This window comes from Schistocerca americana, chromosome 3 (assembly GCF_021461395.2).
Source record: "Schistocerca americana isolate TAMUIC-IGC-003095 chromosome 3, iqSchAmer2.1, whole genome shotgun sequence".
Lineage (NCBI taxonomy): Eukaryota > Metazoa > Arthropoda > Insecta > Orthoptera > Acrididae > Schistocerca > Schistocerca americana.
The window spans coordinates 573,554,350-573,626,438 of NC_060121.1; the positions used below are offsets into that span (position 1 = coordinate 573,554,350).

Genomic DNA, 72,089 nt, shown 5'->3' on the forward strand with positions numbered 1-72,089 from the left:
GTCATGGGGACATTTAGTCAGCGCGAGAGCGTTACGGAGATGCTGAACAAGCTCCAGTGGCGGACACTTCAAGAAAGGCGTTACGCAATACGGAGAGGTTTATTATCGAAATTACGAGAGAGCACATTCCGGGAAGAGATGGGCAACATATTACTACCGCCCACATATATCTCGCGTAATGATCACAACGAAAAGATCCGAGAAATTAGAGCAAATACGGAGACTTACAAGCAGTCGTTCTTCCCACGCACAATTCGTGAATGGAACAGGGAAGGGGGGATCAGATAGTGGTACAATAAGAACCCTCCGCCACACACCGTAAGGTGGCTCGCGGAGTATAGATGTAGATGTAGATGTAAAAGCTTTGCACAAACAGTAATATGCAACACTGGCAACATATGAGCGGGCCTATAAGTTTCGACTAAGTTGTAAAAGTTTATTAGTGCAGCCCTTACACATCTTCCGTACAGCACCGATCTCTCCCATGTTTTTGGAGCCGAGAAGAAAGACATTCGTTTAGCCGTCGGTTGCTTCGGACGAAGAGTTGCAATCCTGGGTACAATCATGGTTCCACAGACCACCACTAACATATATTTATCCATGAAAGCTTTGACTGTGTTGTCTCACTGTGGGAAAAATGTATTAAAATTTATGGTGACTACTTTTGAAACAATAAACGGTTTCCAGAATGAAATTTTCACTCTGCAGCGGAGTGTGCTCTAACATGAAGCATTCGGTTCGGCACACATTCTTAATCTGCCAGGAAGTTTCAATAAACGGTTTACTCAGTTTTTTCCACCTGTCTCGTTTTAATTTGACTGCCACTTATAAGAAATGTGTATTATGAAAGTGCCCACGGATTTCAGCTTCTTTCATACAGTATGAACATAAAGAGTGTGAACAACAGTATCTGTCGTAGAGACATACGTACAGTAATTCCTGCGAATGTTCGTCTGTAAAAAGAACATGAAATCCTTATACGTTACAGAAGTGCTGTTTCTTGTTCAAGTGTACTGCTGAGTGTAGGCCTAGTTGCAGGAACTTAGAGTATTGAAGAGTGTAGCATCAAGTTTTCACTCTATAAAATAACATTTTTGATGGAATTTGTAAACAGGGCAACATTATGAAATAGGGTAAGCCGAACGGGGCTGCCCTGTTTTAAGCAGACTGGTCTGCTATTTGGAAGTATGGAGGCTCCAGTCCTCCTACGACAGTCCCGACTTCCTTCGTAGTACTGCAGGCCAATGCCGGGATGGTTCCTACTGTAAGGTCACTACTCTGTCCAGATCTTGTCAGAATATATGTGAATACCTCTCCGTAATATTTAGTTTTTTTTGGAGGAGGAGGAAGGGGAGATTGTATTACCATATCATGACCAGTGTCATAGTATAAGTCACGAAAAGATAAATGAAAGTACTGCTGCGGTTAATATTACTCAGACTGGCTGTGTTGTTCCAGGCCCCACAGCCTCCACCTAGTTGGGAGGGTATTCGGAATGCCACCCAGTACGGCAGCGACTGTGTGCAGTCTAGCGGCGGCTCGGAGGATTGCCTCTACCTGAACGTGTACGTGCCGGGCGTCCCGCAAGAGGACGCAGGGCTGCCCGTGCTCTTCTGGGTGCACGGCGGAGGATTTTCCGCCGGCAGCGGCTCTGACCAGGAGCACGGACCTGACTTTCTCGTCTCCTACGGCGTCATCCTGGTCACCATCAACTACCGACTAGGCCCACTCGGTAATACGACCATTCTCTCCACTGAACAGGCGACGTAATGAAACGTACACCCTTCTGCACCTAACACGCTGTTTTTTCTTTTATTTCTCTTTTTTGAGTCATCAGTCTTCTGACTGGTTACATGAAGTCTGCCTCGAATTCCTCTCCTGTGCCGACGTCCCCATCCGTGAGTAGCACATCCTCAATTATTTGCTGGATGTAATACAATCTCGGTCTTACTCTACAGTTTTTGCCTTCTACAGCTCCCTCTAGTACCATGGATGTCTTTCACTGATGTCTTAACAGATGTCCTATCATCCAGCCCCTTCTCCTTGTCAGTGTTTTCCACATATTCCTTTCCTCTCCGATTCTGTGCAAAACCTCCTCATTGCTTACCTTATCAGACCACCTAATTTTCAACATTCGTCTCTAGCGCCACACCTTAAATGCTTCGATTCTCCTCTGTACGGGTTTTCCCAAAGTCCATTTTTCACTACCATACAATTCTGTGCTGCAGACGTACAGTCTCATAAATTTCTTCCTTAAATGTATTTGATACTGCTAGACTTCTCGTGACCAGGAATGCCCCTTTTGCAAGTGCTAGTCTGCTTTCTATGTCTTCATTGCTACGTCCATCGGTGGTTATTTTGCTTCACAGCCATCAGCCCTAATGTTAAGTTTCTCGCAGTTCTCATTTCTGCTACTTCTCATTACTTTCGTCTTTCTTCGATTTATTCTCAGTCCATTATCCGTATTCATTAGACTGTTCATTCCATTCAGCAGATCCTGTAATTCTTCCTCACTTTCACTGAGGATTACAATGTAATTAGCGAATCGTATCATTGATATCCTTTAGCCTTGAATTTTATTTCCCTCCTGAACCTTTCTTTTGTTTCCATCACTGCTTCTTTGATGTACAGATTGAACATTAGGGGCGAAAGATTAATTCCAGTCTTACACCCTTTTTAATCCGAGCACTTCGTTCTTGGTCGTTCACTCTTATTATTCCCTTTCGGCTCTTGAAAATGTTGTATGCTGCCCGTCTCTCCCCATTTTTCTCAGAATTTCGAACATCTTGGACCATTCTGCGTCGTCGAACGCTTTTCCAGGTCGACAAATTCTATGAATGTGTGTAGATTTTTCTTTAATTTAGCTTCTATTATCATCCGCAACGTCATAACTACCTCTATGGTGCCTTTATCTTTCTTAAAGCCAGATTGGTCATCATCTAACACATCTTCAGTTTTCTTTTCCATTCTTCTGTATATTATTCTTGTAAGTAACTTAGATAAATGAGCTGGTAAGCTAATTCTATGATAAATCTCGCACTTGTCAGCTATGGCAGTCTTCCGAATTGTGTGGATGATATTTTTCCGCCGGCCGCGGTGGTCTAGCGGTTCTAGGCGCTCAGTCCGGAACCGCGCGACTGCTACGGTCGCAGGTTCGAATCCTGCCTCGGGCATGGATGTGTGTGATGTCCTTAAGTTAGTTAGGTTTAAGTAGTTCTAAGTTCTAGGGGACTGATGACCACAGATGTTAAGTCCCATAGTGCTCAGAGCCATTTGAACCATTTGATATTTTTCCGAAAGTCAGATGGTACGTCGCCAGTCTCACATTCTACACATCAACGTGAATAGTCGTTTTGTTGGTAGCTCCTCCTATAATTTTAGAAATTCTGATGGTATGTTATCTATCCCGCCTTATTTAATTTTAAGTCCTCCAAAGCTCTCTTAAATTCTGATTCTAATACTGTATCCCCTGATCCCCTATCTGTTTTATATCGATTCCCGTTTCTTCTTCTGCCATATCTGACAATTCTTTCCTCTCATACAAGCCTTCATGTACTCTTCCCACCTATCCCCCCTCTCCTGTGCATTTAACTGGGGAATTCCTTTGGCACTCTCGATGTTACCACTCTCGCTATATCTTGAGTCAGGCCTTCCGATAACCAATTCTTTCTCGATTTCTTTACATTTTTCATGCAGCCATTCCGTCCAGCCCCTGCAACTCCTATTTATTTCATTCTTTAGCGACTGGTATTTGTGTATTCCAGAATTTCTCTGAACACTGTTGTACTTTCTTCTTTGATCGCTCAACTGAAGTATTTCTCTGTTATCCACAGCTTCATAGTCGACACCTTTTTATTTCAGACTTCCGTGATTATCCTTCCTAGTGATGTCCATTAATCTTAAACTGTAGTGCCTATTAGGATATTCTTCATTGATCTATAGTCTCAGAGTACTTTAAGTATATCTCGTCATTCCTTAGTACTTCCGTATCCCGCTTCTTTGCGCATTGATTCTTCCTGACTAATCTCTTAAACTATAGCCTACTCTTCATCAGTACGACATTGTGGTTTGAGTCCATACACGCTTCGGACTTCGCTTTAAAATCCATTATCTGATTCATGAATCTCTGTATGACCGGCCTCCTCTTGCGATTCTTAAACAGAGTATTCGCTGTTATTAGCTGAAATTTATTTCAGAACTCAGTTAGTCTTTTTTCCTCTCTCATTCCTTGTGTCAAGCGTATATTCTCTTGTAACCTTTTCCTCTACTTCTTCGCCTACAATTGCATTCCAGTGCCCCTTTAAGTACTGCATTATGTAGTCAACTTGCTCTATATAATTGTCGTTGCAATAGATTGACTGGTGTACTGTACCACCTTCTGTAATTTATAGTTAATCAGCATCGGCATTTCAGCTTCACTCCTTGAAAGTTTGATAGCGACCTGCTTCTTTATTTTTAAATTTTCCGAGACTTCTGAATGTGGACAGGTAAACCACAGCTGAATTTACAGCCATAGATGAAGAGAAAAGAAGGCACCATTAGGGCATAACATTCTGTCCATGGCGAAGTCAGCAGAGCTGTGTCTCAAGTTGAAATTGGAGACCTCCTGGAGGGAAATTGGAGATGCGTCTTTTTCGAAGGTGTCTTCCTGGTTTTTAACTTAAGCAATTAAAAGAAATCGCGGAAAGTTTAAATCCGGATTTAAGAGAGAACCGAACCGTAGTTCTCTCGAATGCGAGTCCAGTGTCTTACAATCTAAGGTGTATGAGAGGTCAGGTTTCCTGTACAGAAATTGGCTCATCGATATCATCTGGCGGAAACTCTATGTTTAGTGCTCCCAGGGTTGCAAAATATGATGCTAGGCATATGTTTGCTTGGGCGTACATCTACCTGTTTAATAAACAGTGTTATAATTGTATAAAATTTATTTGCACACACACAGACACACACACACATACACACACACACACACACACACAAGATTAGAAGTACTAAAATCATTTTTGTATAAGTTCTAAAAATTTGGGAGAAAAGGAAGTTCAGTAGTTAAGCTCTAAAGTACTGGAGAAATTAATGTGGGCGATTGATCATTGAACTGAAAACATCTAACATAAAAGGTTAAGCAAGAGATTTCATAAAGTTTTAAAAGCTTTATTGCACTTCTCTCACAGTCAGCTAACACGACGGATCTCCACCTGAATCAGCGTCTTCACTCTCGTGTTAATGTGAAATGAACTCGATTAAAATGTGGCGTACAGTGATTTGCACGCCAAGGCAGTGACAAACTGAGAGAACTTCTCGCCGGAGTATGATTTCACTTTTCAGTGGGGACTGTCCTATTCGGAGGAGGACCACAGTGACCGACAAGGAGTCCCCTGCAGCTGGGTGGTGTGCTTCCCCGACTGTGTTTTGTTATTCCTCACTGCCAGCTACTCCTCCTTGCACCTTCGCAAGGTTCGCTGATTCAGGAGTGAGAAATGCAGGGGAATGGTGGACTGCATCACGTTCTGGTGTCTGCAGATCCCTATGGCAGTTTGGTCTGCCTCTTCGGCTCCACATACTGCCGTGTGACGTGGTAACCAGTAGAGTAACGCATTCTCAACAAGAAGAATTGTCCCTCTTATCTTTTGCATTTTCTTCGCTGCATACATTTGGTGCTATGCTAACAGGGCGCCCACTATTTTGAAGAATTGTCATCAGTCTGCAGCTCGTGGCCTAGTGGCTAGCGTTGCTGCTTTCGTATACGGCGTCCCGGGTTCGATTCCCGGCCGGGTTGGGCATTTTCTCTGCCCAGGGCTGGCTGTTTGTGTTATCCACTTCATTTCATTATCATGATCATCATTCGTGAACGTGGCTATATTGGAATGTGTAAAAATGTCTTTGTGCGAGCGCTGATGACCGCGCAGTTGAGCGCCCCACAAGCCAAACATCATCATCATCTTCATTATATATTGTTATCAGGATCGAAGATACTTCTGCACTAAATATATGTATTCCTCTGGAAGGCATACCCTGATGTTCTGTTCCTGGAACGTTACCGACAGCCAAGGAAGCTCTCCTTACTTCAAGCCACCAATGTGCTGTATAAAAATCGTGATGCCTTTTCGAAACTGCTGTAAAATAAAGGCATCAGAATCAATACTTAAGAACACTCCCTGTTCAGATTTACCACACCTGCTACGTCGGAATCTTTCAGGGAGCGTCGTGTTCAAAGGAATCTAAACGATCTGCATTAACATGAACTGGCACCATGTTCAAAATTATCCAAACGATCAAAATTTTGTGGCAGGTTCAGATATATCCAGTGATCTGACATTTGGGTAAATTAATTCCAAGCACTAAATTCACGAATATATTAGTTAGAACGGCGAATTTTGGATGCAACTGCGAAGCATTCGCCAGCTGTCCAAAAAAAGCGTCAACAACGTGTGTATCTTGTCTGTCGTGCAGGTTTTCTGAGCACTGAGGACTCCGTAGTGCCTGGCAATGCTGGGCTCAAGGACCAGCGGCAGGCCCTGCTGTGGGTGCAGCAGAACATCGCCAGGTTCGGCGGGGACCCGCAGTTGGTAACACTGCAGGGGCAGAGTGCTGGCGGCGTCGCCGTGTCCTACCACCTCGTGGCGAACGCGTCGGCAGGTGAGGGACCGCGACTGTAGCTCGCAGACAGCCTGATAAGATTAAGAAATGGATTTGTGTACAAGGTCAAGGCGAGATATCTGTACTTTATATCAGTAAATTTATGTTTGTTACTTACTGTTCACTGTTTGCAACTGTGCTATTTCAGGTCTGTTAACTACTGAATCGGAAAAATTTTCAATAGGGCACTCATCCACCGGTCGTCTAATGTGTGAATTTAGCTGTTGAGAACCAAACTTTAGTAACCAATTACGAAAGTTTCACAAATTCTCCACTACGTTACTATCGTCCTTTCGGTGCTGCTGATGAGATAAGATTATTGATACATGGAAGAACCCTGGAGATACTAAAAGGTATCAGATAGATTATATAATAGTAAGACAGAGATTTAGGAACCAGGTTTTAAATTGTAAGACATTTCGAGGGGCAGATGTGGACTCTGACAACAATCTATTGGTTATAAACTGTAGATTAAAACTGAAGAAACTGGAAGAAGGTACGAATTTAAGGAGATGGTACCTGGATAAACTGAAGAATCAGAGGTTGAACAGAGTTTCAGGGAGAGCATAAGGGACCAATTGACAGAAATGGGGAAAAGAAATACAGTAGAAGAAGAATGGGTAGCTTTGAGGGATGAAATAGTGAAGGCAGCAGAGGACCAAATAGGTAAAAAGACAAGGGCTAGTAGAAACCCTTGGGTAATAGAAGAAATATTGAATTTAATTGATGAAAGCAGAAAATATAAAAATGTAGTGAATGAAGCAAGCAAAAAGGAATACAAACGTCTCAAAAATGAGATCGACAGGAAGTACAAAATGGCTAAGCACGGATGGCTAGAGGACAAATGTAAGGATGTAAAGGCTTATCTCACGCGGGGTAAGACAGATACTCTCTACAGGAGAATTAAAGAGACCTTTGGAGAAAGGAGAACCACTTGCATCAATATCAAGAGCTTTGATGGAAACTCAGTTCTAAGCAAAGAAGGGAAAGCAGAAAGGTGGAAGGAGTATATAGAAGGTCTATACAAGCGCCATGTACTTGAAGACAATATTATGCGAATGGAAGAGGATGTAGAGGAATATGAAATGGGAGATATGATATTGCGTGAAGAGTTTGACAGAGCACTGAAAAACCTGAGTCGAAACAAGGCCCCGTGAGTAGACAACATTCCATTAGAACTACTGACAGCCTTGGGAGAGCCAGTCCTGACAAAACTCTACCGTCTGGTGAGGAAGATGTATGAGACAGGCGAAATACCCTCAGACTACAACAAGAATATAATAATTCCAACCCCAAAGAAAGCAGGTGTTGACAGATGTGAAAATTACCGAACTATCAGTTTAATAACTCACAGCTGCAAAATATTAACGTGAATTCTTTACAGACGAATGGAAAAACTGGTAGAAGCCGACCTCGGGGAAGATCAGTTTGGATTCCGTAGAAATGTTGGAACACGTGAGGCAATACTTACCCTACGACGTATCTTAGAAACGAGATTAAGGAAAGGCAAACCTACGTTTCTAGCATTTGTAGACTTAGAGAAAGCTTTTGACAATGTTGACTGGAATACTCTCTTTCAAATTCTGAAAGCGGCAGGGGCAAAATACAGAGAGCGAAAGACTATTTACAATTTGTACAGAAACCAGACGGCAGTTATAAGAGCCAACGGGTATGAAAGTGAAGCAGTGGTTGGGAAGGGAGTGAGACAGGGTTGTAGCCTAACCCCGGTGTTATTCAATCTCTATATTGAGCAAGCAGTAAAGGAAACAAAAGAAAAATTCGGAGTACGCCACACACCGTTGGGTGGCTTGCGGAGTATCAATGTAGATGTAGATGTAGATGTAGAAAACCCATGGAGAAGAAATAAAAACTTTGAGGTTCGCCGATGACATTGTAATTCTGTCAGAGACAGCAAAGGACTTGGAAGAGCAGTTGAATGGAATGGACAGTGTCTTGAAAGGAGGATATAACATGAACATCAACAAAGGCAAAACGAGGATAATGGAATGTAGTCGAATTAAGTCGGGTGATGGAGAGGGAATTAGATTAGGAAATGTGACAGTTAAAGTAGTAAAGAAGTTTTGCTACTTGGGGAGCAAAATAACTGATGATGGTCGAAGTAGAGAGGATATAAAGTATAGACTGCCAGTGGCAAGGAAAGCGTTTCTGAAGAAGAAAAATTTGTTAACATTGAGTACATATTTAAGTGTCAGGAAGTCGTTTCTGAAAGTATTTGTATGGAGTGTAGCCATGTATGGAAGTGAAACGTGGACGATAAATAGCTTAGACAAGAAGAGAATAGAAGCTTTCGAAATGTGGTGCTACAGAAGAATGCTGAAGATTAGATGGGTAGATCACATAACTAATGAGGAGGTATTGAATACAATTGGGGAGAAGAGGAGCTTGTGGCACAACTTGACTAGAAGAAGGGATCGGTTGGTAGGACATGTTCTGAGACATCGAGGGATCACCAATTTAGTATTGGAGGTAAGCGTGGAGGGTAAAGATTCAGAAGGATGTAGGCTGCAGTAGGTACTGGGAAATGAAGAAGCTTGCACAGGATAGAGTGGCATGGAGAGCTGCATCAAACCAGTGTCAGGACTGAAGACCACAACAACAACAACTACAACAACAACAACATGGCTATTTAGGAATCTGAAGGTACTTCGCCTGTCCTGAAGAAAAAGGAAAATAAATAAAAAGATGGTTAAGCGTTCTTGATCCCAGTCGTGATGCTTTCGCAGATGTTGTTAAAAAGTCAATCAACAAGGTTTTGTTTCATTGTCCGTAGTTAAAAAGTGCGCAATACCTATTTTAAACTTTATTAATTAAGCTTGTGGCTTGTTTTTAGTATAAAATATTTGTGAAGTTTTATGTACTTCGTGAAAGATATTTTTAGACCAATTGTTACTATCTATTAACGTATATTAGTTACACAACAAGCCTAAAAAGTTGTATTTCTCTAAATTTCAGTAGCATGAAAAGCAAACTTCTATTCCTAGGATTGGCAGCTACCGCCAATCAATATGGACTTCACTAAATCTGTAAATGAGCACAACCTATTCTGTTCTTCAGATAAGTAGTTCATTTTATTCGCACAATTAATGAGTCTATTTTTTGTGTTATAAGTCTACCAATATTTTTTTTAATTTTTAGATCTGATGATGGCTGTAAATCAGATAACCGATTGTCAGTTTTAATGAAATTTTTCGTGACGGAGATAGTGAAGTTTATAATCTAATGCGATACATAGGTCACTGAAGTCCTTCACAGGTCCAAACGTCCATAATTCCTCATTTATGTCTAACTTGGATTTCGGTCATCTTGGCTCATTAATTCTGTAGCAGGTGCATTTTATGGCTTAGAAATAATTATTTAAGTTTTAATGCTATTTAATAGCTTAGAAAGTAGCACTAAAAGATTTCTAAACTCTGTCCATTGAAACAAAAAAGTATATTTGAAGAAAGTTTTAACAGCCAAGGTTCCATTCAGTGCTACTTATTCCTGATGACCGGTTTCAACTGTTAAAATTTTCATCTCTTGATCTCCAAAAAAGTTGTTGTTATACGTCCTGTTCCATTATGACTATGTCACACATGCGATGTTGACATTACCAGTGAATAGCATGTAGCACATTCCACACAGGTGTATTACAAATAAAAACAGTTTTGTCATAAGTAGAACGATGCAGTTAAAAAGCACCTTAGCAGCATTATTCTTATTTCTGACAATCCTGTTTTATACTGCCCATAATAATGTCAACATGGCGTTTGTAATACAGTAATAATGAAGGAAGACGTATTACAATAAGTTTTCTGAAGTTCAGAACATGACATTCTTAATCGTTAAAAAGGTCATCAGGAATAAACAATAATGAAAGTGAACCTGGCTATTAAAACTTTCTTTAAAGCAAATTCAGATCTCTAGTACCACTCTCTAATTATGAGAAATTACTATCAGAGAAATATTTGACAAATCTTTATGTTACAGTTACTTGGCGATTCACTTCTATATTTTACAGTGACGAAAGAGACAGCATTGTGTTCATATTTAGACACAGATATTTTCATTTTCCATTGAAATATTTCTTAGTTCCTGTACATCTGATGTCTTCACATTAATTTGAATCCGCGCAAACGACAATCATTGTGAGTGATACCTGACTGCGCATCAACAACTTACAATGTTCTGTAAAATCACTTGCGTACTGAGATAAAAACACTCGTTAACTCTCTTAAACAACTGAACAATAGTGCTTATCTGTGGTTGTTTTACATTTTTAGGTTCCGCAATCCATATGTGTCCTTCTACGAATCGTTTCTCGTGTAATGAGTAGTTTGCATCCTAATTGTCTGGAAGAGTGTGTAAAACGAACTGAGAGACAATTTGTGAATACGCTACCAGTTGAGCGAAGGACAAGAGAACTGCCGTTCCAACGTTGCGGAGCACGGGCTTTCCATGACAAACTGCTTCCAGTACGTGCATTAACTGCCACACAATAGTTGACAGAACTGCTACACTCTTCGACAAATATTTCCTGTCTGAAACTATAATTGGAAATCTAGAATACTGCTTGATTCCAGAACTTGAAAGGGTGAATTATAGAAATAGGTGTTGAAACCAGTTTCATTGTGTAAATTTAAGGGAATAGGGACGCAGTTCCTTGACAGCCAATAGAAAACGATTAAAAAAAGTAATTTTAACCAAAACACTACTTTCGTGCTTTATTCCTAATCTCTTTCCATAAGTCTTCCTTCAGATTCTCTCCGTGTATTTTACATCAGTAACAAACCATGCCAGTCCGTTTGAAGATTTCTTATTTTACTAAAACATTAGGAAGACAGACACAGTGTAACTGAATAAAACAGCAACAGAAATTTATTAAACCAATGTGCCGTTTGGTGCAAAATTTGCTGTCTTCTGCGTCCAGTGAGCTGGCATACTGATCAGTATTGTTTTGTATCTAGGAGAGCTGAGTTACGTTTTTAATCATCTCAGTTAACAGTTTTAGATGACCGGCAGAATATTAATATCAGCAGAAATGGTACCATAGCCTTTGAGTTATCACTATAGCGAGACCTCAACGACAGGATGTCCAGTCCACATATAATTACCGCTTCTGGGTATCGCAAGATATCTGTGCGTCTACCCTACGCTGTATGAGCAGGCAGTGCACGAGGAGAAATCTGCCCTCGAGTGTGATATTTTCTCTCTCGCTGCAGGCCTCTTCTCGAGGGTCATCGACGAGAGCGGCACTCTGGTGGCCTCGATCTCTGGGACGAGGGACGCCCGCTACCACGCCTTCAGGCTGGGCGCCGCGCTGGGGTTGGAGACGGAGGACTCCCAGGAGCTCGTGGATTACCTGCGCTCTGTCAACGCCTCTGAATTACTGGTGGACGACGCACTTCTCACAACGGACGAGGTACGTGTATGCCACAATCTGTTATACGCACGCTGAAGACCTATTCCCATTTCAAGCCAAGTACTAGGTGCAAATAATGAAATAAAAGGAACCTTGATTCCTGGACAGTTATGTGTGTGATTTCTCATTTCTTCTAAGTTTATTAGTTCATGATTTTAATCGTAGCTAGAATGAAAAAAGAAATATTAGGGATTAATGTCCCGTCTACATCGAGGTCAGTGGAGGTGGAGCACAATCTCAGATTGTTTTAAAGCAACCTTCCCGACATCTACCTGGACCGATTTACGGAATTCACTGGAAACCAAAGTCAGGGTAGTGCGACTCTGATTAGAGTCGTCATCCACCTCGCTGCGAGCCCAGCCTGCTAAGCCGGCCGGAGTGGCCGTGCGGGTCTGGGCGCTACAGTCTGGAGCCGAGCGACCGCTATGGTCGCAGGTTCGAATCCTGCCTCGGGCATCGATGTGTGTGATGTCCTTAGGTTAGTTACGTTTAATTAGTTCTAAGTTCTCGGCGACTGATGACTTCAGAAGTTAAGTCGCATAGTGCTCAGAGCCATTTGAACCATTTGAACCAGCCTGCTAACCACTGCGTCACCTCGCTCGGGGTACTGATTGCTGCTATTTTATCGACAACTGAGCTATATATTTCAGAATAAAATTTTCTCGTCAATTACTCAGTTAGGAAATTTATTTCGTTTTACCGAATTTAACAAATTCATTAATCTGTCATATTCAAAGGATTAGTATTGATTTAAGTGATGTCACGTCGTCTTCACAGAAGTATATTGCCATGATATCTCGTATAGTTTACATATTGTATGTGATAATTATGGACACCAATGATAATTTTCAGTAAATGAATCACATTTATGTACATTGTGAAGAACTGTTAGCAATGATGTGTTTACAATTATCATTTACAATATGTACATTTTTTACATGTCATGGTACTGTGTTCTCTGAAGAAGATATTGCCGTCTGCTAATATTATGGTTCTGGAGATCAAATTAATCAATCGAAACGGGTAAAACTAAATAAACTTCCTGATTACTCAACTAATGACTGAATATTATTATGAAATTTATTACTTCATTTTCTTGCTTGCATTTTACTTCTTCGTGTTTTCTTTTCGACCTTATTTTGCAGATGTTTCTGTTTGACCCAAAACCACTTCAGCTTCTTACTGTGATTGTTCTTACGTTCATCTGCCCGTGTTCTCTCAAATGTGACACTTGCTTTAGCTTCAAAGTTATGCTTCTCGAATAAAGTTTTGAATGCACCTTTGTCCTGTAGAATCTTGTTTCTAGTGCCAATTTCTGGAAGATCTCGCTTAATTTCATGTAACGAATTGTTTTTAATTTTCATTTAGAGGGCATTGTAGAAAATCCTTATTGAAAATGTAAAAGTATTTTTATCATACCGATAAGAAATAGAAAATCAACATTTTTAAATGAACTGAATAAGGGACACTTACCAAGTAGCGCACATCACTCCCTTCAATCCTGATAACGATGTCGAAGGATCACGGAGTAGATTTCACGACAGACGGGAAGTGTCCAGGAGACATCGTGATCCATCCATCCGAGAGATCGTGGGAATTGTTCGGATGCGTATCCTGGTCATGTACACCTAGCCGGCCGCGGTGGTCTCGCGGTTCTAGGCGCGCAGTCCGGAACCGTGCGACTGCTACGGTCGCAGGTTCGAATCCTGCCTCGGGCATGGATGTATGTGATGTCCTTTGGTTAGTTAGGTTTAAGTAGTTCTAAGTTCTAGGGGACTGATGACCACAGCTGTTAAGTCCCATAGTGCTCAGAGCCATTTGAACCATGTACACCTAGTTTGGTGGTATCATATATTAGGTCGATAATAGAGGCGAGTATGCAAATCAAGATCATTTAGTTTTTAACTTAAAAAACTGTAAACTGTCAAAAAACTCCCTCTAAAGAACATAACGTATACTTTATAAAATTGTTTACATTGTATATTTTATTTAAAAAACAGAATAATAGCTTTTTAAAAAATTTCAATAGTAATTTGCAACTTTTTAAAGTTGATAAAAACGTACTTCTAATACAAATAAAAACTGCACTAAAATATTTGAGAAGACAATCAGTGAACAAACGTCACAGCATCAAATGTTCGAAGAGTGTGTGTGCATTTCCGATCCACGAAACCGAACATTGCGTTTAACGAACTAGTCTTACCGTCTGAGCTAGCAAAGTACGTCTCACGACACCCCCTTAGAAATTCAGATCTACCAGCACCTCTCTGGTTCTGCTTTCCATATTTCCCAGGAGCTCTAATGCCTCCTTTGACGGACTATCACTCATGGAAGGCAAGGTACTGGCCATAGATACAGTCTAAGGGATTACCACCAGAGTGAATCTTTCACTCACCAATGGAAAGTGCGTTTATATGAAACTTATTGGCGGATTAAAAGTGTGTACCAGACTGTGCCACGAACGCAGAACCTCGGCTTTCACGGGTAAAAATCGTGCCAACTTAGCTATGCAGGCACGAACCACTAACTCCCATCGTAGTTCACTTCTGTCAGTACTTCCCTTCTACGAAAGGATGTCGGTTCGTCCCCCCCCCCCCCTCCCCCCCTTCTTCACGCGGTACTGAGTTTTAAGCTGGCAGAAAGTTTTGAAAGAGAGTGAAAACTAAATCCTGGAAAGAATCCTCTAAGCTGCGGCTAGCTGATTTCGTCTGTTGCCGTTCGCGTACAACGAAAGTAGTGTATATCCACTCGTTGATCGTGTATAGCGTGTGTATTGTCACTCCACGGTGCTGCATGTGTTATCATATGACGGGAATCAAATCAAAACCGAAAACCCGCCACAGCAGGGCCACTGAATGATGCTATTCAAAAGTAATTACCACCTACGAAGACATTTATCCTACTGGAAGACGAAACGATTAATTGGCGTTGCGTAGAACGCGATCGGCCGCTGATGACTTCACTACCGTAACCACTCTTGACTTCCTCGTCCGATTGAAACCGACGTCCACGCGCGTCTTTCTTCAGGTCGGTGAAGATGTGAACACAATGAAAGATCCGGGTTATACGGAGAATGTTGCAGTGTTTCCCATCGACAACTTAGAAGTGAGCCATCCATCGATTGGTAGTCAGGGGCGGGAGTTATCCTACAACAAGAATCATTCGCCCGACGGCATTCCTGGGCGTTTTGACTTGATGCCGTGATACAATCTCTCAGAAGTTTCATCAAAGAGTTGCACTTTGATTTTGGTTCCACGCTCGAGAAACTCGAAGAGCAAAGGGTCCCTGCAGTCGACGCGGAGGTTATCACGACCTTACCGGAACTTGGTGAACAGCTCAGGATTTCTTTCGCGAGGAAGATGTCGGACGTTTCTACTGTTGTCTTTGCTGTTTGTCTTACGATTGTCGGAATGTTGTCGGACGAAATCATCGTGTTTGCATTAAAGCCTATATCAAACCAGTCTTTAGACTGAAAACCACCACAACAACATCTACATCTACATATAATTGGTTACTCTGCTGTTCACAATAAAGTGCCTGGCAGAGCATACGATGATCCACCTCCATGCTGTCTCTCTACCGTACCACTCTCGAACGGCAAGCGGGAAAAACGAGCACTTAAATTTTTTCGTGTGAGCCCTGATTTCTCTTATTTCATCATGATGATCATTTCTCCCTATGTAGATGGGTGCCATCAGAATGTTTTCGTAATCGAAGGAGAAAACTGGTGATTGAAATCATGAGGAGATCCCGTCGCAACGAAAAACACCTTTGTTTTAATGATTGCCACTCCTATTCACGTATCATGTCTGTGGCACTATCTCCCCTACTTCGCGATAATACAAAAGGAGCTGCCCTTCTTTGCACTTTTTCGATGTCATCCGTCAGTCCCGTCTGATGCGGATCAGACACCGCACAGCAATACTCCAGAATAGGGCGGACAACCGTGGTGTGAACAGTATCTTTAGTAGACCTGTTGCCCCTTCCAAGTGATCTGTCATTGAGTCGCGTCTTTGGTTGGCTCTACCCACAACATTATCTATGTGATCGTTCCAGTTCCAATTTAGGGTATTTGTAATTGAAATTCCTAAGTATTTACTCGAATTTACAGTCTTCAGATTTGTGTGACTTATCGCGTAATCGAAATTTAGCGGATTTCTTTTAGTACTTTTCCTTAATAAGGGTCCATTTCCACTTTTCGCACCATACAGATATCTTATCTAAACCATTTTGCAATTCGTTTTGGTCATCTGATGACTTTAAAAGACGGTAAATGACAGCATCACCTGCGAACAATCTAAGGCGGCTACTTGGATTGTCTCCTATGTCGTTAATATAGATCAGGAAAAATGAGAGCTTATTAAATTTCCTTGGGGAACGCCGGATATTATTTCTTTTTTACTCGATGACTTTCCGTCTATTACTACGAACTGTGACCGAGCGAGGTGGCGCAGTGGTTAGCACACTGGACTCGCATTCGGGAGGACGACGGTTCAATCCCGCGTCCGGCCATCCTGATTTAGGTTTTCCGTGATTTCCCTAAATCGCTCCAGGCAAATGCCGGGATGGTTCCTCTGAAAGGGCACGGCCGACTTCTTCCCTGTCCTTCCCTAATCCGATGAGACCGATGACCTCGCTGTTTGGTCTCTTTCCCAAAAACCAACCAACTACGAACTGTGACCTTTTTGACAGGAAATCACGAATCACACGAATCACAATTACAACATTTCTTTACAAATGAATGAAATCTAAACTGATGACTGCTGGATTTAAACAGCGTGTGCCCCTCCCTCCATTTTATTAGACAAAACACAACACTATAGTAAACAACCGAAATAGCTATGTTTGACGATGCTTCGCTGAGTCGCATCATTATATACCATAACTGATTTTCTTAGTTCAAAGGTAAATGACGGAAACATGAATTGCGGGCGAAGACTGTCGACACTTCTTTTTTGTATAAAACAGTCAGTAAGGGTTTGGCCACTAGTTTTTTACGAGTACTCACTCTTCATAATACACTCCTGGAAATGGAAAAAAGAACACATTGACACCGGCGTGTCAGACCCACCATACTTGCTCCGGACACTGCGAGAGGGCTGTACAAGCAATGATCACACGCACGGCACAGCGGACACACCAGGAACCGCGGTGTTGGCCGTCGAATGGCGCTAGCTGCGCAGCATTTGTGCACCGCCGCCGTCAGTGTCAGCCAGTTTGCCGTGGCATACGGAGCTCCATCGCAGTCTTTAACACTGGTAGCATGCCGCGACAGCGTGGACGTGAACCGTATGTGCAGTTGACGGACTTTGAGCGAGGGCGTATAGTGGGCATGCGAGAGGCCGGGTGGACGTACCGCCGAATTGCTCAACACGTGGGGCGTGAGGTCTCCACAGTACATCGATGTTGTCGCCAGTGGTCGGCGGAAGGTGCACGTGCCCGTCGACCTGGGACCGGACCGGAGCGACGCACGGATGCACGCCAAGACCGTAGGATCCTACGCAGTGCCGTAGGGGACCGCACCGCCACTTCCCAGCAAATTAGGGACACTGTTGCTCCTGGGGTATCGGCGAGGACCATTCGCAACCGTCTCCATGAAGCTGGGCTACGGTCCCGCACACCGTTAGGCCGTCTTCCGCTCACGCCCCAACATCGTGCAGCCCGCCTCCAGTGGTGTCGCGACAGGCGTGAATGGAGGGACGAATGGAGACGTGTCGTCTTCAGCGATGAGAGTCGCTTCTGCCTTGGTGCCAATGATGGTCGTATGCGTGTTTGGCGCCGTGCAGGTGAGCGCCACAATCAGGACTGCATACGACCGAGGCACACAGGGCCAACACCCGGCATCATGGTGTGGGGAGCGATCTCCTACACTGGCCGTACACCACTGGTGATCGTCGAGGGGACACTGAATAGTGCACGGTACATCCAAACCGTCATCGAACCCATCGTTCTACCATTCCTAGACCGGCAAGGGAACATGCTGTTCCAACAGGACAATGCACGTCCGCATGTATCCCGTGCCACCTAACGTGCTCTAGAAGGTGTAAGTCAACTACCCTGGCCAGCAAGATCTCCGGATCTGTCCCCCATTGAGCATGTTTGGGACTGGATGAAGCGTCGTCTCACGCGGTCTGCACGTCCAGCACGAACGCTGGTCCAACTGAGGCGCCAGGTGGAAATGGCATGGCAAGCCGTTCCACAGGACTACATCCAGCATCTCTACGATCGTCTCCATGGGAGAATAGCAGCCTGCATTGCTGCGAAAGGTGGATATACACTGTACTAGTGCCGACATTGTGCATGCTCTGTTGCCTGTGTCTATGTGCCTGTGGTTCTGTCATTGTGATCATGTGATGTATCTGACCCCAGGAATGTATCAATAAAGTTTCCCCTTCCTGGGACAATGAATTCACGGTGTTCTTATTTCAATTTCCAGGAGTGTAAGAAACAGATGAAATTTCCAGTGAAATTGCAGCCCATCCATGGTGGACAGCTAATAGAATTATGAAAAGAAGCACAAGACGTATGTACAGAGTCGCACAAATATGTTGTATGTGAGTAGCCTTTACTAGTTCGTGTGTTATCGTAAATACAAACCTGGGAATGTGAACTGACCACTTGAATGTGATACTGAGCTCAAAGCCACATCACTTACATGAAACAGAGAAGAATCATCTGTGTGTGAAAGCCGGTATCATTCATAAGAAAATAAATAAGCAAACAAATAATTTCACATTCAGAAGTCTTGGTCAGTACGAACTGGTTGAAAAAAAAGTAACTGATAAGAAAAAACCTGTAACGTCAACTTGTATAAGAATGTAACCTTAAACACGCGAAAATTTCTGCACTGACATATGGCTTTGGTAAAATAGTGAAACTGACAGAACCAACATTGCACAAAGGAAACGAAACAATCACGTATTATGAATCTCACCTGCGAAATGAGGTACTGGCAGAAACAGCAACACAGCAAGACTCCGCAATAGCTAAAAAATACTGCTATCTAAAGTTGGTCCAGTAAATTTGGTTCATAATCTTGACACAGAATGCCAATGAAACAAATGACACAACATTTAATTCTTGTAAGTTCAGTTAGGAAGGAACTAATCAAGGGAAACAATTATAGACCCTAATATGAAAATTAATTTAATCTAATAACTTCCGTGGTACAGTATATTAACTCGGAATATCAGTCAATAGAATAATTATCAAAATAACTCGACTGTGACGAGGGTGGAGTGGACCAAAAATACAAGTCTACAAAAATAAAAACAATCGTTTCACCACATCATATAATACTATGTGCTTCATTTCGAAACCTTTTTACGTCCGTATGCCATGCAACCATTGTAATGGATCATAATTGCTCCTCGTAATAAATCTGCAACTCACATAGTTCCAAAAGTGCGCCCATGCATTGCACTGTACTCCCAAAGATAACCCCGCCTGCTGCACACCGCAGCTATCCACTACCGACTGTCAAATATTCTACAACTCCACAGAGCAGCCATCGCAGACACAGATACTATTGCCTAACAACTGTTTTTCGGAACGTAGTTGTTCAAAATATCATTTGTCTTTACAAATATTAGCCCCATCCAATAACATCATTAAAAAATAACCATCGTAGAATATCATCAGACAGTATTACGTTAAAAAATTGTGAAAATAACGCCACTTGCATTTTGCTTCAGCATTTGTCAAACTTCAGGAATCTTCCGACTTATGTACATGTCACCTTTCTTTTCGTTATTGTAATTTCATACCCTTAGCCCTTATGGCGGGATATGGTCTGCCAGCGGTACAATCTCTCGCTATTCTCCGTAGAGTAGTTACAAAATTTACTGAAGAAACGACGAAACTTATACGTGGATGCAAAAAATTACAACATTTTTAGATGCAATATAGCGGTGATTACAAATATAGGGAGTGGTTTACTTAATTTAAAGTTTTAAAAGGAAAATAGAAAGTCTAACAGGTGAAGATAAAAAGACAAAAGTGGACAGCTAAAAAGGAAAAAGAAAATAGGAACATTCGTTAGAATGAAGCACTGCACTTTCACAAAAGTCCTTAAGGACCTACGCTAGGTGGAGAAGAGTTTAAACATTTGGATGATTGTCGCCATAAATATAGAAGCCACTGGATGGTATCTGATCTATAGAGAGAGGCGGTGGGCGGTAAGGTGGGTATAGGGAAAGACGGAATGAAGGACGAATCTGGTGTGTAGGTAGGACCGTGGAATCCGGACAGGAAGGGAGGGAGTAGAATGAAGAGGGAGACCGAGGGGGAGCCCTCATGTGGAGTGGCGACAGGGGGAAAGCCTATGGTTGTTAGGATGAGTGAATACCTTAGCATATTTCATTAGCTTGGAGAGGGGGTCGGTGTTGAAGTTGCGTTGAGGTAGGGTATGGAGTGTGTACAGGTGCAGAGACGGCGGGACGTGTTTGTAAAGGCGCGCCACCGCACCACGATTGGTGATAAGTGTGGTGACAGTGGAGTTACTATATTCTAGTTTTGGAAGTAGTATACGAGGTTCAGAGGCGTTCCATGTAGGAAAGGAGGGGTCAAAATGTGAACAGAGTGTAGAGGATCCACATGGAGGAAGGTGCACATTTTATCGCCGGAGCTTAGTTTTTTCAGTGTAGGGAAACAGTATCGTCAAAAAACGAAGCTCTGTACATCGTGAAATGAAGTAAATTACGTAAACTGTAATCACTGTTAAGATCCTTCACAAAAATAGGTATATCTTCTGTGCAGTTGTCAGAGATGATAGAATTCAGCGGTAACAAGTTTGTTTCGTGTCATGACACCATTTTACACCTCGCGAAAACTATGTGATAGTATAGTTATAAGGTACAAGGAAACAGGATTGAAAGGTTTATTTATAAAAGAATGGTGTGTAAATACGTATGTTATCTGCCCCAAGAAGCTTACATTGTTTTGTGTACTCGTGCAGAACATGGAAACAGTCATCTTACATATCAATTTCTTTGCAGCTACATTGCAACAAATGAAAAAAAAAAAATACTGAATGCACAATATGCTTCTCCTTGTTACAGCCTATAGTGAAGTGCTGCAAAACAAGGAAGTACATAAGAGGCTGCCACCCCGTACATACAGGATGCGTCTTTTTACTAAGCTCTAACATGAGAAATCTACTACAATTACGTAAAAATTGTGTTCTTGCAGTAATACAATTTCAGGGTGCTTAAAAAGTTATCGAGAAAAAAGTGAAAAGGAATTGCACCATATTATGATGCGCTGTTACAATAGATTGTATAAGACAAGACACACTCTGAAGATAAAACGAAATTACAAATATAAAATGTATTGGCGTGCACTTGATCCTCCCTCATTATCATGTACCAAAGTTGCAGTTGAATATAAACTGTCAAAAACCCTTATGTAACTTGTTACACAGCATTATCTGACGTCCAACATGTGCTGAAGTAAAATGTATGTAATGTTATTTTCATAATTTTTGTAACGTACTACTGTCTGATGGCTTCTTCGTACGACTCTGTATATACAGCCTGTGCTTAATGTTTTGTATATTTTTTAGCTCTTGAGGTGTCACTTGATACTGACCGGAAGGCAGAAATTGCAATTGTGAAGTAAAACAATTAATTTTCTACAGTCAACAGCAAACATGACGCGCTTCAAAAAATTCTGCATGTCCATGACAAGTTAATCACAATAATAACTATCCGTTATAACGCCTTTAAAATGTTCCTCTGTCCTAGAGTATTAGTCTACAGTCTCCATGTCGGGCAGATACCATTTGTCACCACCATAAGTGAGTAAAGGTAATGACAACTTAATTTCAATCGTAAATTATAGGTTATCCCATCAAAAATTCCTCGTTTGCCATGGAGAAGTTAGGCTACTCTTTCTCAGAATTTTTATCTTGAACATTTGTTAAGCAAAAAAGGAATAAACACTTGACGCGTTTGTGATTACGTGATAGCATTTACCCTGGGAACCCGTTTAATACGAAAACAAGACATAAAATGCGTGCAGTCAGTAGTGGTGATATAATATGAAAGATTTAGTAACGTAAATAACGATTTTGAACATCAATTTAGAACACCATAGAGGGGCAGAAGAATCGTGAACAGAAGACAGGATATTTGCATGGGAAACACTAGCAAAACTTTTCACTGTCTGATAAGAAAATAATATTTTGTAATATAAAAGTCCATATTTTTTTAGAAGTAACTTCTCATCAGTTCTCTTTCTAGTTTATTAAGTAGTCTTACAACTTTTATATTGAATACAGCTCGAAGTTTAAGAATTAAAAATAAATCTAAACTCTGGTAAAACTTGCAACCTTACGTTTTTGTGCATGATGTATTTATTGAATCCTTCGCAGCGGTCCACTTTTTAAGTCAGTTCTGATATTTTTCAGATATTCCTCTTATATTGCAAACATTATGTCTGTTCTACTACTAAAAAGAAAGACATCCTATTTTCTGTAACTTATTGCATGTTTTTATATACAATGATTTGAAGTATTACGAGATCGGGAATACTTGATTGAAATTTACTTGTGTTCTACGTGCTTATTTATTTGTCGCGCTTGCATATATTAAGGGAAAAGGAGAGACGGCACTGTGTGGTTACAAGAATTTTATGTCTCTTGACGATCTGCTGATGCATAATTTATTGTGCTGTTAGTGGTAGTGTTTTTTGTCCTAAACTGTCAGTTAGCTGCTTGCTCTTTTGTCAATTTGACCTGATTGGCAAGGTTCGTTTTTTGGTTGAACCTTTTTCTGTGCAGAAGATTTCTCTGGGTTTCCAGTTACGTTTCTGATACTAACTGTTTTGAGAACATTCATGTTGCTTTTATGTATGTTAGAATGTAGGAGTGGTTGTGAAAGTGGTCTGCGAATGTTGTGTTGTGTCGTATATCAAAGTTGGTTGTTTTTGTTATGGTTCTTGTGCTTTGGATAAGTATTTGTCTTGGGGCACTCGTATTAATTACGGAACTTTCTGAAACTGTGAATATTTGTTGTGAGAACTGATTTTTTTGTTTCATTTTATATCTTCTTGGTACGTCATTAGAGAATAAGCCAAAGTCGGTCCTTTACTATTCTCATCCAGTTTCGCCACTGAAATTTGCTGTTTTATATGATTTTGAGAAGGTTCTTCATGTAATTTTTTCCGCAGACCTCGTGTGCATCATCCTTTGTATTGTTGATCTCTCACTTCATGAATAAAGTGACATTTTTAGCATGCATGTTGTTGATGTAGTGTTAAGAAAAATTGATTTCTATGTCTTTCAAATGTCCTTTGTCACCATGCTCCTCCTCTGTTGTAAGTAGATGTTAATCGCTCTGTAGCTGTTCTGTTTTTGTTCCTGTTTTTCCTAACAGACAGATAATGCGACCCCCATGTGAGTAGAAACAGGTCCTTGTTATTTAGGATTAGGCGAGTGTTTCAGGAGATATCAAGAGATAATCTTATAGGCATGTTGTTGGTTGTATCAGTCGGTTGCAACAGACACACAGGCTAGGAGCAATGAGGGTATTTGTCGCCCAGAGATTATTTTGCTGCACAGAAGCTGTTAGCGTCTGTAGCACCATTGGATTGAATAATTACGGTTAATAGCAGTTTGAGTGATTGGAGAATGAGCGTGTCGGTCCGAAGCCGTCAACCACTATAGTTGAATTTTACACAACGCAACAAGGACGTATGAAATAAAAAATTACCCAGTTTCCTTAGATAATATGATGGAGTATTTCGTATAAAAAATTCCGAATATGACATCGGGAGTTTTTATTGGTTACAGAGACACAGCTGATACAAAATAATCCAAACAAATATTCACAGAAGGTGTTAAGCAAAGGCAGAGGATCAACTTCTACCCTGATTTTTACAAACAGTGCCACCTACCACTTCAGTGAACTTTCGAATTCTCTTGACAACAGCACGTGTACCTATTCTGACGTTGTGTTGACGTTCTTGTATGAGAACAGCAACATTCATTACCGGAACCTTCAAATCGTCTCATGTGATTCCTTTTTTTGCTCTGCAGACTTCGCCTTTCATCCATCACTAAAGGTAAAAATTGAAACGGTTAAGGCCAGGAAACGTTATCATTTCTGCTGATCCATCTTCCGGAGAATGTTATGTTTAGATGACATGACACCTGAGAACTAGGATGTGCAAGAGGCCCATTAATGCTGCAATAATATAACCATCCTTGTAGCCAAATAATGCTTGAAGCTCGTTGTTTATAGGTCCTCTAACTTTGACTTCAGAACATTTCTGCTCCAATTAGAGAGGGTTCTTGATTAACTTGGTAGAAAGTACCAGAAATTAGTTATATGTGGTGACTTCAGTATTAATTTTGTATATGATTGTGCAAAAAAAGAATGTTGGTAGATTTCCTAATATCATATGATCTGATGCAGACTGTATTTATTTCCAACTAGGGTGCAAAGGAACAGTAGCACAGCCGTAGACAATATTTTTATACATTCTTCATTACTACATGGGCATTCTGTTGGTAAAAGGGTGAAGAGCCTTTCAGATCATGATGTACAAATTTTAACACTAAAAGCCTTTTGTACTCAAACAAATGCCACATATAATTACAAGCTATGTAGGAAAGTTAATCCAAAAGCAATAGAGAGTTTTTTTAGATGTCGACAAAGAGCAAGAGTGGCAGTATGTTTATAGTGTCGATAACATGGATGACAAATGTAGTGCTTTCCTTAACACATTTCTCATGCTCTTTAAGAGTTGCTTCCCACTAGCACGTTCTAAACGGAGTACTAGCAATAGAAGGCAGCCTGGGTTGCTGATTAGAGGGATAAAGATATCGTGTAGAAAAAAGCGGGAATTATATCACAATATTAGGAGTAGCCACAATCTAGCTACAGTAGGCCATTACAAACAGTACTGTGACGTGCTTAAAATGTTATTAGGAAGGCAAAGATTATGTGGTACGCAAATAGATTAGTTAATTCACAGGATAAAATTAAAACAATATGGTCAGTTCTGAAGGAAGTGTCTGGTAAGCAGCACAAGCTCGGCGATATAAAGTCAGTTCGTAGGAAAAATATTTCTGTTACTGATAAATCGGATATATGTGCAGTATTTATCAATCACTTTCTGAGTATTGCTGGTGAATTAAATAAAAATTTAGTTTCTACAGGGAATCATATAACTTTCTTGGCAAATGCCTTTCCGAGATTGATGTCTGAAATACTCCTCTATGATAAAGATACGGGCGAGATTGAGTCAAAAATTAAGTCACTGAATGATAAAGATACGGGCGAGATTGAGTCAAAAATTAAGTCACTGAAGACTAAGGATTCTCATGGTTATGCTGGAGTGCCCAGCAGAATATTGAAGTATTGTGCTGCACATGTTAGTCCTGAATTCAGCCATATTTGTAATTTTTCCTTTAGGAATGATCAGTTTCCTGAACGATTTAAGTACTCAGTAGTAAAGCCGCTTTATAAAAATGGAGAAAGGAATAATACAGACAGTTTTATACCTATTTCTATGCCATCAGTGGTTGCTAAGGTTATTGAAAAGGCTGTGTATGTAAGGATAATTGATCATTTTATATCACACAATCTGCTATCAAATGTACAGTTCGGCTTTAGAAGTCGTTTAACAATTGAAAATGCTACATTCTCCTTTCTCTATGAGGATACTGGATGGGTTAAACAAAAGGTTTCAAACGCTAGGCATATTTTTTGAATTAACTAAGGCGTTTGATCGTGCTGATCACAAAATATTGCTCCAGAAGTTGGGCCATTGCGGAATAAGGGGAGTAGCTCACAATTGGTTCACCTCTTACTTTAGCAACAGACAGCAAAAGGTCATTATTCACAGTTTTGAAAATGGCTGTAATGTTATATCTGAGTGGGGTACTGTCAAGTTGGGAGTGTCCCAGGGATCAGTGTTGGTGCCACCCATGTTCCTTACTTATATAAATGATATGCACTATAGTATTATGGAAAAACCTAAAATATTTCTGTTTGCTGATGACGCTAACCTGGCAGTAAAGGATGTTGTGTGCAAAATTGGCTGGGTTTCCAACAGTGCAGTTCATGACATATGTTCGTGGCTTGCAGAAAATAAACTAACGTGAAATCACAGTAGGACTCAGTTTTACAGTTTCTAAAACACAATTCAACAAAACCTGGCGTTTTAATTTCACATGGGCATGTGATTTGTGAAACTGAACAGCTCAAATTTCTAGGTGTTCAGATAGGTAGTAAACTGTCTTGAAAAGCCCACGTTCAGGATCATGTTCACGGACTTAATGCTGCCATTTTTATTATTCGAACGGTATCTGAAGTGAGTGATCGTTCGATACGAAACATAGTCTACTTCACTTATTTTCATTCGCTTATGACGTATGGTATTATATTTTGGGGTAACTCTTCCCACTGCAAAAGAATATTTTTGGCTCAGAAACGGGTGGTTCGGGCAATAAGTGGTGTGTTCACGAACCTCTTGTCGACCTCTGTTCACGAGTCTGGGTGTTTCGACATTGGCCTCTCAATGTATATACATATTCCTTTCTGTCATTTCCTGTTAACCATATTAGCTTAGTCCCGAGAATAAACAGCTTTTACTCAGTTAATACTTGGCAGAAATCAAACCTGCAATTGGATCGGACTTGTGCAGAAAGGTGTGGAGTGTACTGCTGCATCCATTTTCAATAAGCTACCACTAGAATTCAAAAATCTTAGCAGTAACACAACCGCTTTCAAATCTAAACTGAACAGTTTCCTCATGGATCACACCTTCAATTCTGTCGTGGAGTTCCCTGAAAAATTAAGCTCATTCCTGTTGTATTGTTGATTGCGTTTATAAACCTATGGCTTGACTTTTTTCGGGTTGATAAAAGTTTTATTTTTATCTGTTATTACTTTTATGTTGTAATTTCATGTACTGACACGTTCCATGACCTTGGAGATTTGCTCCTCAATTTGGTCCTACGCAACTCGACTTGAAAATAAATATTCTAGATAATGACGCCGTAACCTACAGCGGTAACACAACAGCCCCAGTCCATTGACTATCAGACCACTCCACATATTTACAGAGGAGCTTTCCTGGAGTTTCTGTTGTCAAAGACATTTGAGTTTTCTCAGTTTACCGTTATGTCTTATTGATACTGTTACGAGTAAATTGCCTTGATCAGTAAACAGTATCTGAAATTAGGCAGCCAAAAATACAAATCGTCCCTCTTCGCTTTCCTCTGCTGTTAATGTTAAGGACAGAAGTCGTGCTGACGTAATGTACTCCATATTGTGTAAGTGTAACTTCGATGCGCTTAGAAATTCTGCGTTTGCTTGTTGCAGGACTGTATTCTACCTCATGAGTAAGTATCCTATTTCATCCTCACTCTGTTCATTCGCACGTTCAGATGAGGCATGGCTACTTAGCAGTGCCCCAGTCTCTCACAGTTCAGTGAAAACACAGAACTAACACTCTTGTATCTGAAACTTCGTGGCAGATTAAAACTGTGTGCCCGACCGAGACTCGAACTCGGAACCTTTCCCTTTCGCGGGCAAGTGCTCTACCATCTGAGCTACCGAAGCACGACTCACGCCCGGTTATCACAGCTTTACTTCTGCCAGTATCTCGTCTCCCACCTTCCAAACTTTGCAGAAGCTCTCCTGCGAACCTTGCAGAACTAGCACTCCTGAAAGAAAGGATACTGCTGTGACATGGCTTAGCCATAGCCTGGGGGATGTTTCCAGAATGAGATTTTCACTCTGCAGCGGAGTATGCGCTGATATGAAACTTCCTGGCAGATTAAAACTGTGTGCCCGACCGAGACTGGAAACTCGGGAGCTTTGCCTTCGCAGGAGAGCTTCTGTAAAGTTTGGAAGGTAGGAGACGAGTACTGGTAGAAGTAAAGCTGTGAGGACGGGGAGTGAGTCGTGCTTGGGTGGCTCAAATGGCGCAGTCAGCCGGCGGCTGCACTGGAGGTCGGACGTGCCGTGCTGTGCGCTGCGCTGCGTTAGCTCCGCGTGGTAAGCCTCTGCTCTTGCTGCAGCGCGTCGTTGTCTATAGTGTTTTTGTAGCAATGGAAACGCATTAAGAGATGTCTCAACCACAACGAAAAGACACACTGAAATTTACGTTTGATCGCAACTTTGCTCGACCGAAATCATTTGATGTGGAACAGTGGTTAGAAGTTGATGTTAACATAGGAATTGATGATATTGTCGGTATCCATTTTTCGATTATGAACAGTGTGGTTTTTGTCAAACTTGCCAGTTCGGAGTTGTATGAAAGAATAGTTCAATCCTGTGGTGGCGTCATGAAATTTAAACATTCTGACGGCAATGTTGGGGAGATTACCGTTGCACATGCTCGTCTAGGTATTCGAACCGTACGCGTCTTTGAACTTCCCTTTGAAATAACACGTGACCAGATCAATGCTGTTATTTCTCCATACGGTAAAGTTTTGAGCAATATTGCCGAACGGTGGTCTGCTGCACACAAATTCCTTGTTTTGAATGGTGTGCGCCAATTAAAAGTCGAATTGCAGAAGCACATTCCGTCATTTAGAAACGTCTGCGGCTATAGGGCTGTTGTGATGTACGATGATCAACCGAAAACATGTGCTGTTTGCAACTTACCAGGCCACGTTCGTGCTGAATATCTTCAAAGGCGGGTGGTGCAACTGCCTGCCGACGATGCCTCTAGACCCTCTGCTATGTCAACACTGCCCCTGTGGTACGTAGCCGTGACGCGCGGTCTTGCAGGTGGTACTGCGCCCCCCGAAGTTACTACGAGTGACGACCCACAAGCGACCGACACACCGACCGACTCAAGTGTAACATCTGTAGAACACCAACCCCCCTCGGAAGAAGTAGCTGCTCCCGCCGTTGTCACTGTGGAACCGCACAGTGAGGCAATGGATACGGACGCGGCCTCGGTCGCCTCGAGTCGTGCTCCTCTGCATCCTGACACTTCTTTAGATGTCGAAAGCCTACCAGGTGCAAGGGAAACAGACTTGGCTTCTAGTGGTGCTACTCTGCATCCTGAAGCTTCTTCAGCATTTGACCACCGCCTCTCGGGAGCTATGAAAACAGACCTGGCAACGGCCACTTCTAGTAGTGCGACTTCGCAACCTGAGGCTTCTTCAGGTATTGACCAAAGTCCACAAAGAGGCGCCTCTCCCAAGAAATCTAAAAAACGGAGGATCGCGCGCCAAGGTGCAGAACAGACTGCACCACAACTGCGTGAACGGGCGAAGCAAATAGGCGGCAAAATACGTCAGTCTGCATCTGAGAACTTGACATGTAATCAGCAGTCATCTAAAGAAGACCCCTTGGTCCTGGGTAATGTCTCCGGTTGTGTCGGTTTGCATATAGATGGCGTAGCATTTTCTCGACCCGACGATAATGGTCACCAGAATCAACCTGACCATAGTGAAACACTGAATGACGAGCCTATGAGAGATCGGTCGACTTCGTGGACCGACGATGTCGACGAAACTACCGCGGAGGAAACAATTATGGACACCACAGGAACCGTTACAGTCGCCACGATTGCCACCAAACAAGATGACATCATTATGAATGTCAACTCCGCGGCAGATACTGCCCCAGACAAAGAGAAGCCGACTGATCCCTTCCCGAGCCATGAATATTTCTAAACTGAACAGTGTACTGACTTGTGTCCGTATGTCTATCAGATCAGATTTCTTGATGTTTTCTCGATGTGACTTGTTGTTCGAGGTTTTCCTAAAGATACTCCCGTTTTGGTGAACGTAGTTCCTTTGCAGGCCTATAAGATCGCCACGCTGAATATCAACAAAATATGTAGCGTCCTTAATTTACTAACTTTAAAAGATTTCCTATATGCCTCTGATGTGGACATATTGTTGTTACAAGAAGTAGCAAACATCAAACTTGACTTCATACAAGGGTATAATGCTATTGTCAATCCTGGAATCGGATGTGACTTGGGTACTGCATTTATTTTGAAAGAGTGCATCATAATTAAAGACATAGAAAAACTGCCTAACGGCAGAAGTATTGCCGGCACCTTCCGGACCGCGAGGATCATTAATGTCTATGCCCCATCTGGTTCTACCAATCGTCGCCAAAGAGCACATTTTTTTAAGGAAGGAATTGTTCCATTGTTTGGTGTACGCTGCAACCATACCATCCTTGGAGGCGACTTTAACAGTGTTATTCATGCCAAAGACCAAACTCCGAATTTTAACAAATCGCCAGAACTGGAACGGATCGTAACCGACCTCCGTTTAACTGATTCGTGGGAGCACAAGCACGGAGCTGCACCCGGCTTTACTCACCTCACTAATCATTCAGCAAGCCGGTTAGATCCGATATACGTCTCACCCAATCTGAAACACGCATTCTGCAATCTGAAGCTTGGCCAACCGTTTTTTCAGACCACGCTGCATATATCTGCACATTAAATATGGAACGACAAGGAAGATGTCGATATAAAGGGCTGTGGAAACTTAATGTTTCACACTTAAAAGACCCTGCCTGTCACTAAGCCTTTCTCACCACGTGGAGAGCCTGCGAGACCAAACTCGCCTCCTACACCTCGACCATGGATTGGTGGCTTAAATGCGCCAAACCTAGGATGCGTCGATGTTTCATTAACTACTCCCGGGAGAAGAGCTTTTGGCATAAAAGAACAATAGAATTTTACTTTCACTGTCTCCGAGGACTCTACTTGCAAGGTGCATCAGCTATTGGGAACCATGAACGAATTAAAAAAGTCCAGGCAAAAAATACTGACGTTACGGCGACAACAGCTTGAAGGTTGCCAAATAAGGTCAAGAGCAGAGACTACAGCACAAAAAGAAGCTACTTCGGTCTATCACGTGATTCGTGAAACTAACAGAGGATTCCGAAAAATACTGACGGAGCTTAAAACCGAGAGTAGAACCACCTTGACAATGCATAACGAAATAAAAGCGGCAATCCTAACCCATTTCGACAACTTGTTTTCAGCTAAGGTAGTAGACGAACAAGCACAGGATGATTCACTGGCCAACCTGCAAGGAAGAGTTAGTACCGCGTCCGCGGACGCTGTAATTGCAAAGGCAACCGAAGACGATGTAGAGTATGCTGTTTATCAAAGTGCAAAAAATAAATCCCCTGGAGCCGACGGAATACCAGCAGAGTTTTATCAAGTCTTTTGGGACCATATCAAACATAGAATTACAGGCATCTGTAATGAACTTGTGACACTCAGTCAGGAGATACCAAAAGATTTTCGAGAAGGGATCATATTGTTAACCACAAAATACTCGGCTGGCAAGAAAATTGGAAACTTGAGACCAATCACACTGCTGAACAGTGATTATAAAATTTTTACGCGGCTCTTAGCCCACAGACTTAAACATGTAATGACCAGTGTTACCGGACCGTATCAGTCTAGTGTGGGCAAGGGTAGAAAAATTCAACAGACACTGTCCAACTACCGCGACATAATTTCCATTGCGGAAGTGTGCCGACTACAATGTGCCATCGTGTCGTTAGATTTTGATAAAGCCTTCGACAGGATCAGCCACTCTTACCTCCTGAAAACGATGGATGTAATGGGCTTTCCGCCGAGATTCGTTGACGTCATACGGCGTTTGGTAACGAATAATTCCTCAAGGATAATCATCAATGGACAGTCTAGCCGGCCAATAGAGATCGCAAGTTCCGTCAGGCAAGGTTGTTCGTTGTCCATTGCACTTTTTGCCTTGGCCATAGAACCCTTACTCGCTACCTTGACTCAACGGTTACAAGGATTACAAATACGAGGAAACAACATAATTTGTCAAGTTTATGCGGATGATGTTGGATTTATTGTTATGAATATGGCAGAAATCGAGACGGCGATGCAAATAATTGATAAATACGAAAAAGCGTCGGCCGCAAAGTTGAACAAAACCAAGTCCGGCATATTCAATATCAGAGTGGCATTGGCATGCGCACACAATGTCAGTTATGCGAGCTCACAGCGTTGAAGTGTCCAGGAGTTGATTTCCGACAAAATATACGTCAAACTATTGCGACCAACTACAGACAAGTATTAACTACCATACGCGCTAGTGTACGGACACACAGTATTAGGCAACTAAATGAAATTCAGCGAGTGTCTCTCGCGAACGTCTCCATTACTTCCAAAGTCAGTTATACCGCACAGGTTCTGCCAATGCCCGCCGTCATCGCCAAACAAATTATGTCGGCAATAGGCTATTTTGTGAGCCGTGGTCACATATTTAAAATCCAATATGACACTCTGACACTCGCCACTAGAAACGGAGGTTTAAACATAACGGATGTTACAAGAAATACCCATGCTCTGTACATCTGCAATACGTTTCGGCAATGGAGACAATCAAGCAGTTGTCTCGCTGCACACTTGCTGACCTAAATAGCTCCAGATGACCTCTCACCACCTATTAATGTGCAGCATATACCGAGCGCGCTTTACCATTTGCGATGGTTTTTAATAGAATATAGCTATCTACATTCGCGAATTCCGGAAAACGATATGAACAACGTAAAAGAAATATTCAGCAAATTGATGGAAGAGAAGAAGAAAAACAAAATAGAAGACAAATACCCATGTTATAACTGGAAAGCGATATGGGACAATATTCATAACCGTACCATAGCTACTGATCTGAAAGCAACATGGTATTTCGCTGTAAACAGGAAATTTGCAACTAACTCTGAGCTTCATACGATCGACCTCGCAGACTTGCCACTTTGTGAAACGTGTAATTTAATTGATAACGAAGAACATCGGTTCGTGTGTGACAGGGTTCAAGATATATGGCTGTATGTACGACGAAAGTTGGCGGTTACCCTCCGAACCTCACCTAACGCAATAACACCTGCGGACTTTTTGGCACCGGATGATGTACCCTTTCCTACCACGAAAAGAAACGCAGTCAACTGGATGAAAGCAGCAACAGTGCATTACCTCTTCACGAAAGAAGAGAAAAGCAAAGAGGATTTTTGGATCTATCTGCTAACTGAGCATCACAAGTTACTGCAAACTAGTAAATATAAAGAAAATTATGCTAAATTTTTAATCAAGACCTTAATGTAACAGAAGCAACAAGAAATATTTCGGACTCAGAGGAAACAAAGCAAGAGCTGGTCAATATACTGCCTTGATTAACAATCACAGTGATGAAGATAGTTTGTTTTAGTTTTCACTGACATTGATATTATTTGAGGTTTACATTTATTACACCTTTTGATAAAGCCAGTATAAATAGCTACTTCACACCGAGGATGGTTTTATTTTCTTATCAGTGAGAAGCAGAAGATTGGAATTTTCTTTTACATTTCATTATCGCAGGAGGCCTATTTGGTTCAAGAATACAAAAGAAAGTGAAGACGAAGAAAACTGTTTCTGTTTCGTACATGGTGAAGACAGCATTCATTTTCACATTGTCATTAAACCCGAAGAAGTGGTAATTTATTTTTTGGGAGATAACGAGATTAAAGTCGCCTCATTATTTTATGGTTTTGTACATGGCGTGAAAGGCCGACGTCGACGAAGGCGAATTATGGCGAGCGCAAGGATGGGCTACAAAGAAAAAAAAAAAAAAAAAAAGATGGTAGAGCACTTGCCCGCGAAAGGCAAAGGTCCCGAGTTCGAGTCTCGGTCGGGCACACAGTTTTAATCTGCCAGGAAGTTTCATATCAGCGCACACTCCGCTGCAGAGTGAATATCTCATTCTGGACTCTTGTATCTGTTACTCTGTGGTTAGGATATCGTCTACCGTATTCTCTACAGCCGCCAGTGACAGCGTTTCCATAACAAAATCCATACACAAATAAATAATAATTATACTTAGCATTTGTGAATGCATGCAGCATTTTTTAAAAAATCAGTTATCTAGTCTCAAGCATATACTCATTACTCTAACGTCATATTAAAACACAATCGATATATAGACTCGTAAGAGTTCGTGTACCAATAAGCGAAATTAGAATTTTATTAATACCTTCATCTGCAAACGGGCGTTGATATATATCAACGGGGACAGGTGAAAATGTGTGCCCCCACCGGGACTCGAACGCGAGATCTCCTGCTTGCATGGCAGACACTCTATCCATCTAAGCCACCGAGGGCATAGAACATAGCTCGACTACAGGGACTATCCCGCGCATGCCTCCCGCGAAACCCACGTTCTCACGTTGTATGTCCACACACTTCATTCGTAGTGTCCCGCCCCAACACATCATTACTCGTGGAAGACATTCTTACCAAATCCCATAAGAGTTCGGGGAATATGTGTGCATACGCACAAAGAAGAAGGTCATGGCCGATGTTGCCAGCACTATATACTTATATGGATATGATGTCTGTTCTTTCGGACATGTCCGAAAGAACAGACACCGTATCCATATAAGTACAGTAATCGAAATGGAAACTTCTATCTTTCGAACAAGTAAAACTAGAAGATATGTTATATGATATGTTTTATTCGAATTAGTCTATACTACCACCTCTGAAATTATTTACTAAGCTTCTTCAAAGACCCTTTATCACAACAAAAATACCTGATAATGCTGAGGTCAGTGGCTGCATTGGTGCCATAGATGGTACTACCACCACTGAAAATAACATTAGTTCATGGTAAGTTTTAGAAGCGCTATTGTTCCATGTGTTTCAATATTTTCTTCAGTTTTCAGTTTTTCTGATGGGGGTATCATAAGCGGGTCTCCACAGCAAGGAAAGTTTCGCGATGTGGAATGTTTACGTTTTACTTTGGCAGCTGCGTTAGGTTGGTGACATTTCGGTCTTGTGTATGTGTGAGGGGATATATTGTGTGTTTCTTTGTATAACCTGAGTTATGAGCTGGGTGCCTGCGTAGTTAAAGGACCTGACAGTGACATACAGTTGTTTATCTGTGGTTGACAAGTGATTTAGTGACTTCTACACGAGGTGGACAAAAATAGGTAAATGCGAAAAACACACCACATCGACGTGCCCATCACGCTGTAGGAGACCCTTTAGCATTCGTAACAGCGTCCAGTCGTCTCGGAATGGATAAATATAGGCCGTGTATGACTTAGGTTATCTTATAACATTGTCCTGGAAAATTTTGGTGAGTTCAGGTGACGGTGATGGAAGTGGATAGCGATCACGCACCCTGCTCTCCAAAGTAGATCACAAAGAATCAGTAGTACTAAGATCTGATGACTGTGTGGTGACTGTGGTGGCCAGGGTAGATGCGACAGTTGAGTCTTGTGCTCACAAAACCGCATCTTGACGATGCGACATGTGTGAACAGATGTCCTGTCGTTCTGGTGCACAGCATCAGCGTGGGAGAACAAATATCGCACAGTGACATGGACTTGAGTAGCCTAAAGGATCACATAAACTTTCGCTGTAATGCCACTTTTCACAGTGGCAATGGGGCCCAAGAAATACCGCGATATGCTTGCCCAAATCGTCCACCATTTCCAATGTTGGGACCTAAATTCGGTGAAATATTGAGAACAGTGTGAAAGAAGACTTATTCTGCTAAATGACCTTCCTCCATTGCTCCATGACTGAGTTTCTATGGCTTCGACAAAATGTTTTCCTGGTGAGTCATTTTGAATTTCCAGCTCGCCATGCAATTCTCTGCATCTGTAGCTCCTTTTGTGTTATTTTGGTGCTGACAGGATTCGCGAGTGCGACATTCATTTCCTTAGTAACTTTCGAAAGTATGGTCCCCTTATTTTCCGTCACAATCCTCTTCAATGACCGCCTGTCACAATCACTCAGCACACAGTTTCGTCCACGTAGTGACTTATCGGATGATGCTTTTCCGCTTTTCCTGTATACGGTATAAATCATCGGGTACCTCGGTGACGGAAACAGCCACCACAAGAGCACGTACAATTTGCCCACACTCGAATTCGAAACTAGTAGCGAATTGTGCAAAATAAATGGCAGCTGAAGATTTCACCACGAATTTTAACGAATCCACTTAGCTCTGACACAATGCACTCACAACTACGTGCCACACTGTTCTGACAACGACTGACTCTTCCAACGTGCTGAGGGTACTGCGCAGTTGCTGTTCGTGGTCAAATATAACAGTGTATCCTGCAGGCTAGACCAGCCTCTGAATTTATGTTCGTGCACACATTTCTCACAGTGTTACCATACTTTTGTCCAATCCATGTATGTGTGAAGTTGTGTTTCCCTCTACCATTTATTGTACGTTAGACCACATCCTGGTGGTTAGGGAGTGCAAAAACACTTTTATTTATCTGATCGAACAGTCCACGGCTAAATTGCCGGTTCATAATGTGCAACGGACACAATATTTCAGTGATCAGACGTACAGACATCGACAGGTATGCTGATGATTTGAACTTCTGAGGGCTCGTGGCCGACCTATATCCCTCCCTCCCGCGAGCTGTTCCCTCCGCGGTCCGAACCGGCTAGCGTCGACATCTGTGGTGTCGCTAACGTAGGTGCTCTGTCCACCCTGGTCACCAGATGGGTTTGTTTGCTGAGAGTCTTCTTAATTAAACTCAGCGCTGGTTCGCAGGCCTTGCTAAAGTTAGAGCCACGATCTCGGTTAATGAAATTGTCTCTCGACCGATCTGCTATCGCCTCTATAACGAGGTTGTCCCAGTATTAGGATGTCTGTGCCAAGATTCTGGTACGTTCGTGCTCCATCGCGTGATTCTGAGAGAAACAGTGCCTTGCGACCGCTGACTTGTTGAAATTCTCCAGCCGACTGTACCTCTGGGGATCCCGGCAACGATCCTCGACCGTGCCAATTGTCTGTCCGTTATATGTCTTCCGACAATTACGCGGAATCAGGTACAATCCGGCCTTTCGCAAACCGAATCGTCTTTGACGCTTTCTAATAATGCTCTCGTTCTATTGGGCGGACAAAATGGAACTTCTACTCGCTGCTTTTTCAATATGTGTCCGATATTTCCCGATAGTGCGCCAATGTACGATACAAAGGTAGTGGCTGCCTCTTTCTCCGTGACTTCTTCTATCTCCACAGGTTGAATTGTTGTGGTAGGTCTGAGAACGCGCCTAATCTGCTGTTCTGGGTATCCCTTTCTTTCCAAAATACAGTTCTGATATGTTCCAGCTCATGGGGCAAACTCTCTGGAATTGAGATGGTCTGCGAAACTCTCAGTTTCTAGACCCCATTTCTCTGCTAAGGGTGGTAGCAACTGGTTACACATAAAAACTGATTAGTGTGCGTTTTCTTCCGACAAACACTATGGCCCAGGATTCCAAGACCTGTTCTCTTGCCCATGGAAAAATGGAAATGAGAGTACGACATTGTGGGCAGGGAGTCTCCCATTCGGCCGCTGAGGGCAAGTACTCACCGCATTCGAAGCCACATTGGGCAACTTGCGCGTCGGAAATGGGGATGAAATGATAATGAGGGCAACACTACACTGCGTTCTTGACCGGAGAAAAATCTCCAGCTCCGCACGGGAATCGAACCCGGGCCATTTGGCGTGGCATTCCACCGCTCTGACCACTGAGCTAACGGGGGCGGACTCTCTTGCCCATGACGTTCAGGTAATCGGCCTTCTGCTTCGGTCTTCATAGTGAATTTAATGTTGGGATGTATGGAGTTCATACCTGTTAGGAAGCCAAAGAGTTTGTCTCGTCCATGGGTCCATATGACGAATGTGTCATTCACATAACGGAAAAAACACATCTGTTTCCATCTGGATGACACGAGGAACTCCTCTTCGATGTACTCCATATACAAATTCATCTGTTTTAGGCTAGAAACTCTCAGTTTTGTGGTATAAAATTTCCAGTCCGTTAGCGTCAACTGAAGTTTTTCGTTCATTGTTCAGGTTGGTGCAATGCGCTCCTAATTTTAAATTTCCTGCCAGATTAAAACCATGGGCCGCATCATTATTTGAAACTGGGACCTTCACCCTATCCTGTATCGGCTGAGCTACAGTATACAAGCACGTCTCACGACCTGGCTTGACTGTTTTACTTATGACAGTAGTTTGTGACACTAGCACTCCCGGTGGAAATGTTATTGTGGGAACAACGGCTTTGCCATAGCCTAGGAGATTGCTTCCGGAATGAAATTTCACTCTTTAGCGAAGTGTTCGATGATCTGAAACTTCTGCGGAATTTCCAGTACCAGGTTCGAGTCCTGGTCGAAAACAGCTCGAAGAGAAGTCCCTGGCGTCATCCAAATGGAAACAGGTGTGTTTTTCCGTTATGTGGGTGACACTTTCGTGATCTGGGCCCATGGAAGAGACAAACTCCCAGAAAGTTTCAAATCTGCGCACACTTCGTTGCAGAGTGTAACTTTATTGTGACCTTCAAAAATCGTCTTCCAGTGTTTCAATGTATCCTAATTTCAATTTATTTGTCTGCTAATTTCTTGTTTTACATATACTATAACTTCTTTCGGTACGTTGTTAAGCATATTAACTAGTTAACTTCGTGTCTAAAGAGATCCTTTCTTTTTTATACTGTGCCACAACTTTATTTGAGTTATATAGGGTTCATTGTAAATTTCAATTATTTGTATCATACCTCGGATGTGAAGCAGCTTCTTCTGTGCTAAATTTTTGCGTTCGAGAAATTACATGACCCTTATATGGTGTGTCTGTTGTTGGGTTAAGCAGCAGAAATAAAATTCAGCTTACAATTACCATCTCTTTATAACAAATCACAACGTAATTGTATCCTTAGTTCTGTTCTAATCGCTCGACGCTATGCTGAGAAAAGTAGTAATTTTTGCTCTGTTTGCAGGAGAAGTTGTATATGTCAAACATCGTATGGTCGCCCAACATAGAACCTCCAACACAGAGCGCGTTCCTGACGGAATCTCCCATTTCAATTCTGAACGAGGGCCGTTTTCTGAAAGTGCCCCTCATGATCGGTGTCACTTCCGCTGAACTCGGTGAGTGTGAAATGATTATGCGTTCGCACAAATGGAGGATATACAGAAAATTTTGAGCTTTTTACTTCCTGAAGCAAACGCCTATTAGATCGTACTCTCTGTGTCTTAAGGTTTCAGCATCCTCAGCCAATCAGCGGTGATCACCAACTTGAACGAGCAGTTTGAGCAAGTTGTGGGTCCCTGTCTTCACCTACCGACAACCGAAGAGCAGGCGGAAGCTGCCTTGAGGATTAGAAATTTTTATTTCGGCAACGAAAGCATTTCTCTAGATAACCCGGAGCCATTAGTGCAGGTAAGTCAATACCTGTTTGCTTTGTTCCTACTGTGTGATAACTGTAACACGGTGACAATAATATTAACGATTTTGTTGCCGAACATCCAACCCTTTAAGAGAAGCTAAATGTCTTTCCCAAGATCGCTAATAACAACCACATTCTCGATAACCGGTTTCAGTAATAAATGTTACCATCTTCAGATCTCATTAGACAGGTTATTGCATATTTCTTAACGTGGCTGTTGAGATCTGAACATCGCAGTGCCGATTACCGAAACCAGTTATCGAGAACGACGGTTGTTATTAGCGATTTGGGAAAAGAAGTTTAGCTTCTATAATCTGTTATCACAGCTCGCCCCTTGCCGCTCAAAATGAGTAAACTAAAAGAAAACGCGAGAGGTTGGTTCTCTTTCTAAGTGCTATAATAGTTACAAAACATATACAAGATAGTTGTAACCTTTCGCTACTTGAGCCAGCGTATATGAAAAATTATTTGCCTTATGGGTACCCATCTTTGTAGGAATGATATTCATACTCTATGCTGTAGAATTTGCATTGTCGGTAGTGATAGTGGATTGACTCTCCGTTAGACGCCGATATTGATACGGCGACGTAGGGTTGAAACACGAGCATCAGTGCGCTTTACAGCAGCAGTCAGTCAACAAAGGTGAGCAGCGCTTAGCTCACAAAGCTGTTTCATCAAAACAACGGCAATAGCGCAGCTGCTCTTCGTAAGTATCGGCGCATTAAAGGAATACAGAGCAGTTCTCTTCCTGCGCCGGTGTTGAAGAACATGATTCGGAAGTTCGAGTAATTGGTGATTTGAGAATTGTTCATGAGAAAGGCGACTGATAACTGCACCACAAATTGTTGATGAAGATTGCCATGACTGAGAATTCTGGACGCAATGTGCGATCTTCAAGTAGTACACGTGATGTGTCACGACAGCTGAACTTTCCACGGTCCACGGTGGCTTCGGGAAACAGTAGAGCAGTCTCTAGTGCGGCTCCAGGCTCTCGTGGACGGAGATGGTCGTCACATTGAACAACCTTCGTAACCTGCAGCCCAAACGCGATATATATATATATGGAAGCCTCTCAGTATGTACACTAGCTATTTGTCACATGGAGTGCTGGAGTGCTGACAGGCATAACGTAAAGTTTGAATGCGTAATATGAATGACTTTTTACCTGACTTACGTCACCCATTTCTTTCAGGCACCATGCAGCATCACACTATCACAGCTAGGTAACTGGTAACTGGTGGCTCTGCTCCAGAAATTTCAAGCTGAACATCATAATCATCTTTCTCAGCGTTTCTGTGTTATTAGACTGAACTTTAGCTACATGTCGGGAACCGCAACTATTTAGTGCAGTCACATGGCACTATTCACATTACAGTCTCCAAAGGAGATTCACCACAGATTTTTCCACATTAGTTACAGTAACCAGTCATTCAGTATGTAAGAGTGATGTAGGGCTCTGTTGCTAGCTCATGCTTTAAACTCCGCCTTTACAGATTTTTGAGACCTTTTTTTTTTTTTTTTTTTTTACCTCTGAAGCTCGAATCCCTCAACGCAGCTGCTCAGGTTTTAGTTTTGTCATCAATTGCCTGCACTGCCACTACCATTGTGCCTCAATTATCACGCAGATTAGAAGGATTGTTACCGAAAATACCAGTGACATGAAGTGGACCTGAACCTAGAGTTATGGTCTGGGGTACGATTTCGTATGGCAGAAGGAGCAGCACTCACGTGGTTATCCCACGCACATCGGCTGAAAATTTATACCTCAGTCTTGTAATTCAACAAGTTGTGCTTAGAGCTCGAACCGAAAGATTTAGGAGTTCCTTTTTCCCACGCACCATTCGAGAGTGGCATGGTAGAGAAGTAGTACGAAAATGGTTCGATGAATCCTCTGCCAGGCACTTAAGTGTGAATTGCAGAGTAATCATGTTGATGTATATGTAGACATTCACGAACAGCATTCAGGGATGTTTTCCAACAGTATAACGCTCGGCCACACAGCGATATAGTAACCCAAGATGCTCTACCAAGTGTCAGCATGTTGCCTTGGCCTACTCGATCTTCTGGTCTGTCACCAATCGAGCACGTGTCGGCATAATCGGACGATAACTCCAGCCCCCTCCACGAACAGCATTAACCGTCCCTGAATTGATCGACCAACTGCCTCAGGCATGGAACTCCATTCCCCAAGCTTACACCCAGAACTTGCGCAACACAACGTATGCACGTGTGTATGCTTGCATTTAACATTCTGTCGGTTACACAGGTTACTAATGTGCCAGCATTTCGTATTTGCAATGGATTATCTCTCGCTTACATTAATCTATGTTGCAACGTTAATCACTCAAATGTTTCCCAAAATTTTATTACTCTACGTTAATTATTTTTTGGTGGTGCGATTTTTTCCCGTCAGTGTATATAGTAAACTTCAAATTGCCCATTAACTCTCTGCCAGAGAACCAAACAACTTAGTCTTGCTAGATAAGTTAAATATACAAAACGATAAAGCAACAGGTATATTTTTTGTCGAATATTGTTATAAACGCAAGATTGTTTTAAGTTGGTAGCAACTGCGAAATGCAACAGATGTTGCATACAATTGATCCTTCTACATCTGCATCTACATCTACATGACTACTCTGCAATTCACATTTAAGTGCTTCTAATTGGTTTACTTACTTATTATTTCTTAAACTTAGCACCATTTGGAAAACATTTGTGTACAATTTCGTAACAAGATTGTGTTACTGAAACAGCTAAACGAAGACATCACCTTCTTCGAGCCGACCGATTCCCTCGTCAGAAAACTGACCCAGCTGACTGACGTGCCAGTATATTACTACAAATTCGACTATCCTGGGCCTAACGTCCCTACAAATGAATGGGGTAAGTGACTGACACTTGGCATGATATCTTACTGATCACGTTTAAATTATGTGTCTATTCAAAGAATATGGGTCTTCATTTCGTCCGTAGTTCCATACTGGTAAATAGGTAACATAAATATTTGTGACTCTAGCTAAAACTTTTTTTGCATGAAGTCACACGTACCCATAGTTGTAAGTCATTTGTTTGTGCTTCATGTCCCAGAAAGTGAGGTTGTTTAGCGAAAAGACTTTTACCCATTTAAGAAGGAATCTAACCATCACGTTGTCAGATTTAATTTGAGGCGGGAGATGTTTTGTTTAAATTTTGTTGTACTCGGAGACAGAGACTTCAACTTTTTCTCTCTGTTGAGACAGCTTTTAACGTGTTGCAGTGCTTAAGACTCTGGAATTGTATTCGCGAGCTGTTGAAATTCCCTCTGGGACATTTTCTTGAATCGGTTAAGGCGAATTCCGGGTTCGATCCTCGGAAGAGGACACATCCGATTTCTTCCTCATCCTCGTGTCATCTATGGTTTTGCAACGTCTATGCTCTAACATTCCTTCTTTCGTTCTTCCATTTATCTTCCTTTACTTCCCACTTTGTAGAAAAATCATTTAATTATCACCTAACGTCAGTAGTAATTTCGAGCAACCCAAGGGAACTAATGGGTTGTGAGATATCTGGCTTACTGATTTGCTGTCTCTTGGAAAAATTTTTATCTGCGAGGAGATTTCTATGTAATGTAAAGGTCGCTCACTCTCGCCATGGAAGCCCCTACTATTTTGCCAGCTTCAAGGATGAGGAATGTGTGTGGGTCGCTTTCACTTCTTTTTTTCCTCTTTTGGGTCATTACTCTTCTGGTTGGTTTGATGCGGCACGATTTCCTCTACCTCAGAGATGCAATTGAAACCTGAATCCTCAGTATTTTGCTGGATGTATTCAAGCCTCTCTTCCACTACAGTTTTTACTCTCTTCAGCTCGCCCTAGTTCGATGGAAGTTATTCCCCGATGTCTTAACAGATGCCCTGTCATTCTGAACCCTTTTGATGTCAGAGTTTCCCATATATTCACTTCCTCTGCGATTCTGCAAACAACCACCCCATTCCTTACCTTATCGGTCCGCCTCATTTTCAACACTGGTCTGTAACACCACACCTCAAACGCTTCATTTCTCTTTAGTTCCGGTTTTCCGACAGTCCATATTTCTTACCTCACAGTGCTATGCCCTAAACGTACATTCTCAGAATTTTTTTCCCTAAATTAAGGCCTTTGTTTGATACAAATAGACTTCTCTTGGCCAGGTATATCCTTTCTGCCGGTGCTAATCTGCTTTTGAAGTGTCCTCTTTGCTCCGTCAATGATGGGTTATTTCGCTGCCTAGGTAGCAAAATTTCTTAACTTCATCTACTTCGTGATCATCTATCATAATGACAAATTTTACGCTGTTCTCAGTTCTGCTACTTCTCATTACTTTCACCTTCATCGATTTACTCTCAGTCCACATCCTGTACGCATTACGCTGTACATTCCATTCAGCAGATCCTGTAATTCTTCTTCATTTTCACTGAGGATAGCACTGTCTCCAGCGAATCTTATCATTGATATCCTTCCACCCTGAATTTTAATACCAGTCTTGAACATTTCTTCTATTTCCAGCATTGCTTCTTCAATGTATAGATTGAACAGTAGGGTCGAGAGATCACATCCCTATTTTCTCTCTCTCTCTCTCTATTCGTTTAGTCGGTTCCGACTCTTCGTGACCCCATGAACCAAATCACGGCACTTTTTCCTGTCTTGCACTTTCTCCCGTAGACCTTCCAGGTTGGAACACATTGCTTCTGTGATGCCATCGATCCATCTCATCCTCTGACGTCCTCTTCTTCTAGTTCCTTCAATCTTCCCCAGCATTAATGTTTTTTCCAGCGAGGCATGCCTTCGCATTGTGTGTCCAAAGTAGGCCAGCTTTTGTTTTAAGATTAGACCTTCCAGGGAGAAATCTGGTTTAATTTGCTCCAATATTGATCTGTTGGTTCTCTTTGCAGTCCATGGAACTCTAAGAAGTTTCCTCCAACACCACAATTCGAAGGAGTCAATTCTTCGCCGTTCAGCCTTTCTAATGGTCCAGGTCTCACATCCATACATCACAACTGGGAAGACCATAGCCCTCACAATACGGATCTTTGTTGCTAGTGTTATATCTCTGGACCTTATAACCTTGTCAAGGTTTGACATCGCCTGTCTACCGAGCAACAGGCGTCTCCGGATTTCATGGCTGCAGTCACCGTCAGCAGAGATCTGGGAACCGAGATAACTGAATGTGGTCACTACCTCCATGGTTTCTCCTGCTATATCCCACGAATTGGTAGGTGTAGTTGCCATAATTTTCGTTTTCTTCACATTCAGCGTAAGACCAGCCTTTACACTTTCGTCTTTCACCTTCAGTAAGAGTGTTCTCAATTCTTCTTCACTTTCTGCCAACAGGATCGTATCATCCGCGTACCTGAGGTTGTTTACATTTATTCCAGCTATTTTAATTCCTGTTTCTCCTTCATCTAGCCTCGCATTCCTCATGACAAGTTCTGCATACAGATTGAATAAGTACGGTGACAGTATGCAGCCTTGCCGGACCCCTTTCTGAATCTTTATCCATTTCGTTGTTCCATATATAGTTCTCATCGTGGCTTCTTGGTCAAGGTATAAACTCCGTATCAGATGAATGAGGTGATCTGGTACACCCATGTTTTTCAGTACGTTCCATAATTTGTTGTGATCGACGCAGTCAAAGGCTTTGGCGTAGTCAATAAAGCAGAGGTACACATCTTTCTGGCCGGCCGCGGTGGTCTCGCGGTTCTAGGCGCGCAGTCCGGAACCGTGCGACTGCTACGGTCGCAGGTTCGAATCCTGCCTCGGGCATGGATGTGTGTGATGTCCTTAGGTTAGTTAGGTTTAAGTAGTTCTAAGTTCTAGGGGACTGATGACCACAGCAGTTGAGTCCCATAGTGCTCAGAGCCATTTGAACCATTTTTGAACATCTTTCTGGAATTCTCTCGCTTTTTCCATAATCCACCGAATGTTAGCAATTTGATCTCTAGTTCCTCTTCCTTTCCTAAATCCAGCTTGTTCTTCTGGCAGCTCTCGATCTAAATATTGACGAAGTCTATTTTGTGAGATTTTCAACATAGCTTTGCTAGCATGTGAAATAAGTGCGATTGTTCGGTAATCTGAGCATTCTTTAGCACTTTTCTACTTTGGAATGGGGATGAATACTGATCTTTTCCAGTCTTCTGGCCACTGCTGCGTGATCCATATTTTTTGACATATTGAGTGCAGCACTTTCACTGCATCCTTTCCAGTGACTTTAAACAATTCTGCTGGTATTTCATCATGTCCACTAGTTTTGTTATCAGCCATATTTTCAAGGGCCCACTGGATTTCGCTCTCCAAAATATCTGGCTCTAGATCTAAATTAACATTAACATCAGCAGTAGGAGCCCTGTCATGATGCAGTTCTTTCTTGTATAGGTCTTCTACATATTCTGCCCATCTTTCCTTGAAATCCTCTGCTTCACTCAGATCTTTCCCGTTTCTATCTTTTATCATTCCAATTTTTGCCTGGAATTTTCCTTTAATTTCTCTAATATTCTTATAAAGATCTCTTGTCTTCCCCATTACGTTACTATCTTCAACTTCCTTGCACTGTTCATTAAAGAATATATTTTTATCTCTTCTAGCTAATTTCTGAAGATCTTTATTTAATTCAAACATAGCTGATCTATCTCCCTTGATTTTTGCTTTCCTTCGTTCTTCTGCAACTTGCAGTGCCTCAACTGATAGCCATCTAGCCTTCTTACTGTTCCTTTTCTTGCGAATGTGTTTCTCTGCGGCCTCCTTGACAGTTTTAGCTACTTCTGTCCACATCTCTTGCGAGCTTTTGTCCTCCAGCTGTAATACATTAAATCTGTTTTGTACCTCTACAGCATAGTCGGAGGGTATAGAGTTAAGGTCGTATCTGCAAGTTGGGTTACTTTTTGCTATATTCTGAAGTTTCAGCCGAAATTTTGCAATCAGGAGCTCATGATCTGATCCGCAGTCAGCCCCAGGTCTTGTTGTAGCTGACTGAACCGCGCTCTTCCACCTCTGATTACAAAGTATGTAATCAATTTGGTTCCGGTGTTGGCCATCTGGCGAAGTCCAGGTATATAGGCGTCGTTTTGTTAGTTGAAACAGTGTATTAGCAATTATCAATGAATTTTCTTGGCAGAATTCTAGGAGTCTCTGTCTAGCTTCATTTGTTGTAACAAGACCATATTTCCCTGTTATACCTTCTACAGCTTCATTTCCCACTTTTGCATTCCAATCTCCAACTATGTAGACGATATCCTTTTTTGGTGTTGACAGTAGTAATTCTTGTAAATCTCCATAGAACTGGTCAATAATTTCCTTTTCAGCATCGGTTGTTGGTGCATAAACTTGAATTACTGTGATGTTGAGGGGCTGACCTTGAAGTCTGATGGACATCATTCTATCATTTTTATATTTGCATCCCATCACAGCTTTTCTCACTTTATCACTAACTATGAAGGCTACTCCATTACTTCTGTTGTTATCGTGCCCAGAATAATACACCATATGGCCATCCGAAGCAAATTCTCCCATGCCAGTCCACCGCATTTCAAAAAAATGGCTCTGAGCACTATGGGACTTAACATCTATGGTCATCAGTCCCCTAGAACTTAGAACTACTTAAACCTAACTAACCTAAGGACATCACACAACACCCAGCCATCACGAGGCAGAGAAAATCCCTGACCCCGCCGGGAATCGAACCACCGCATTTCACTTATTCCCAATATGTCGATGTTAATTTTCTCCATTTCTCTTTTCACTATGTCTAGTTTTCCTTGATACATGGATCTTACATTCCATGTTCCTATGCAGTGCTTCTCTTTGCACCATCTGACTCTTCGTGAAGCTCCTCTCAACCTGGTTCCCCCCGGAGATCCGATCGGGGAACTTGAAACTCCGGAACATTTTGAGCTGAGCGAAGCCATGGGGTTTTCTTGGGATAGTTCAGTGGTGGTTTCCCGTTGCCTTCCACTGTCCTCCAACTCCTATCTGCTCACCGACTCAGTTTCCCGCTGGGGTTGGTTACCCAACCTTCCGCTGAGTTGCTCGGCTTAATAGGGGCACCACGTGTAGGTAGGAAGTTGGAGAATTGAGGTGACAGAGGCTGTGAGAACTCTCTTGCTGAGTTCTTGTAATCGCGTATCACCCCCATTTTATGCCAGAGTCTCATGATGTCTGCAGAGACCCCCCCCCCCCAGGTCATTTCCTATTTTTTCCCTATTTTACACCTCTTTTAATCCGAGGACAACGTTCTTGGTCTTCGACTCTTATAATTCCCTTTTAGTTCTACAGCTTATTCAGGTTTTCCCGAAAGTTTCGTACATCTTACACCATTTGACATTGTCATACGCTTCTTCCAGGTCGACACATCCTATGAACGTGTGTTGACTATTATTTAGTCTTGTTCCATTATCAACGTCAACGTCAGAACTGCCTCTCTAATCGTCATCTAACACGTCCTCAATTTTCTTTTCCTTTCTTCTGAATGTTAATCTTTTCAGCAACTTGGATACATGACATGTTAAGCTGATTGTGAAATAATACCCGTACTCACCTGCTCTTTAAGTCTTCAGAATTGTGTGTGTGATATTTTTACGAAAGTCATACGTGCTACATACTAAGGTGAGTAGTCGTTTTGTTACCACTTCCCGCTACGATTTTAAATATTCTGATGGAATACTATCTGAAACTCCTACCTCATTTGATGTAAAGACCTCCGAAGCTCCATTAAATTCTGATTTTAATAGTGGATCCCATACTGCTTCAATATCGACTCCTGTTTCTTCTTCTATCACATCAGACACGTCTTCCCCCTCGCAGATGTTTTCAGTGTACTCTTTCCACGTATCCGCTTTCTCCTCTCCATTTAACAGCAAAATTCCTATTGCACTCTCAATGCTACAACCCTTGTTTTTAATTCCTCCGCAGGTTGTTCAGACTTTCCTACATGCGGAAACAGTCTTTCCGACCATCATTCCGTTTTCGATATCTTCACGTTTTTCGTGCAGCCATTTCGCCTTATCTTACCTGGACTTCTTATTTATTTCATTCTTAAGTGAATTGTATTTCTGTATTCCTGAGTTACCCGGAACACTTTTGTACCTCCTCAATTCCTCGATCAACTGAAGTACTTTTTGTAATGCCAATGACTTCTACCCAGTTCCCTTCTTCGTACTTACATTTTCTGTTGTAACCTGTTGTAACCGCGACCGTAATGGTCACGGGGTGGCCGAGAAAGCGCGGCGGGACCAAACGGAGAGCGGCCCGCGAACAAACAAACGGAAAGGAGGGACACGAAACAACGAGGGACGATCGAGAGAGACCTTAACGACGACAACACGCAAGATGCAACGGAGTGACAGACACAACCAAACGAATCCAAGACGTCCACTAGTAATGAAAACAAAGAACGGTAAACACGCTATCTGTTGTCGAGGCGATATGCCAAGCCTCACGCAACGATTAGACTCGCTGGCTGAGCGAGAGGCAGGCGCTCTATGGGGGGCGCCGCTATTGGCCGGTGGAACCACGTGTTCCACCGTGGTGCCCTCACACTGAATGCGGGCCGGGAGGCGCACGCCGCCACAGCTTACGGCGCGATGGTGCAGAGACCTCTAGGGGGTCTTCGACGTCCATGACGACTGGCGCGGATTCAAATTCAGCGGCGCGCGGTACCAGATTTTCTTTCCAGTTTCTGTGATTGCCCTTCTTGGGAATGTCCATTGCTGTCTACATGCTGAGTTATTCTTTATAGCAATATCTATATCTTAAGGTAACTTAAAGCATATCTGTTCATTCCTTAGTACTTCTGTGTCCCACTTTTTTGTATATTGATTCTTCTTGACTAGCCCCTTGAACTACAGCCTACTCCTCATCACTCCTAAATTGTGATTTGAGTCTATATCTGCTCTCCAGTACAGCTGACAATCCGGTATCTTACTCCGGAATCTTTGCCTTACCATGATGAAATCTAACTGAAATCTTCCCGTATCTCGCGGCCTTTTCTAGGTATGCCTCCTCCTCTTGTGATTCTTGAACAGAGTATTCGCTATTATTCGCTAATATTTATTGCAGAACTCAAATAGTCTGTCTCTTCTCATTCGTAGTACCAATCCCATATTCTCCTGTAACCCTTTCTTTTACTCCCTCCCCTGCAACCGCATTCCATCCCCCTATGACTAATAGACTTTCCTCTCCCTTGATTTAGTACATTAACCGTTCAGTACCGTCATATACGTTTATACTGCTTCATCTTCAGTTTGCGACGTCGGCATTTATACCTGAACTATTATTGTAGGCGTTGATTTGCTGTCAGATCTAGTGAGAGCAACCCTATTGCTGAACTGTTCACAGACATACACTCTATCCGACCTTCCTATTCACAACTGACTCTACTCCAATTATTCCATTTTCTGCTGCTGTTGACATTACCCTGTACTGATCCGACGAGAAATCCTTGTCTTCCTTGCATTTCACTTCAGTGCCCACACTACATCTCTGTAAACAACGGCCGGAAAGCTCTGGCAGTCGTTAAATTTCTCGGCGACAGAAACCCGCTCCTTGGTCGCGTAGCCAAGCGAGAACCACTGTGTGAAAGTTCTCATCGTTGTAAAATCTCTTTCGGCCCCAGACATTCATTCACGGATATGGCTTGGTGAAAGGTCTGGATTTCCCGAGTAGCGTCACCCAAGCCAGTGCGTCGTTGGTCAAATTGTTGGCACGATGGCCCTATGGCCGGACGCAACATTGGATTTGATCCATATTCTGCCAAAATTTCACAGACAAATTTTGTGCTATTCTGCACAAGAATCGTACTGCCAGCGTACTTCAATTTGGAGGTCTTTTCAGTTGCCGCGTCATTCCCATGACACACTGTGAAGCAGCTCTTATCCGTACCACAGCAAAATGGCGTCCGCAAGAAACCAGGAACCTGTACTCTCTTCTGCCAGAGCGCCACTCTTGTTGGACAATGGTATTGGCGTGTGACGTGTTGTGCAACATTTCTTGATACCCCAACGAATAGTTTCTATTTTTAGTTTTATTGAAAAGGAAAAAAAAAGACCGATGTTGTCTTTGCTTAAGGACGCAAAGTTTACGTTGTACTAGTTTCGTTTATCGATATTACAAATGTAAAAGCCGAAATTGCGAAAATTCTAACGCATGTTAAAATCAAAAGTTGTGGAAAGTACTTCAGATTGTAAATGTCTGGGATTTTAATATATGTGAGGCTTGTTGCCGCAACACGTAATTCATAATACCGTAACTATGAAGCATTAATCAGTCGGCAAAGCAGTCATTGACTCTGTACTTTACCAAAGACTGCGCCCTCACTGATAACTTTGACTGACACGTAAACAAGATCTTTCAGATTTTTTTATTGTCAAAGCATGTAGTCGTCTCTGCAGGATATTCTTCTATAGCACTTTAACATATTAATGCCCGTAAAACAAAAATGTCAGGAAATTAAATTTTTTATGAGTGGCTATGTCATGTTGTACACTCATACTGTTTTAGGAAAGACGTTATGAATTAAGTCCAAAAAGTTGCTTCTATTGTGAGATGTTTATTTATTCACGACAGGCCTGTTTCAGCACTATTGCAATCATCAGGCGATCTGAACGTAATGGTTTTATTATATACTATTTTATAGGACAGATGGTAGCCTACTTGTCATATATGACATTGACAACGATACATTTATGGAATTCTTAACTTACCTATAACGTCGCTGGTTAGTCACTCAAACGTTTTTCTTACGTCTTTTAAAGTTATTTTATTACCTAGCTTTCATAGGCTGTATTTGTTGGAAGTTATAGCCTGAATTTTATTTGTTGTGTGTGACAATTTTTTGTTTGACGTTTAACCAACGATGTTATAAGATTACATCAAAATAGTTACTTATCGATTTCCCTTGGTTACCGTGTTGTTTATTTTTATCTGTTAATGTGTTATTGGTTTGACTTAGCTTATGTCTTTGGTTGTTTATCCGTTTTCATGATCGATGATTCGAATAAAATTTTCTATATACTGTTTGTGTTTTAGATCTAATTGCTCGTTGATTATTTGTTGTGGATATTTGTGTGCATGTGTGTAGATTTCGACCTCTTCCAGAATATTGAGTAAGCGACCTTAATGTGCTACATGCAAAATTTTCATTACTTTTTCTACATTGTCTGTGTTATGTTGTTCTATCTGTAGGTGTTGAAAGAAGGACGATGGGTTGCGTTCATTGTTTCTAGTGTGTTCCCTGCATCTGATATTAAAGTTCCGGCCTGTTTGACCTATATAGAACTTATCACAATCTTTAGAATGAATTTTGTATATATCTGTTTTAGCAAAGTTAAGAGTATAGTGAACCTAACTTTTCAGGCGTCATACATGGCGGAGAACTGCCGTCTCTCTTTGTGCGGAAGGATACTGAGTATAATTTGGATCCTGAGTCCGAGGAGGACCGAGTACGGAGAAACGTGTTACGTCTCTGGACCAACTTTGCAAAATACGGGTACGTGTCTATGAAATAAGTGTAAGGTAAAGACTGTTGTACACTGTCGCACTTGTATTACATTCCCCGGATCGTAAGACGTTAATTCTGTTCTTGCACAATGTTCATGTCTATAGTTGGTGTTTTAATTTTTCCGTGGTTTGCCGCAGCCACACAAGAACGGTGATCATTCACTCAGTAACGACGGGCTTCTTTCCAACACCTTTCCTACTAAATAATACTAAATTTCAAAACATTTTACTCTTTAATCGCATTACTCGCGGGAGGATTTAATGAATAGATTTTGTGTTATGAAGTTAATTATTCTGATTTTGTTTTACAGTTTTATTTTTTATTGTAAAACTGCTGTGTATGTGAGCTCACTTTAAAATACCCGGAAGTTCGCTTGTAGATCGTCACATGACAGTCTACCATTGACGGGAATCATGGTATTGATGTAGTGTGTGTGTGTGTGCCAGTGGATTACGTGTAATCAGTGCAGCAAGAGAAGACAGAACGACGGAAAGGAGCCGTCTTGTCTGATTGGGCTATGAAAATACCGTCAATGAAGTTGTCTGATTTCTCGGTGTCTGCAACTAACGATGCACCAATGGCAGATTTGTAAACCGTAGTGAGAATAATCGTCCCAAGATATAACTGGCAACGAGAGGAGTCGAGTGTCACGCCTTGTCGGTGACAAGTAGTTTCCAACTCTGTGGTGCCGTCAGTGAATGGAGATCGATCTCAACCAGTTACCGAGCGCATATTGCGAAGGGGGCGGGCAGGAATGGACAGTGAGAGTCGGTACCACGCAAAAGGCCATCGCTCATACTAGCACGTAAAGCTACACGTCACCAGCTCGCCAAACAACACAGGAACTGCACAGAAGCTGTACAGTAGCTGGCTTCAGGCGTGTAGCGTGGCCTGCTGTGTCTTTTTGAAAGATGCTTGCCGTCAAGTGCACCAGCGGCCCAGTGAGACGTTAAAGGCGCAATACGCGAGGGTGCACTTCAGGCCAGAGGTGGTTCTGTGATATTCTGGTACAGCGTTTCGTTCATCGACTTGAGCCCATTCATTCAGGTTGCTGTCTATACGCACCGGAATGTTTATTTCAATCATTCTCGAGGATCGAGTTTCATGATGAATACGCTGTGGTCACTTCCGATTTCCAAAACAACAACAGGAGTGTTCACAGGGCTACACTCATAGTTCCTTTTCTGACTAGCACCCAGGTACTCTATTGCATCTCCAATGATACGCTGAATTATCGGTCCTTAGATCGAGCGGAAATATTCGGGACTACTTCGATCAGCGGGCGAAACGCAACATATTTAAGAGAAATATCTTGAGACAAATTCTTGGGCCATTGGAAAAGAATGGTGTCCCTAGAAGGAGATTCAGTTATGAATTACATATTCGTTGTCATGAACCACGCGTGAGGACATAAAACTGAAAAGCCTGAATTGGCTTGGTCATGTAGAGAGCTAATGACACAATGGTTAAGGAGATGTTAATGCAATGCCTGAAGGAACTACAATGGTTGCAAGTCTTGCGTCGCCCGAAGAATAAGGTCCTAGCAAGGCTGGTACCTCACGACTAGATCACAAAGTAAACGCTATCGTTGCCTGACGCGGCAACGAACGAGAAACGTCGCCATAAACACGCCCTCCAGAGGTTTCATACGCCACCGCTGCTGGAAGATTACTTACGTCACAGGGTAGTGCGGCTCAGCCGCAGACTGAAATCATAGTTTACGAAGACGACAGCATAGTCTTTCTTCATACAGAAAAGCGCTAGTTATATTAGAAGTCAGGACTGTAACGAAATTTGTAGTCAGTAGTACAATGAGTTGAGTTTATCTTTCCCAAATGTATGAAATATTTACACATTCCTGTGGACATGGATTGTTTCCAAGTTACGTATTTCAGATTATTCGGAGTTTAATAAAGTGATCTAATAATTTTCGAGAGTTGCAGTATTCACTCGACCTCCTCCAGAAGTAACTGGCCTTGCTAGGACCCACTATATAGCCCAAGCGAATGTTTCCAGTGGACTGTGTTCGGCACCACAGGCGACTAAAATTAAAGTTGCAGGAAAGTATCAGAGAGAACTAAGAAATAACGCAATTCGGATTTGGAGAGGAAATAATTGAATAGTCTTCTACAGAATACCAGGGCTCACAAATGGATGCAGTAACACTGATGATAATGATCATGACAGAAATCAAGATCCTCGAAGTCTAATGGTAGTGCTAGATCAAATTGTCAGTGAATGGCTTCAACTGGATATGGCGTAGACTAAGGGACTTGAGGAATTCCAACCTCGCGGAATTCAGGCCATTAGCTGGAGGAGTTATTACCGTTATGTCACCAGCGGCTAGCTAATTCTTATTTGCCCTGACGTGCCATTTAGTTTTTCTGTATTTCTGGTGGTTTCCTGTAATTCGTATTCTGTACGGAAAACTTGTGGCTGCTAGCTGCCATTGCACAACACCTGAAATATTTTTACAGAAAGTACACTGTACAGTCTCATTATGTACGGTAACCACCAACCAAATGCCTGAATAACCACCTTTTGCAGAGCGAATATGCAGGAAAAGAATTGAGGTTCTGGAAGGTACCGACAGGGATATGGAGCCGTGACGACTCCAATGCTGTGGCCACCTGCTCTGGATTTATCAGTTGAGGATCCATGGCACTACCAGCTCAGTCGGGTAATCCCACATGTACTCTACTGGATCTAATTCAGGGGAGTTTAATGGCCAGGGGATAAACTGCACTTCGAACCACGCACGTACAATGAAAGCTGTGAGACATGTTAAATTGTCCTGCTGGTAGACGCCATCGTGCCGAGAAGGAACAAACTGCATGTAGTGGGTGGAAATGGTCCCCAAGGATAGATGGATACTTTGGCTGGACCACGAGGCCTTCCAGAATGACGTGATCACCCAGGGAGCACCACAAAAACGTTCACCAGACCATAACACTCCCTCCTCCGGCCTTGAGCCTTCTGACGAATGATGCAACCTGTTTGCTTTCGGACGTTTAACGCGGTACATCCCAACAGCCATCTGTTCGACGCAGCATTAAACTTGAATCACCTGAAAAGGGCCCCTGTCAGCACTCGGGGACGTCCAGTTGCGGTATAATCCACCAAATTCCAACATTCGACGCCGATGTACAGTGGTCAGCAATGGTATATGAATCACGCACCTGCTGCGGAGAGTTATAGACAGCAACGTTCGCTGAACAGTCGTTGAGGAGACACTATTGGTAGCCTCTTGGTTCATCTAGACGGTCAGTTGCTCAACATTGCACGTCAGTTAGCCCGTAACCCATCTCCGCAGCTTCCGTTCACTTTTGCCATCTATGGCCCGTGGTACACCACAACTGCCTCGGTGCCCGGTTTGGCTAGCGTAGTTTTATTATACACGATACACTCTAACCACGGCAGCACATGAACAATTTACAAACCTAGCCGTTCTGGAAATCCTTCCACCCTAGACCCGCAATCCAATGATCACGCCCTTTTGGACGGCAGATAAATCACTCTATGGCAACGACTGCACTCTTATCCGCGTCCCGCCGACACACTTTTTATGCCCTCTATTGCTAGTGCTGCCACCTGCCGTCTGCCAGTGGTTATAGCACGTCGACATAGATACATCTGGTCGTCATATTAACGTGACTGATCCGTGTATGTTTCTGTAACAAACGCTATTGGCACAAGTGTAAATAAATTTAACACTACAACATCAATTTCGCAGAAACAGCAGGAAATATTTAATGTAAAACCTAACGTCAGTTTGGTGTGTAAGAAGTAAAGACTGGAGTTATTAGACTCAAGGTAAGCGTCGAGGAAGCACAGCATGTCACTCAATGTTATGTCTGTACTTCTCCAGGAACCCTACGCCCGAGGCGGATCCCGTGGTCTGGGAGCCATATGACCTGACCAGCCGCAGCTACCTGCTGATGCAAGCCAACTTCTCGCTTGCCCACAACAAGGACAGCGAACGGATGGATTTCTGGAACCAGAATGTGCCGCTGTTGCCGTACCCTGGCACATACTAGTGGGAGAGGTGTTCAACTACAGGAAACAGAAAGTTAGACAATGTATCGAACAAACCATGTAACGTACTACGCAGTTCGAAATGTCCAAGAGTATATCTTTGGCTTCAATTCGCTGGACACGTTCGATATTATTTTCAGTTTTCATTGCTTCCAAAAATGTTTGAAGGTATCATGCAGTGGAATATCACTAATGTTATAAACAAACGCATCAATTAATTCCACGGTCCACTGTAATGAATATATAGACGTATCGATACCTACTTTCATCATATATATGTTACCTGTAATTGTCCATTACAAAGTGAGAAGCGATTTTCACAGCGGAAATACTAAGCTGTCCGCGAAAGTACGTACATGAAGTAAGAAGACGGAAACGGAAATAAACTACATTTTAACCTTCAAATATAGATATTTTGCTAACTTCACGACAGCGGACTACAATGATCTTCGTCACTGTTGCCCAACGAATGCCTGAAATACCTTTGCAGCAGTGGTTCCCCACCTATCTCAGACCGTTACCCCTAAGCCCTAACTGTAATGATACATTCACTGGTACCTCCCTCCCTCCTCCCATCATTTTAACATTAGCGCCTAGCTATAGGATGGAAAACAATTTTCTTTGGACAATTTCCCTAGGCGTTTTATTAACCTGCGAAGTAATCTGGCTGTGAGGCACTTGGTACTGCTTGCTTATAACACCATTTCCTTTCTTTTTTTTTTTTCACCAATAATAATTATGATACTGTCCAGGCCCCACAGCCATGTACTTGTAGTAGCAATCACATTTTACTGTTGTGTTTTCCTGTCGTTTATCTGTTACGAAGTGAATAATGAAACAGTTTGTGATCCTCTGCCGGCCGAAGTGGCCGTGCGGTTAAAGGCGCTGCAGTCTGGAACCGCAAGACCGCTACGGTCGCAGGTTCGAATCCTGCCTCGGGCATGGATGTTTGTGATGTCATTAGGTTAGTTAGGTTTAAGTAGTTCTAAGTTCTAGGGGACTAGCGACCTCAGCAGTTGAGTCCCATAGTGCTCAGAGCCATTTGAACCATTTGTGATCCTCTCCGGGAACTACCTAAAACCAGAATAAAGCATTTCATGAGATATTTAAGCGTTTACTTGCATCGTATGTATGTCTCAGTTTTAATGTGGCCGATGAGCGGTACAAAGTATGTACATAGTGGGTGAACTTTGTGAGGAAGATGTTGTACGTACTTACAGTCTTATGGAAAGTGACACTAGTAATTATCTTTTAAAAGTAATTTAGCCTGGTGACTGAAACACAGGGGAACACTTTTGTTTTTACCACTCAGAAAATTACATTCTACCACTTAAGAGGGTAATTACCCCGAGTTGGGTACCGCTGGTCCACAGAATCTTGTAAGATTAATATTTGCCGACATCACCCTTCACATCGAGTATTTTCTAAAACAGTTAATGTAAATAATAAGGGTTTACATTCATTCCCTGCATTTATTGTCCCTGTTTAACGTATCGCAGCATTTCATGCAGAAAGTTTTCAGGTTTTGTTTTGGTCTATTCAAATTAACGTGGAAAAAGTCGTCGATTATATCTAAAAAATATCTGCAAGACAAATGTATTTCTCATTAAGGTTAAACCGATATCTGGTACAGTGATAACGTGTTCTTGCAGATGAGACAGAAGAGATTAGCGCTAGTGAACACAGATCCCCTTGAAACATCTCAGGCACAAGTAATAGTGTTGAAATATTTGACTGTGCTACAAAATTTATTTACGAGCCTTTGGGGACAATTTTCAGATCAAAAATTTTCGTCGATCAAGAGTAACCGCTTGGAAAGACGACCGATACGTGGCCTTGACTGCACGATGCAGTATAGCTACGTCACCAAAGCATTCTTGTACAGCATACGAAACACGAAATTCGATTTCTCGACAAGCTATGTGTATTAAGCTAAGAACACTTGGTTTGTACGTTAACTGCACCAAAATGTGGAAGGACGAGAAGAGATTTTAACGTCTCCTAGACAGGTAAGTTATCAGAGGCGTATCACAAACTTAAGCGAGCAGTGATGCGGAATAAAATCAGTCGTTTTCACTTCAGAAGAATGGTCATTGCATTATCTTAAATAATTTAGACATACCAGGGGAACCTATATCACGAAGGTAAGACAGACGCAGGGACACGTTTACAAAGGAATCGGACTGGTTCCTGGATCTATACAAGAACTTCGTCATCACAGATGAATCGCGCGTCAGCTGGAAGTACGGTTTTCTCTTCCGGCAATCTAGAAGGTTATGTCTCCGGACCCGGAATAGGTATCCTGTATTGCGAGATATTTTTCCGCTGTAGGAGGACTGGAACTGGAGGCACTCAGATTCCCGATGCCACCCCAGGATCTGATTGAATGAGATGTATCTGAGAAGGTGATAAGGGCTGGAGCGCTGTGTTGACACCATACCCTCCATACTGCGTCCAAATGACGCCATTGGCAGACGATACATGGTGGGTCGTCAGTATTGAATGGAGGTAATTTCATAAATACAACCGATTTCACAACAGGAGTTTATTTTCAGGAGCAATTGTATGACAGGCATCTTCGTTGGAACTTACATCGATGTTGTTTGCATGGAGTAGTAGCTTATCTCTGTTAACCTCTTAGTCATGCCGTGGTAACATCTTGTGATCTCACGACCTAACAGGATATTTACGCTTCTTCGTGTGGGATTGGGGTTTTCTGCTTCATTTCCTGTATTTTTTTGTACAAGGGATGATGAACATTCGCGGCTCTAGCGAACATGAGTCCCAGTGCAGTTTACACAAACGGTGGTGACAAACATTGTGTTCCAGGTACATATGACGCTTTCCCACATTCTGACAATAATGACGACGATTATTATCTTGGTTTGTGGGGCGCTCAATAGTGTGATTATCAGTGGCCGTACCAATTCCCAATACTGGCACTATCCAGTCTCGCCAGTTGCCTGAATGACGATGAAATGATGAGGACAACACAAACACCCAGTCCCCGGGGGGAGATAAATACCGATCCATTCGGAATCGAACCTGAGACCACGTGAGCCCACATTCAGCAGAAGTATCTCCTGACGTTGTCAACTTATAGTGGTGACCATTTAGTGCTAGAATCTGAAATACAGTAGTGGGCGGTACTGGTACGCAAGGTCGAAAATGAGCACAAGTTCGCCGAAATTGAGTTTTGACGCACATCTAAACAGTGCTTTGTATTTATTTGCATTAATTTTAAAACCTGATCTGATTAGGGCCATCTGGTCCACTTTAACATTAGACCAGGATTTCACACATAGAGTACTCCTTCACATCAAAGTTACTTAAGAAATAACAATGTTAATGTGACTAATACCATCAAAATTACTTGAGCGTCTATAATAATAAAGTGCATAAATACTTTTGGCTATGAACCCATAAAGTTAATTCTGGCAGTACTTTTATTGCCACTGCTGATGCACCTAATAGTGAAAACAGTAATATTAATAATATTGAAATAACAGCAATAATGATAGTGGCAGAGAGTACCTTCTCGGAAGTTTGAGCGCGATCTGTCACAGAGGCTGAGGTTTCAGCTTTAAAGTGAATGTCACAGTAGAGTGAGGTACAGTGTTTAAGCTGAAGGCTCTGGAATTCGTACGTACGGGGTGAGAAGGATTTACATTTTTATTTATTTAATACGATATACTTACGCAGGGGAGCGACAAAAATACGGAAACAGTGAGAGAAATACATGCTTAAATATTAATGCAGATCCTAGACAAGCCCGCAGGTTGCGCTGTTGTATTTAACCACGAACGGCAGCTTCCCATTATCCTCAGTATGTTGCTAATGTGAGTCGTGTTCAGAACAGTGTTCTGCGTAATTTTGAGTGCATTATGTTGGAGCTAAATGAAATCGAAAGTGGGCAAATTATTCGTGCTCGTATAAAAAAAATGGTTCAAATGGCTCTGAGCACTATGGGACTTAACATCTGAAGTCATCAGTCCCCTAGAACTTAGAACTACTTAAACCTAACTACCCTAAGGACATCACACACATCCATACCCGAGGCAGGATTCGAACCTGCGACCGTAGCGGTCGCGCGGTTCCAGACTGTAGCGCCTAGATCCGCTCGGCCACCCTGGCCGGCGTGGTCGTATAGTGAGTGCTTCCGTAAGCGACAGAGACGAAGTGTTTGGCTGTGAGACTGGAATAACAGTTTCAAGACGCACCGCATCGAAGATCTATACCACACACACCAAATGCGGAGAAACATGGTCCACTAGGTCACAGCGTGGACGACAGTGTGTGTTGAGTGATTGTGAGAGACTATCACAGAAGACAATTATGGCGACAAATAAGAGGACAACAGCTTCAAAAATCAGCATATAATGGAATGTCGCAGTCGCGAACCACGTCAGCACTAAAGCAAAGCGAGAGGATCTCCATGAACAGGGAGTTGCAGTGTAAGCTGGAATTTCAAAACCATTCACCAGTGAAGGATATGCCCGCAACAGCGGTACGTGCTGTGAAGGCCGTAAAATTTGGACAATAGAGCAATTGAACAAAGACCCTTTGATCGAATTAGTTTTGTTTCACACTTCTGGACAAGTTTACGTCGTAAGAGTGAAACATAGCAGGAGTGGAGCGATGGTTTGTGTAACCATATCGTGGTACACCATGGGACCCTTCGTTACTCAGTAAGCATAATGTGACCATTTTGGTTGATCAGGCGAGTCCCATGGTACAATGTTTGTTTCCCAGTGGTGGCGCAGTATTCCAAGACGGGAGGTCCACTGCAGACACAACCTGCATCGTCCAGAACTGGTTTTGTGAGCACGAGAATGATAGCATCTGCCCTGGATACCAGTTCCAAATCTTTATATTACTGAGCCTTTTTGGTCTACTTTGGAGAGTGGCTGCGTGATCGCTATCCTCCTCCGTCATTGTTACCGAAACATGTCACCATCTTGCAGGAAGAATGGCGGAAAATTGCCTTAAAAACAGTACAAGACCTGTATTTATCCATCCTGTGATGATTGGTACCTGTTTTGAATGTCAATCGGTTTCCTACATCTACAGACACTACCTGATTTGCGGGAAGAATGATAAAAGATTCCCTTGAAAATCATACAAGAGCTGTACTCATTCATTCTGAAACCACTGGAATCTCTTTTTAACGCCAACGTGCTCAGATTTTCACATTTAAGTGCTGGCAGAGGGTTCATCGAGGCACTTTCAATATTTTTGTATACGTCTCCAGTCTTGAAAAGCGTAGAAACGAACACTTAATCTTTCCATGTAAGCTGTGATTAATCTTATTTTATTAAAATGTTCAGTTCTCTCTGCGTAGATGGATGTCAAAAAATTCTTTCGCATTCGCATGAGAACGTTGGAGACCGAAATTTCGTGAAAAGATCTCGCTGCAACGCAAAACGCCTTAGTTTTAATGATTGCCACCCCAACTCGCGTATCGTATCCGTGACGCTCTCTCCCCTATTTGGTGATAATACAAAACAAGCTGCCTTTCTTTGAACTTTTTAGACGTCCCCTGCCAATCCTTTCTCGTAAGATTCACATATTGCACAGAAATCATGGATGTGTGTGGGCTGAGCTCGCACTGTCGAAACGTCAGTGCCCACGGCCGCGAAGCAATTGACTGATGGCATGATGACGTTGATGCACACACAAAATGCCATTGGCCACAGGGAAGGTGAAGGGAGGACAGATCTGGGAAAGGGGGGTGGAATTCCGGGAAATAGGGGAGCGCGAGGGAATTCCAGGAATGCAGACTCTGATATCAATTCTTCTCTGACCAGAAAATCCTCAGTTACCCTTTTATTGCTATCCATCGTCATCTCACACCGTATTAAGTACCACGTCTCAACTTTGTAATGTCCAGGAGAGCATCATGAATTGCGATGATTTCTGTGTAATTATTGCCTTTCAATAAAAGTCGCATTTCTTTGAGTTACATTTTGTACTGTACTGCAGCAGTTCTTTCTATTTATGGTCTAGATTTCATCTAGCTGTTTTACTTGGCAGTGTCACATCATGTGAAAGTTACTGTTGTCGTTACGTTTAGCTCACCAGTGAAGTTCCTGAAGTGCAGCTGAGTCAGTCACGACCTGGACCCTTCAGACTACAGCATATCTCATTAAATGCAGTAAACTGAGTTCGTCCCCCCTATTAGTTAGTGGGAAATGCCGGGCGCACCACTGCACCTCGGCGTGCGGCTGTCTGCCTCAGTCAGCTGCAGCACGAAGATTCCAAGACATTCAATAAGGAACACACTGAAAGCAAGCCTGGAGGTCTCCCCTTGTGAACCAGGCAGGTACAGGCATCACGTGCCCTCTAGTGGAGCACTATGATATTCGTGGCTAAGTAATAACGCAAAGATGTGTTAAGGGAAAATTCTATCTATGCAAGCAAATAAAAGGCTCCACGCTGTAGCAGCGAAATTAGTGGAGAATTCGTGTTTTAGTTTGCTTAGTCCCCTGCTAAAAGTTACTGACTGGTCGCTTCTTTGGCAATTCAGAGAAGGTGTCCTTTCAGCACACGCTATCTGATTGTTCGTTGAACTCATGGTCGGCAGCACCTCATTGTTTAACGTGCCCGTCGCAGTGACCCAAGCGCCACGTGAGCTCCAGCACAGCCTATCCATTGCAATGTCGCTCCAGACTATGAAGTCGGTGTTGTGTATGCCCTCCAGTCCGGAAACTAGACACGACGGATTCAGCTCCAACGCTCAACCCGAAGAACACCAGAACCTCATCTCGCACCTGGACGAAGTTTTCGGCGAGTGAAACTGAGGGTAAGGGCACCAATGCAGGACTCGGCATCAACTTCCGTTGTGCATTGCAGTTCGGCGGTCCTCACACATCAATTAGTGGTTATAGGGATTTTCTCTGATTTCTCCATCGCACACGCACCACACTCACTGTATTCACTTCGCTAGACTGTAGCGTTTACTCTTATCACAGCTCAGCCATTTTTTTCACTATTATCAGGCCTTACTATTTTTGTATCACTTCACACGTGAGAGTATTTTACTCGTCCATCGCGTTTCACATCACATACATATATACATAAATGGTTCTCCTTCAAGAATAAAGTTTCACATAAAATTGACAATACTACATACATTTTACATAGACACAGACATTGACAATAATAAACTTGACAAATAAGTTTACAATTCACATTTCATATATGGACTCCATGACATGCACTATCTTACGCACTAGTATGTAAATCAGAAGGAATCTTACATTTTTCTGAATATTTATATGTTATTTTCTTGTCTTCCAAGACAGACCTGCGCATTTTTACCTTCACGACTACACATACAAAATATGTTCCAGCATCGCTCACTACATGGAAAAAAGAGAATTAGTTATGGTCTGCTTTAGAGGTCAAGCTACTTCTAGGATTGCTACTTCTAGTGCGTCGTTAGTGTACTTATTCTATCCCTGGCATTTTATAAATCTTCATGCTATGTCTAATATTTAGCAAGTGCTCGTTTGTGAGCCACTATGGGGAATGTTTTATCCCTTGACAATCGTGACTTCATCACTGCTGGTTAATCGTCGTAATATTTCACATTCATCTACACATATTTGAAGCCCTATTTTTGCCTGATTGGTACTACGACATACATATGTTTACATTCGTAACGTGTGACCGGTAATTTTACTGTATTTTTGTTATGTGTAATTCCACTAATAATTCATTCCCGCTAAAGAAGAAGGTGCTTATGCTAAATGTACTACTTTCACTTCTGCGTGTGTCAAGAACTCAGTGTAGAAAATGTTGTTTTACTGCATTTTGTGTTCATCTCTCGTACGAATTGTATATCATGTTTACATTTATATTCACCCTATAGTTGCTCAAGCTGTAACAGTTAGTCGCTAAGGAAGTGTTTTCGTTCTAAGTTATTTTTCATTCTGATGTATATGTAGCCAATTACTGTTTGGTGTACGTTAAATGTACCGTGTTCCTTTGTTACTATTGACCTCACTGTTTCTTCTTTACTCTTCACTGCTTCTTCGAGATGTTCGTTCTCACAATTACTTACCGTAAATATGTCATCATACTTTACTTTCCACACTCATACAATCATTCATTCTGACACTTAAAACTACATAATCTATTCTTTTTTACGTGACCTTCGTTGCCCTTTCCTAGGTATCCCTGTAATACCCATCTTCATATTCATCGCTGTATAACCATATAATATTCATTAAAAATTATCCACATAAATCTCCATTTACACCCATGTATTACCTGTGGGGTTCCCACACTAGCACCACCGCCCTATTTACTTCTTCCCACAAACGTAAATAAACTCATGTTACTCTAATACACTTTCATTCTCTTCCTTGTTTCACTCCATGTATGCTACGTCACCACAAACGTAGATTAACTAATTAATACATCCAGTTGAATCTAAATTCGTTCACTCTCTATTTACTAGTACATCAAGCAGTGAAATTTCATTTATTTCTCCATATTGCGTTTTAAACATACGGTACTTACCTCAGTTATTTTGTTTAAGTTAACGTATTTACGTTGTGTACGTATTGGTTGGTTTTTGTATTCACTTAGCTGATATTCCACGTCTTATACGATTCATGTTTGCAGTTTTTTTGCTGCTTATGCTTTTTCTATAAGGTACCATGTAATTAATAGCAACTAACGTAAGTGAGTTCTATAATAGCAAATTTACAGGCATGTAATCTCCCTGTACCTTAAGCTCACTACTTGTAATGTTGTCTGTAAAGAAGTGTAGTTCTATAAGTGCACAACTGCTCCACTCGCTGAATCTTGTACCATATGTTATTTTATAGTTTACATCTCAGCCACACTCATTTTCCTGTGTGTATACTTCCTTCTATCTTTCTCATCGTCGCTTATTTGTGTGCTGTATGTAAGTCGTTTAGTTCTCAAGTTCCTTGCTAATCGTTTTTTAAGTGTACATGTTGTTATTTCTCTTTCAGACTTATTTTAATCCTGTTGTATATAGTCGGATAGGTCTTTCCCTGTGTATATTCTCTTCTACTTTGAATCTTTATACTTATTTCTAACTATGTACATTCAATAGCCTATGATAAGTTTACAAATTTTGCATATTCTGCGCTCCTTACAGTTTACTTGCGTCGATGCCCTCCTTTTCTTAAAACTACGTATGATTAACCTATTGATATACTCTTAACGTTAGTGCCCTTTACGGTATAATCCCCGACTTGGGAGTAAATGTCTCTATTCGTTTTGTTTGTGTAACTGATTTACGTTAGAGTAATAAGCTGATATGCACTCCAATTCGTATCACTTCTATTTTGTCAAGTTGGCTGCAGACCGTAGATGCCAATTCGCTTAAACGCTAAAATGGTTTCCTCCGCGGTGCGCAGTGTATCTTTGCACATCTTAAAGGGGACACTGAACTTAACTTTGCATTTTGCATATTCTACCACTACATTTAGCTGTTAACCGCTTTGAAACATAGTTACTTCTTTTTGTTTATACCGTGTTTCCTTTGCATCTGTAGATATTTAAGTCTTAAGAAAGTAATATATCAAAATCCAAGGAAAATTTTATTCACTAGGTTCCATCTCATTCTTTGCATGTTGGATAGCAGAAGGAAACTGAACATTCCTTATTGGCTAAACAGGATAGTAGAAGGGATAGAGGGTACCAGAAACATGAGTACTGTACCATCTAGCTGGAGAGGAAGCGAGCACCAATCGGTTTATTCATCAAAGCGCGACAAACCTCCTACCTTCATGTGTTTTATTGATAAAACAGATGGGGAAAGAACGATACTTGAATTTTCATTTAATAAATTTCCGCAAATCTTTATGTGATACATTCCTTTTATTTTACCATTTTTTATGTTTCCTATCAAGTACCACCCAGGATGTGGCTTGTCAACAATTATATATGGACCAACATTTAACAATTGCCATTTTTTATTCAATGCTTTTAACTTCGTTGATTTTGGATGAGTTCTTACTAGTACCTCCTGTTCAATCTGGAATTCTGTTATGTTTTTCAATTTACTATCGTAAATTTCTTTCCTTATTTGAGCTTGCTCTTCCAATGTTATTAGTGCTCGTCGTACTTTCTCATCTAAGGCTACGTCTTTGTGCTCTAATTCAGGTATCGGTTTTGTCCATTCACCTAGTTCCACCTTTTCAAACATATGTTTGGCCGGTGTGTACCCTGTTGATATGTGATGTAGGTGATTTACTATATTCTGAAACGGACCCAGGTATTCTATCTATTTATTTTGCTTCTGTGGTATATATGTGCGGATAAATCTATTAAATTCACGAAAGCATCGTTCGACGGGACTTGCTTCCGGATGGAACTTGGATACTAAAATATGACGTATGTTTTGTTATTTCAAAAATGATTTCCATGGTCATTTGCAAAATTTGATGCGTTATCAGTTAGTACTGCGCCGGGTTTCCCAACGCATGGTATGTAGTCTTCCAGATTCCGTCCTATAATTGGTACAGACCTAACTGTTTTGACTGCTTACAGCTGGAGATACTAAAAACGTCATACAGGGCTACGATGTATTTGGCCCAGCCGCGGGCTTGGGGATAAGGTTCGGCGGCGTCCATCGACGCAAGATCCGTTGGTTGCTTTGGTATTATTGGGTGTCGTACGCTAGGACATGTTCTATTCTGATACTTGACCTTTTGACAAACCGTACAGCGGCTGATAACTTGCTATATACGGCGCTTCATATTACAGAAATAACAATACGTAGAAATTTTGGGTGCACACTTTAGCACCCCATAGCGTCCCCATGTGCGGTGCGTGTCTTAAATAAAGTTGTCCACATATTTCTGAGGTATGCACAGAAATCACTTATCCATTCGTCGATCTCTTCTATGCAAAAGCAAACTAATATGTACATTGTAATACTGCTCTAAATGTTCGTGTATTCTAGCCTGCAAATGTTTTATTACCTTGCTCCATCTCGGGTCTTCTTCCTGCAAGCGTTGCATGTTTTATACTATGGTTTAAGAGTTCCATCATGTAATAAAATCCTCCTGAAATCTGACGTTTGTTCTTCTAACGTTTGGAAATTGGTGAGGCCTTGGGGTAACCGTGATAGTGCATCTGCCAAAACATTCTGTTCCCCTTTTGTGTACACTGTTTCAAAATCAAACTCTTGAACATAGTGCATCACCTTCCTATTCCGTAATATAACAACTTACACGTAAGAAGAAAGGACAAAGTTTGATGATCACAGTAAACGTTATTACGTTTTCCCAAAAGGTAATATTGAAATTTGCGAAACGCCCATACTACCGCTAACGCCTCTAACTTAGTTACTTAATAAGATCTTCCACATTTCGTGAGGGTCCTACTAGCAAAACTTATTATATTGACTTCATCGTTACCATCTTTTGTTATTATTTGAAACAGACACGCACCGAGCCCCTGATAATAAGCATTGGTGCTTAAACAGAAGTCCAACTCCTTTTCTGGGTGTTTAAGGATAGGTGCGTTAATCAGCGCCCGCTTAATCTGCTGAAAATCATTTTCGCCTTCTTAGTCCACAACCAACTGCGGTTTTTACGCAGTAAGTTTAGCAGTGAATTACTGTTCAACAATTGTTGTGAGAGAAATTTCCTGAAAAATGAGGCTACTCCCAGAAAACCAATTAATTGTTTGTTTGTGTAGGGTATTGGGAAATTGATTATTGCATCTAACTTACTGGGGTCAGGTAGAATTCTTACTAGTGAAATGATATGACCTAGGAATTTTATTTTGTCTTTTCCGAATTCAGAATTTTTAAAGCTAACTGTGACATCGTATTCACAAATTTTTGAAAACCCTTTTCCAAAATACTTACATGTTCATTCCATGTTTGGGTCGCAGTTAGTAGACCATCAACGTAGAGTGTAACCTGGCTGAGCAGTTCCGGTCCAAGTACTCTGTCTAACGCTTCAATAAATACACCAACGCTCATGTTTAAACCGAAAGATAGTACCCTAAAGTGGTAGCTCCTTCCGGCATTTACGAAAGCTTTATATTTTCTACTCTTTTCAGGCAATAAAATTTGCCAGTATGAAGGCTTAAAATCGAAGGATGTTAAGTACCTAACGCGATGAAACTTTAAGAACTGCTCTTCTAAATTCTCTCGCCTTGTTCTTATAGGAACGATGATTTTGTTCATTTCTCTCGCGTCTAACACCAACCGCACCGTTCCGTTTTACCAAGTGCGAGAATCGGACTGCAGTAAGGTGAGTGTGATGTTTCAACAACCTTCCATTAAATCATACGCTCTATTTCTTGTTCTCTGCCACTTTCTTTGCCTAAAGAATGCTATTAGACGATCTACAACAGGTTTCACGCTGGTACACTTCCATTTTATATTCATATCCCTTAATAACACTGGGTTGTTTACGAAAAATACTATGATATTTAAAGAGTAATTTTGTCAATTCACTTCGCTGTTAATTGTTAAGACAAGTGAATTTACTTATTTAACTATCTATTGTTTGCTCATTGACAATCTCCCCGCCAGCATCATCAAGTTCCATTTCATTTGCCATAAAGATTTGAGGGTGGATAAGTTTACATTAATGTCAGGTGTCTGCTTAGTCTGATTTGTCATTGTAGTTCTTATTAAGTCTACTGTCAGTTTGCGCTCTCCTATGTGAAACTGACATTCCCCGTTGCCGATGTCTATTTTTACCCCACATCTTCTGAAAACCTCCATACCAAGTATATAGTTCAGTATCAGTTTGTCTACTAACAAGAAAGTATACTGCAAAATTACACCACATATGCTAATGGGTATGCTGGCCTTTAATTTTATAACTGTAGATTTACTTCCCATCACATTTACGATCTTACTGTTCTCTATGGGTAGCGTGGGTAAACTTACTTCCCGCGCTATCTCTTTAAAAAAGCTGGTTGACATCAGGCTTGTTGACGCGCCAGTATCCAAAACAACTGGTATATAGATGTTTCCCACCTTCACCTTCATTGTTGCTTGAGGAATTTCACTTACCTCGCGTATTGTTTCTTTCTCTTCAGTGAACAAATCTTCTTTCATACCTGCTTCTTTATCATACCCTAAAAATAGATTCCGGATGTGCTGTAGGTGTAAGTTTGTTTCAGTGTCTACATCCTCTTTTCCATTTCTGTTCGTGTTAGTGTTTATTTCGCCAATATTACTATTGTGGCACACTGTCAGTTCATTACTTTCTTCCTCTAGTTATCTTGAGGACGGTAAATGATGAAATCAGCACTACCATAATTAAATGGTGCTACTCAGAACTTTGTAACATACTGAGTTACTTACGTAATGAATACCTCCACAGTGGTACTTTTCCAGATAGGCTTAAATATGCTATTGTCAAACCATTACACAAAAAAGAGACAAATCATCAGTGGAAAACTTCCGTTCCATTTCATTATTGGCAATGTTTTCAAAATTGTTTGAAAGGGCTATGTATAATAGCCTTCATAAACACTTAGTACAGAAAAATGTTCTCATTGACAATCAGTTTGGATTTTGGAAAGGATTGTCAACTGATCAAGCTATATTCACTTTTACAGATGATATATTAGAATTAATAAATATTCTGTGATCTGGCTAAAGCTTTTGATTGTGTTAAGCATATTATCCTTATATAAAATTCAAAATATTATGAGATAACAGGAGTAGCAGGCTCATGGTTCTCATCCTGTCTTTTTATTAGAAAACAGTGTATGTCTATATCAGGCTTACCACATAACAACAGTCATTTCAAATATGAAACCATCAGACAAGGTGTGCCCCAGGACTCTATTTTAGGTCCCTTGTTGTTCCTATTATATGTTAATGACCTTCCACATGCAGTGTCACAAAATGCAAATTTTGTCTTATTGGCAGATGATACAAGTATTGTTATAAAAACAGTACACGTGATCTCACTAAGCAATCAGCTACTGAAATATTTGTAAGTATCAATGGGTGGTTCGCAGCAAATGGATTGTCACGAAATTTTGACAAGATCCAGTGCGTACAGTTTCGTACCTCACAAAGAATAGCTGACCCTATACGTATAATGTATTCAAACAATGAAATTAAAGCTGTAGACAGTCTCAAAATTTTAGGGCTACAAATTGATCACTGCCTAAATCGAAAAACTCACACTCTAGACTTAATGAAACGTCTTACTTCAGCTACGTTTGCAGTACGCATGATAGCAGAAATAGGAGAGTTAAAAACTAGGAAGTTAGTTTATTCGGCCTAATGAGTTGTTGAACCATCTTATGAGGAAAATCCTTTCCCAAAGAGAACATTTTCAAAATTCAGAAACGAGTAATTAGGATTATATCTGGTGTCAGTCCTAGATCATCATGCAGAGACCTCTTTAAGAAACTTGGTATTTTAACTACTACTTCTCAGTACATATAGACCAAGATATCCTTTGCCATTTCCAAAATGTCTCTTTTGACACAAAATAGTGCAAAACATGATTATAGTACCAGAACCAAAAACAATCTGTATAAGGAATAAAAATCTTAACATTAGTGCAAAAAGGAGTCAAACACGCGGATAATCACATATTCAATAACTTATCAGAGCATATCACGTGATAAAGATCGGTTTTGGACTGAATTAAAGAACTTCCTGTTGGCCAATTCCTTCTACTCTATCGTCGAATATCTTCACCAGGATTGTAGCTTATAACTTTGTCTGCATTAGAATTGCACAATATCCATATATCTGAGTAAAGAAGTATCTAAAAAAAACTTTGACTCTTTCCACATCCCAGAGACTCCTCTCCAAGGGACCCGTGGGAAACGATAAATGTAATGTAATGTATTGTTTCATTTTTCGCCGTCACTTCTGCTATGTTCACCATATGTTCGCGTGCTCGCCAGTTCGTGTCCCGGTTGTTTCGGTTTCGTTGTACGGTCTACCGGTTCTCTCTCGGATCCCTGTGTTCCAGATTCCGGTCCTGGTAATTTGCATTTCCTTGTCGCCTAGTATCAAAGTTTTCTCTCGTATTTCTCCTATCTCGGCCATTGCCATACCAATGAGGATGATATTTATTTTCGTACCTCCGGTCACCCTGTGGCTCATAGGTAAACCGATTGTTCGGATTTCCGTTGTGGCACGGCTGTGCATAAGGATGCCATTCATTCATTCATATGCACGCGACCATTATAGTTTTCGAAGCCGTTTCCGTTACCGTGGTTGTTCCTCCCATTTGGGTTGTGTTCATTAGCGTTATGATAACTAGGCATGGCTTGCCCATCGTCATTAGCACTGAGGGAAAGTACTCGAGATCGTATTCGGGAATGGTTGCTCATTTTTCCCTAAAATTTGCAGGCGTTCTTTAAGAGAGTGCGGGATTAGCCTAGCGGTCTAAGGCGCTGCAGGCATGGACTGTGCAGCTGGTCCCGGCGGAGGTTCGAGTCTTCCCTCGGGCATGGGTGATTTAGGTTAAGTGGAGTGCAAGCTTAGAGACTGATGACCTTAGCAGTTAAGTCCCATAAGATTTCCCACACATTTTATTGTTTATGTTTTACGATTTTCAAAACATCGACATGAGATATCGGATTATTCCAGTAGCGGGTCTTGTTTAGATATGTTTCAAAATAGTTTCTTAGCCCCAGAAGTTTGGATGATATGATAATGGGTTAAGTAGCTCTCGTCTTAATCTCTCCTGGATAGCTGTTGACCAGTATATATCTAAAAATGAATTCTCAAATTGATCATATGTCTCACAGAGTTCCGACATCTCTGTAGCCCACGAAATGGCGTCCCTTCTATGTGTCCTACCACATATTTGATCTTTTGAGCTTCTGTCCAGTATGTTCCAAAAGGCTCGGACAATCGCTACCGGGTGCGTTCGCTTTGTTTCTTTTGAAAATGCAGGAAACCATTAACAACGCTGTCCAGCAAGACGGAACAGCATTTACATGCGGTGATGACATATCTGTCACATAAAAATTTTGCTCGTTCTTCGCGTCACGCGTCGGCATGCGGCCGCGCGGCGTGCGTTGGGCATTGTTGTCTGCGTCACTGATTTCTCTCACCGGCAGATACTCTGTTTTTTAACTATTTCGTCCATTAATCTTTGTTCTACCTGTCTGATATCATGTTCTACGCGTTTTAACATTTCTTCTTCCTTGTTTCCCATTACTTCCGCTACCGCTTCCACATAAGTACGCTGCTGGCGAACGCATTTTTCCGCGAACGCTGTGTTTTCATCTTTTGTATTACCCTTTACTGTTTCGTAAAGTTGCGCAATGTCTGAGTTGATTCTTTTATGTGCT

The 72,089-nt window shown here is 41.8% G+C and overlaps 1 protein-coding gene across 1 annotated transcript; it reads left to right on the top strand.

Moving 5' to 3' along the window:
- The first annotated feature begins 1,407 nt into the window (after positions 1-1,407).
- LOC124606231 (venom carboxylesterase-6-like) lies at positions 1,408-56,204 on the top strand. The gene is made up of 8 exons (XM_047138207.1): positions 1,408-1,732; positions 6,451-6,636; positions 11,859-12,058; positions 38,807-38,957; positions 39,068-39,249; positions 42,013-42,142; positions 51,620-51,752; positions 55,633-56,204. The coding sequence occupies exons 1-8, from the start codon at positions 1,408-1,410 to the stop codon at positions 55,799-55,801; spliced, it is 1,476 nt and encodes a 491-aa protein (XP_046994163.1). The 3' UTR covers positions 55,802-56,204.
- The last annotated feature ends 15,885 nt before the right edge of the window (positions 56,205-72,089 follow it).

What these genes read in the sequence shown, in the direction of transcription:
- LOC124606231 (XM_047138207.1), top strand. Translation starts at nt 1,408, where the DNA reads ATGAAAGTACTGCTGCGGTTAATATTACTCAGACTGGCTGTGTTGTTC. An exon ending in CACTTCTCACAACGGACGAG is followed by an intron (nt 12,059 to 38,806) that starts GTACGTGTATGC and finishes CTCTGTTTGCAG; the next exon opens with GAGAAGTTGTATATGTCAAA. An exon ending in TGTCACTTCCGCTGAACTCG is followed by an intron (nt 38,958 to 39,067) that starts GTGAGTGTGAAA and finishes CTGTGTCTTAAG; the next exon opens with GTTTCAGCATCCTCAGCCAA.